This window comes from Rutidosis leptorrhynchoides, chromosome 2 (genome assembly GCF_046630445.1).
Source record: "Rutidosis leptorrhynchoides isolate AG116_Rl617_1_P2 chromosome 2, CSIRO_AGI_Rlap_v1, whole genome shotgun sequence".
NCBI lineage: Eukaryota > Viridiplantae > Streptophyta > Magnoliopsida > Asterales > Asteraceae > Rutidosis > Rutidosis leptorrhynchoides.
Window position 1 is genome coordinate 181,066,740 of NC_092334.1, and position 72,089 is coordinate 181,138,828.

Sequence of the window (72,089 nt, forward strand, 5' to 3'; positions counted from 1 at the left end):
GGTTGGTTGAGGATTTTCTTTTACTTAACCGTTTTATTATTTCCCCCACCGGTTCTATTTCTTCTTCCGATTCCTCCTCCTCCGGTTCCGATTCTTCTTCCGGTTCCGATTCTTCTTCCGGTTCCTCTTCGGGAACTTGTGAATCAGTCCACGAATCATTCCCAATTACATTTGACTCTTCATTATTATTAGGTGAGTCAATGGGACTTGTATTAGAGGTAGGCATCTATCACATAATATCAAACACGTTAAGAGATTAATATATCACATAATATTCACATGTTAAAAATATATAGTTTCCAACAAAATTTGTTAAGCAATCATTTTTCAAGTAAACACGGTCGAAGTCCAGACTCAATAATGCATCCTAACAAACTCGATAAGACACACTAATGCAAAATTCTGGTTCTCTAAGACCAACGCTCGGATACCAACTGAAATGTCCCGTTCTTATTGATTAAAAACGTTCCATATTAATTGATTTCGTTGCGAGGTTTTGACCTCTATATGAGACTTTTTTTTTCAAAGACTGCATTCATTTTTAAAACAAACCATAACCTTTATTTCATAAATAAAGGTTTAAAAAGCTTTACGTAGATTATCAAATAATGATAATCTAAAATATCCTGTTTACACACGACCATTACATAATGGTTTACAATACAAATATGTTACATCGAAATCAGTTTCTTGAATGCAGTTTTTACACAATATCATACAAACATGGACTCCAAATCTTGTCCTTATTTTAGTATGCAACAGCGGAAGCTCTTAGTTTTCACCAGAATAAACATGCTTTAAACGTCAACAAAAATGTTGGTGAGTTATAGGTTTAACGTATCTATATCAAATCGTAACAATAGACCACAAGATTTCATATTTTAATACACATCCCATACATAGAGATAAAAATCATTCATATGGTGAACACCTGGTAACCGACATTAACAAGATGCATATATAAGAATATCCCCATCATTTCGGGACACCCTTCGGATATGATATAAATTTCGAAGTACTAAAGCATCCGGTACTTTGGATGGGGTTTGTTAGGCCCAATAGATCTATCTTTAGGATTCGCGTCAATTAGGGTGTCTGTTCCCTAATTCATAGATTACCAGACTTAATAAAAAGGGGCATATTCAATTTCGATAATTCTACCATAGAATGTAGTTTCACGTACTTGTGTCTATTTTGTAAATCATTTATAAAACCTGCATGTATTCTCATCCCAAAAATATTAGATTTTAAAAGTGGAACTATAACTAACTTTCACAGATATTTTCTTCCTCGGAAATAAGACTTGGCCACTGGTTGATTCACGAACCTATAACAATATATACATATATATCAAAGTATGTTCAAAATATATTTACAATACTTTTAATACATTTTGATGTTTTAAGTTTATTAAGTCAGCTGTCCTCGTTAGTAACCTACAACTAGTTGTCCACAGTTAGATGTACAGAAATAAATCGATAAATATTATCTTGAATCAATCCACGACCCAGTGTATACGTATCTCAGTATTGATCACAACTCAAACTATATATATATTTTGGAATCAACCTCAACCCTGTATAGCTAACTCCAACATTCACATATAGAGTGTCTATGGTTGTTCCGCAATATATATATAGATGGGTCGACATGATAGGTCGAAACAATGTATACGTGTCTATGGTATCTCAAGATTACATAATATACAATATAAGTTGATTAGGTTATGGTTGGAATAGATTTATTACTAACTTTCACGTAGGTAAAATGAGTAGTTTTTATCAATCTTGTTTTACTAGCCATTTCTTCGTTTCTAATCCGTTTTGAGTGATTCCAGTGGCCACGGTTTCATATTGAACTTAACTTTATGAATCTAAATAGAAAAAGTATAATTTTATAGTCGGAAATACAAGTTACAAGTCGTTTTTGAAAGAGGTAGTCATTTCCGTCGAAAGAACGACATCTTGATGACCATTTTGAAAAACATACTTTCACTTTGAGTTTAACCATGATTTTTGGATATAGTTTCATGTTCATAAGAAAAATCATTTTTCTAGAAGTATAGCTTTTAAATCTAAGTTCTTCTTAGCTTTTAATTATCCCAACCAAAACAGCCCCCGGTTTTACTACGACGGCGTATATCCAGTTTTATAGTGTTTATCGTGTTTTCGGGTTTTAAATCATTAAGTTAGCATATCATATAGATATAGAAAATGTGTTTAGTTGATTTTAAAAGTCTAGTTAGAAGGATTAACTTTATTTGCGAACAAGTTTAGAATTAACTAAACTATGTTCTAGTGATTACAAGTTTATAACGTTGAATAAGACAGCTTTTTATGTATGAATCGAATGATGTTATGAACATCATTACTACCTCAAGTTCCTTGGATAAACCTACTGGAAATTAGAAAAATGGATCTAGCTTCAAAGGATCCTTGGATGGCTTGAAAGTTCTTGAAGCAGAATCATGACACGAAAACAATTTCAAGTAAGATTTCCACTCGAAATAAGATTGTTATAGTTATAGAAATTGAATTAAAGTTTGAATATGATTATTACCTTGTATTAGAAAGATAACCTACTGTAAGTAACAAAGGTTTCTTGATCTTGTATGATTACTTGGAATGGATTTAGAAAACTTGGAAGTAAACTTGCAATCTTAGAAGTATTCTTGATTTTATGAAACTAGAACTTTGGGAATTTATGAAGAACACTTAGAACTTGAAGATATAACTTGAGAGAGATCAATTAGATGAAGAAATTTGAAAAATGAAAGTGTTTGTAGGTGTTTTTGGTCGTTGGTGTATGGATTAGATATAAAGGATATGTAATTTTGTTTTCATGTAAATAAGTCATGAATGATTACTCATATTTTTGTAATTTTATAAGATATTTCATGCTAGTTGCCAAATGATGGTTCCCACTTGTATTAGGTGATTCACATAGGCTACTAAGAGCTGATCATTGGAGTGTATATACTAATAGTACATACATCTAAAAGCTGTGTATTGTACGAGTACGAATACGGGTGTATACGAGTAGATTTGTTGATGAAACTGAACGAGGATGTAATTGTAAGCATTTTTGTTAAGTAGAAGTATTTTGATAAGTGTCTTGAAGTCTTTCAAAAGTGTATGAATACATATTAAAGCGCTACATGTATATACATTTTAACTGAGTCGTTAAGTCATCGTTAGTCGTTACATGTAAATGTTGTTTTGAAACCTTTAGGTTAACGATCTTGTTAAATGTTGTTAACCCAATGTTTATAATGTCAAATGAGATTTTAAATTATTATATTATCATGATATTATGATGTACAAATATCTCTTAATATGATCTATATACATTAAATGTCGTTACAACGATAATCGTTACATATATGTCTCGTTTTAAAATCATTAAGTTAGTAGTCTTATTTTTACATATGTAGTTCATTGTTAATACACTTAATGATATATTTACTTATCATTTAACATAATTAACCAAGTGTATCAATATCTTAATATGATTCATATGTACCTAGTAAGACGTTATAACGATAATCGTTATATATATTGTTTTCGAGTTTCTTAATTTAATAGTCTCATTTTTATGTATATAACTCATTGTTAAAATACCTAATGAGATACATACTTATAATAAAATCATGTTAACTATATATATAACCATATATATGTCATCGTATAGTTTTTACAAGTATTAACGTTCGTGAATCACCGGTCAACTTGGGTGGTCATTTGTCTATATGAAACCTATTCCAATTAATCAAGTCTTAATAAGTTTGATTGCTTAACATGTTAGAAACACTTAATCATGTAAATATCAATTTCATTTAATATATATAAACATGGAAAAGTTCGGGTCACTACACTCCAAGTCACCACGAATGCACTTTAGGCTCTCAGAGCCGACATGCACCTTCACTTGAGATGTCGTACACGCGAGAACATCGCACCTTCATACCACAATTACAAATAACAGTCCTTCACCGTTCGCAAAGCGAACTCAACCAAAGTCTCACGTACACCTCTACGACTAGGCATATGCCAATCCGCTTAATCAGTGGCGCATCTTATTCGAGATCACCCGACCTTCCTCGTAACGAACCTTTAATAACAATTGCTCACTCTCATGGAGAAGAGTGACCAATCTGGCGCAATAATTATATCGACCGCAATATCAACACTTCATCATAACCTTTGGCCTAACCGACCATTAAGTCCATCACCAGCTCACTGGTCATCTTTACCCATCTAACACTTAAGAGCAACAAGATTCACTCATCCGCCACTTCATAAGAAGTATTTACCGCAATACTCTTAAACTTCAACTTTCGTCACCGTCGAATTACTATCACCCGTCGATCACCATTAAAATCTCCGCTGCCTCTAAGGGTATCTCACGGGCACCCTAAGCACAAAGTGATCACACCATCGCCGGAGTTGAACATTACACTAGCAGGTATAAGAAGGCAACTGACGCAGTGTCATGCAAACTCCCACCACAATCAACCGAATTTTAGAAACTTGATCTTTAGGTTCCATACAACCGATGTCACCCATCTCTCCATAATAATGACCTGAAGTCATACCTACCCGACAAACCTCACGGTTTATTGTCTTATCGAAAGTTCCTAGCGATCACACGCTACCCGCAATTTCCACAAGGCCAACGATATAGCCTCACGAAACCTTTCATCTAACACTAAAGAGATGCTTGAAAACACCAAGTCTTACACCCTTCCGCACATCGACGCATCCACCACTACAAGGGATATTCCGTTAGGAATGTTACCCTATAATCCACAACACGCTAACATACTAATGCAATCACCGTTATACGGGTTCCACTCCCATGAGTTTAACGACCCGAAGATTCCTCGATTTACCAATTCCAAGGCGACTCAACTGGAATCCTTACACGGTTCTCTAACCACACACTCTACCGAGTGTAACCTAATTCTTCAATCATTAGACTTGCTGCATCCCTTTATGGGATTCAAGTCTTCGTCATACGCACACTCACTAATCGGTCATCCTAGTTACGCTGAGTAACTACAACCAATAACAATCTCAATAGTACACCCACTACTTAGGGTGACTAGGTACGCGACGAACTCATGAGTTTGCTCACTCACCTTAACTAACCGAATCCACCGTAACACTTCCCGACTAATAAAGAACACGATGTGACAACAAGCACATCACCCGAGACCACTATATCCTAGGAATCAATAAAAGATTCCTAACTCGTCCTGATTCTACCTCTACCATGCCACATTTCCTCCGCTCGGTACTCGTCATGTCATGCTTGGTGTCAAGATACATGGTGTAATAATGGTGATCAGTCACTATTACAATTGAGTACCTTACCATTTTCGCATGGTCACGCAAAGTACTTTTCTCGGACTGACGCGACATTCACACAAAATAACATGCGATTAACTCCTAGTACCCGAATGACCAAAGTCCTTACCGTGAACTTGATCACTCAAAACCGCCAAACATTTGAATCTCTCAAATAGATTCATCCCTAGGACACCGCACTAAATAGATACCTGTATACATACACCAATATACAATATAATAATAAATGTACACAAGTGCACCGTAACAACAAGTCAACCTACAACTTAGGTGACTATCACTAAAACAACGTCCAAGTTCGCCTACTTACATTAGGCACTAGCAATCTAAGTCACTAATTTACACACGAAATAAGGCCCCACATAATCATGCTTTAGACAAACACAAGTCCTAGTTAGTCACCTACTCTAAGGCACTAACAAATCTCAAACTGACTCATATTCCTACAAGTCCCGCAATTAACGCACCACTGTCAATAAGTCTAAGACTAGGCACCTATTCTAAGGTAACCTAATTCCCTTAGACCATGCTCTGATACCACTTGTAACGACCCAACATCGTTATACCAAAAATCAAGCCTTACAATTTTTTTTCCTGTTTCAGTGTATCTGGACGGCGTCCAGTAGTGAAGACCAGGACGGCGTCCATAAGATCTGGACGACGTCCAAATGAACTACAAAATTCTGTTACCGGGGTCTAACTTACGCGAACGGAAAACCCGCTTCCCGACACTTTTAAACGAAAAGACTTTCACAACACATCATATTAAGTAAGACTAAGATATTTCCACAATAAAAACACGTCTTACTACAACGGGCCCCCAACGACCCGTCTTACAATAATTTAGCAATTTCGACTCATTTTTTTATCTTTAGACGGATTAGGACTCTACAACCCAACCCGATACCAAGAGCATAATCCCGGGGACTACTAAATCCCCAATCCACGTCCAAATATCTAATAGCTACCCCATCGAGCCCAAGCGCTCCTACACATCTAGTCTAACGACTAGCTAGCTTCATAACACGATACCTGTAAAAAGGTAAACAACGAGAGGGGTAAGCATAAAGCTTAGTGAGTGCAATAGTTATACATACACATATATAACCTACTTACTTGCAACCACTTACACAATACCGCATACAAAACTTGTAACTCAAATAGCATGTCATCATACTCGTAATACTAACAAGTTGTACACTATCACAAAACCGCATTAGCATATACTCAACACAATATATATATATATATATATATATATATATATATATATATATATATATATATATATATATATATATATATATATATATATATATATATATATATATATATATATATATATATATATATATATAATATGCTAAACAATCAACAAACCCCCATATGATTAACCATAAACGCTATGGTGCTACCGGCTCGTGGTTCACACCATACGCTTTTGAGTCATACTCTTTTATAGTGCTACCAGCTCATGGTTCACACTTTATTTTATAGTGCTACCGGATCGTGGTTCACACTTGATGCTACCGGCTCGTGGTTCACATCATGATTTTATAGTGCTACTGGCTCGTGGTTCACATCATGATTTTATAGTGCTACCGGCTCGTGGTTTACACTTTGATGCTATCGGCTCGTGGTTCACATCATGATTTTATAGTGCTACCGGCTCGTGGTTCACACTTTGATACTCGTCACATATATGTTATGGCACTACCGGCTCGATGGTTCATACCATAACATTCACAAATAAATATGCCATATACACATATGTATAATTACTCCACTCACCTTGGAATGCCCGCACAAGTCATGTATAACATGATCTCCGTCCTCAAATCTGAGCAAGTAACCACCTATATCACACATAGGTACAATATACACATAAATAGCCATTCTCTAAAAGAGAACCCGACACAAACATCCATTAGCCGAGGGATCACACCTTGCTCGCCAAACACCCGCTCATTTAACACCTAATGGACACAAACCAATTACCACTACGGGTGATAATTTCAACCCATACAAACAAGTACTCACTAACACTTAATGCACTTGATCATACAAAACCAACCCATAAGTGCAACTCGACCCAAATTGCACTTAACCGCTAAAACAAGTCAAGTTCGACCCATAAGCACCATTACTAGTGATTATGTCATAAAATCACCAATTTAACACTTAACACAAAGTTTGACTTCCATTGACCAAATTAGGTTTAGCTCTCTTTGACTTGTCAAATTACACTCAAAGTACCTACGATCACTAACAACTAGTGATTGTGTCTCGAAATCATCATTTAACACCAAAAATCAAGAACACTTAACCCATTTCGACTCAAAACTCATTTTGACCCAAATTAGGGTTTACACCCAAAATCAAGTCAACACACACCAAGATCACTACTACATAAGCATTCTAAAGTTTAACCAACACATGCAAGATCCAAACTTACAATTTCATCAATCGAAACCCCAAGTCACCCATTTAGGCTTACATGAATCTTACACAAAACCCCCAAATTTCACAATAAATGGGTTTATAACTCTAACTAACACAAATCCTAACTCAAACAAGAATCAAACACTATAATTCGGTTTAGGGTTTACCTCAAGCACCAAGAACCACTCCAATTTGAGCAAAAAATCACCACCTTCATCACCATTTGAAGCTCCCTCTCTCTAGAACTCTCCTCTCTCTCTCTAAGATGTGATGAGAGAGTTGTAGATGTGAAAATGATCCAAAAGTGGATCTAAAACTGATATTAAAGCCACAAATCAGTCCACAAGTGAAAAGACCAATGTACCTCTTTTAATTTGAGTAAAATACAGCTGCTAGCCCGTCAGGCCTGTTGGACGGCGTCCAAAAAGGTTGAACGGCGTCCAAATCAACTGGATCAGTTTTCAGGACTTGTTTTGGTCGTAACTTTCAAACCGTAGCTCCGTTTTTGATGAATCAAATATCGTTGGAAACGTAATGAGGTGTACTATCCAATGGTAAGGTTTTAGAACATTAACACAAATTTATTTTGGATCCAATTATACGCTTACATGAAGTGACCCGTCCTAATCCATAAGGACGAATACAATAACATATGAATACATCGCGAGGTATTTGACCTCTATATGATACTTTTTACAAACATTGCATTCGTTTTTAAAAGACAACTTTCATTACATCGAAAGATGACAGGCATGCATACCATTTCATAATACCCAAACTATAAATGACCTAATCTGTCATTTACTTAATAATAATCCTTATTGAACTCAACGACTTGAATGCAACGTCTTTTGAAATATGCCATGAATGACTCCAAGTAAAATCTTTAAAATGAGCAAATGCACAGCGGAAGATTTCTTTAATACCCGAGAATAAACATGCTTTCAAGTGTCAACCAAAAGGTTGGTGAGTTCATTAGTTTATCATAACAATCATTTCCATTAATTTAATAGACCACAAGATTTTCATTTTATTTCTCATAAATATCATGCATGTGCATAAAAATCATTCATATGGATTGAACACCTGGTAACCGACATTAACAAAATGCATCTAGAATATCCCCAAACATATAAACATCGAAGTACTAAAGCAGTTCAAATTCTCTGACTCGGGCGTGTCAAAGCCCATAGATCTGTCTTTAGGATTCGCGTCAACTGGTGGCAATTATAATAAACACCAATTCTTAGGTTACCAAGTTCAACAAAGGCGATATACGGTATAATAATTCAACCATAGAATGTAGTTTCAAGTAGTTGTGTCTATTTCGTAAAACAGTTATAAAAGCAGCGCATGTATTCTCAGTCCCAAAAAATATATATTCCAAAAGCATTTAAAATGGAGCAAATGAAACTCACAATACTGTATTTTGTAGCAATTATGCAAATGACGACACTGAACAAGTGCAGGGTTGGCCTCGGATTCACGAACTTATATCATTTGTATATATATTAATACATATACTTGTAATCGAACAATTATGTATATATTATTATTAGTGATATAATTTTTATATTAGTAACTTATATATTTCATTATTATTATATATTTATATATATATATATATATATATATATATATATATATATATATATAATATAAATCTTATTATGTTATATGTATTAAGTATTTTACATATATATATTTCATTTGTTTGTTAAAATAATAATTATAATAATACCAAAATAATATTAGTAGTGATTAAAATAATAATAATGATAATACTAGTATTAAAAATATTGATAATAATATTAATAATTCTATTAATAATAATATTAATGTTAGTTTTAATAATAAATCTTATAATAATGATAATAACGGTAATTTTTATATAAATAGAAAAGTTTATTAATAACGATAATGAGAATAATAACTTTTATAATACATAATACTTATGTTAATCATAATCATAGTCTTCGTGTTTAATTTCTAAACTAATAACTAAAGCTGCTATAACATCAATTCGTAGTCCTAATCATAATAATACTTATAATAATAATAATAATGATATTGTTAATAATGATACATATGTTAATAATAATAATACTGATAATAATAACTTTAATTTTACTACTAATGATAATAGTTTTAATAATGCTAATATTAATGATAACAATATTAATTTGCATTATGATAGTGATAATAATAAATAAACTTAACAATAATAATAATAATAATAACCACAATTGTAATTAAAATCATAATAATAATAATAATACATAATAATAATACATGATAATTACTACTTTAGTAGTTATGATAATTATAATAACAATAATAATTAATAACAATAATAATACAATAACAATAATAATAATAATAATAATAATAATAATAATAATAATAATAATAATAATAATAATAATAATAATAATAATAATAATAATAATAATAATAATAATAATAATAATAATAAAAATAAAAGAGTATACCTTTCTCTAAAAAGAATTGCTCCAAACAGGACTCGAACCCAAGACCTCTCGCTCACCCGCAACACCTCCTGACCAACCAGGCTAACTCGTTTTTCTGGAATATAATCAACCTTTATATTTTTAACCCGTATATCTGTTTTTTTCATATTTCTTCTTCTTCCTCTCAAAATCAACTCGACTGAGGTAATAATCAACACTAATCATGAATTACTTGTTGTGTTAAGGTACTTAAATAAGAGCAGATACTACCTGATTAAGTGTGGTTTGGATTGAATATAAGAAAAAAAAATATCAAAACAGTTGCTGTAACAAAACGAAGAACATATAATTTGATTTCAATATTGAGATCGTTTTAACTGAAAATTTCAACATGAAATACGTTCTAAATCATTCCTGGAAACTTTCTCAGTCGTTAATTTAACTTAAAACGTAAAAACAATTTCGAATTTTGTGAAGAACAAACCATTTGACTTTTTGAAAAATAACTTTGACTTCGAAATTAGAAATCGATAGAAAGAATTGACGTTTAAAGCTTTGCAGATAGATTAAACACATGATTTCTAACAACTCTGCATTTAAGGATTTTAAAATCTAATACAATTTCGTGATTTGACTAAAAAGTGAAAGAACAGAGGAATAACGAACTCGTTTCAATATTTTTGGTTTAATTCAACAATTGTAGTAGTGTAATAGATATATTGAACTGAATAATTAAAGTAAGACACTGGTAAATCATGAAATTTAGAAGTGATATGGACATATAGCAAGAAGGGGACAGGAAGAATCAATCAAGAAATAAAAAAAAATAAACAGAAAAGTGATAGATATCTTATTCGCGTTTTTATCTGATTCTATAAATTTATATGCTTAATTTTTGGTAATTAATAGATATATATTAATAACTATAATACTGTAAATTAACTAGTTAATTAGTAATAATAATAATAAATTTAATAATAATAATAATAATAATAATAATAATAATAATAATAATAATAATAATAATAATAATAATAATAATAATAATAATAATAATAATAATAATAGAAGTAATAATAATATTATCAATAATACTAATAATAATAATTTTATTAATAATAATAATAATAATATTACTAATAATAATTAATAATTATAATTTTATAAATGATAATGATAATATAATTAATGATAATAATAATAATTTATAATAATAATAATAATAATAATAATAATAATAGTTCTTAATAATAATGGTAATAATAATACCTAATATTAATACTAATATTAATCATAATAACTAAAATTATAACTTTTCCACTAGTTATAATAATAATGATATCAACAATGATAACGATAATAAATATAACAAATCAAATGTATTAAATTTCAATATTATAATTTTAATAATATTAATAATACTGATAATAATAATTATGAATGTAATAATATAATAACTATAATTAACTTGTAATTACATTTTAATATATTAATATTACAATTTATTAATCATATAATATTTAATAATTATAACATATAGTTAATAACATATAGTTAATATTTATACATTTTTATATATTACAATATACATACAGTCATCAATTATATTTAGAAATAATATTTATATATATATTCATTTTAGCAGTAATTTAATTATATGTAATTTAAATATTTAATTAATTATATAATATTTAGTTTTTAAAACTAATTATATTTCAAAGTTTAATATATATAATTTAAAATCGTTTAAATAATAGAAATTATTATATCACTTAACGTTTACGCTCTAGAACTTTGTTTGATATAATTCATTTATGCGCTAACATTTATTTTAACTTCTCAAACGTTCTACTTAACATAACTAAATACCAATCGAATCAATAAACAAGTGTTACTATCGTTTGCTTAATTAATTTGAAATCATATATATATATATATATATATATATATATATATATATATATTCAATATTCATAAACACGTTTTAAATATACGTTGCAAGTTATTTATATATTTAATCATAATAATTAATATCATATTGTATATATTCAATTATGTTATTTAAACAAAACATTTTAATAAATCAAATTCGATTGAATAGAAAAAGGTTTCCGCAGGTTTGAATATAAATAAATCGAATATTACGAAATTCAATTCTCTACTATCTTTTGTCTAACTATTGTTATTTGACACCATGTTCCCACTTGTAGATTACTTTACCAATTATTCCGAATAACGTTAAAAAGGAATGATTTCTGAAATCACAGTGGACCTCACAACAGAGACTCGTAACCATATCACATTGTATTTAATAATTCAATCATTTGATATTTTAATCTCATCGATAAATATATTAAACATATATTGAAACAATACGTTTATGTAAAGTATTATACATCAAATACTTTGTTAATGTTTTCAAGTTAATATATATATATATATATATATATATATATATATATATATATATATATATATATATATATATATATATATATATATATATTTGTGTGTGTGTGTGTGTGAAGACCCGTCCTAATCCACCCGGACGAAGTCCATATTGATTATAAACGATTCACAACAGTTGATTACATCGCGAGGTACTTGACCTCTATATGATACATTTTACAAACATTGCATTCATTTTTGAAAAGACAATCTTTCATTACATCAAAAGTTGACGGCAGGCATACCATTTCATAATATATCTAACTATAATTGACTTAATAATAATCTTGATGAACGCGACGACTCGAATGCAACGTCTTTTGAAATATGTCATGAATGACTCCAAGTAATATCTCTAAAATGAGCAAATGCACAGCGGAAGATTTCTTTCATACCTGAGAATAAACATGCTTTCAAGTGTCAACCAAAAGGTTGGTGAGTTCATTAGTTTAACATAAATAATCATTTCATAATTTTAATAGACCACAAGATTTCATATTTCCATTTCTCATAAACATACGTCCCATGCATAGAGACAAAAATATCATTCATATGGATTGAACACCTGGTAACCGACATTCACAATATATATATAAGAATATCCCCATCATTCCGGGATCCTCCATCGGACATGATATAAATTTTGAAGTACTAAAGCATCCGGTACTTTGGATGGGGCTTGTTGGGCCCGATAGATCTATATTTAGAGTTCGCGTCAATTAGGGTGCCTGTTCCCTAATTCTTAGATTACCAGACTTAATAAAAAGGGGCATATTCGATTTCGATAATTCAACCATAGAATGTAGTTTCACGTACTTGTGTCTATTTCGTAAAACATTTATAAAAGCAACGCATGTATTCTCAGTCCCAAAAATATATATTTCAAAAGCATTTAAAAAGGGATCGAATGAAACTCACCATACTGTATTTTGTAGTAAAAATACATAAGACGACATTTAACCATGCAGGGTTGGCCTCGGATTCACGAACCTATATCATTCATATATATATTAAAACATATAACAAGTTCATATATTAATACTATTAATATACTTGTTATATTTAATGATTCATATGTCATATTTTAAATATATTTATTTTATATATCTTGAATAATTATTTAATACTTATTAAAATAGAATTAGGTTATCTGTTTTAAATATGGTTTTATATATTTAATAATTATTTTAATAATAATAATGATACTAGTAATAATAATAAAAATGATAATAATAATAATAATAATACTAATTATTATTTATGGTAGTGTTAATAATAATATTGATGATATTGATATTAATAATTAATAGTTTACATAAATCACCATTTTATCCATAGTTTTTAAATCCCTAAATTTATATATATACAATATTATTTATCAAAATATTATTTTCATATATGTAGTTTCGAATTGACATTTGTAACAATACTTTTTAAATCATAATTTTTACTCACTCTCAATTATGTTACACTTAAATCATAACTTAACTGTAATACTTTTTATTTCATAACTTTCTTCATAATAATCTAATATGTTAAGATCTTAACGGTTTTATGTTTGTATATACGTATATATAAATACTCTGTTTATAATTCTTATTACCATAGCTATGTTATTCATATCCTAATCAATATAAACTTTATAGTTATATACCTACATACTTAATCAATAACATAAGACTTTAATTCATAAACTCATGATACTTAGTAATAACGATAATCTTAATTGTAACTATAGTTATCATAATAATAGTACAAGATCTTAGCGATAAAAACTTAATAAAAACAATAATAACTAACATTCATAATACTTATCAATAATAATTCAGATACTTAATAATAATAATTATAATAATAATAATAATAATAATAATAATAATAATAATAATAATAATAATAATAATAATAATAATAATAATAATAATAATAATAATAATAATAATAATATCCTAATCATAAATATGATAACTAATCCTTATTTTAGTGTTAATATTAATAATAATTACAATACATGTGATAATAATAATAATTAATGATAATAATACAAATAACAATAATAATTAATAATAATACTAATAACATAATAGTTAAAAATGTTTGAAGAACTACCTTAAAGAAATGAGTCTCAAAAAGAATTAAACACCCCTACCGGGTCTCGAACCCGAGACCTCTCGATTAACACAAGCATACCCAACCAACTCCTCTGTTCCGTTTTTCTGATAAAACTTACAACCCGATTTTATTTAACCCGTGATATTTGTTCATCTCCTTCAATAGAAATCAAACGAATTGCGTGAATCCAAACAACCAAGTAACCAATTTGTTTGTTTGATTTATACTTGCATTAAAATAAAATAAAAAATCGTTTAAGTTCTGTATCCACAGAAAACAAAAAAAAAAAAAATTATAAACTAAATGTTCTGCTGTGTTCGTCGCAGCTAAAGAAGAAAAAAAAAATATGTTTTCAATTTTAAGAAAATAATAGACAAAGATTACAACACAAGATATATTTCAAATCCATCCTAAAAGCTTTCCCAAACATCAATTTGGCTTAAAATACAACAGAGAACTCGAATTCCTTTAAAAACGAATCGGTTGACTTTTATTTTTAAAACTTTGACTTGAAAATTCATAATCGTTCCTTCGAATTTGCTTTTGTAATTTTGAGGAAAGTTTCAAATAATGATTTAGAAGGCTTCTGCAATTCCACTTTCCTTCAATTAGTGTTGAATCAAAATTACCATTAAATGGTTTTCGGTTTATTCGACAGAATGAAGAAAGAAGAAAAAAAAAAATATCAAAATAAAGAACCCGAGAGATAGATAGCTGTGAAGGATTGTATGGTACGGTTGTGTGTTAAATTCCAAAAGTTTATTGATAAAGTCTTCATGTAGGGTTTATGTTAGTTGGTAGCAAGATCACGAGTGAAACAGAAAAAGTAGAAAAAGAAGATACTGATAAATAGTGATGCGTAATATGTCCTTTTATTTAATTTAATTTATATTTAATTAATATTACTAATTAATAATTATATTAATAATAATATTAAATAATATTACTGATTTCCTACTCTAACTATCTGTATATGTCGTATATATTATATATATTTGTATATATCTATCTTTATACTTGTTTATCTTTTATATTTATGTATTTATTTTTTTTATTTTTTTTAGATTATAATTAATATTATTAATAAAAAAAAATATAACTATAATAGTAGTACTATTAATATTTTACATAATAATAATATAAATTTATAATGATATATTAGTAATGATAATATTACTAATGATAATGATGACAATTATCATAACTGTATAACAATAATATTGTTATTAACAATAATACTAATTACACTAATATTATTAATAATAACAATAATATTAATCAAATTAAATGTAACAATTTTCATTAATGATAATAACTGTACATATATTATTAATACTAGCAATGATAACAACTGTTATAATAACGTAACAACTATAATTAAACTGGTAATTATATTTTAATATCTAAATTTTACATTTCATTATATATGCAATGTTTACTAATTATAAAATATATTTTTGAATATTTACACACTATATATGTATATCTATTACAATATACATATAATACAATTTATATTTAGAATCATAGTTAGTTTTGTAGACTCATTTTAAGTTACACTTAATTATTCTGCATTTCATTTACATATTTATTTCTAACGTTTATATTTTAAAATTTTCTAATTATATATACACATTTAGTTACAAATAATGGTTCGTGAATCGTCGAGAACAGTCGAAGGTTAATTACATTCATAGAAATAGTTCAAAATCTTTGACACTCAACTTAATAGACTTTGCTTATCGTGTCGAAATCATATAAAGTTTTAAGTTTAAATTTGATCGAAAATTCCTGGGTCATCACAATATATATATATATATATATATATATATATATATATATATATATATATATATATATATATATAATCGTGAATCGTCGGAACTTGGTCGGGGTTAATTGAATGTATGATCACAGTTTAAAATTCTTGAGATTTAACTTAACAAACTTTACTTATCGTGTCGGAAAATGTAAAGATAAAGTTTAAATTTGATCGAAAATTTTCGGGTTGTCACATTACATGCCTCGTATTTCGAATACGTTCAAAAAAAAGCGTAACTGAAAAATGGGGTGTTACAATATCTTGTTACCAAAGTTATGATTATATATTTGTATAGAATATTTGGCTATGTATAGAATAGATAAGTTTTGTAAAGTCAACCCCATAAATTGTGGAATTGTTTTGTTAGGATCGATATATGCATAGCTGTATATATTAAAGGACACACAAAATTATCATTCTTATAAATATAAGGAAATGTAAAGTACATTTTGAGATGGTACATACATACACAAAAATAAAATACAGACATTATAAAATTTATCTAAAAGATTTTATTCATTCCTAATATTTTTAACGCGGACTTTGTAACTCGATCATCATTTCTTTGATTGAGGTGGTGCTACTTGAATTATAAGACCATAAATATCACTATTAGGTATTAGAGGTACACGATAACGATTCATATCTTGACTTTCAATCATTAAGATGCTATTCTAATTATTCTTTCAAGCTCATTGGTCACTTCTCTCATGCTTGGTCGGCTCACACCTACTTGGTTAAGGCACATGTATACCAAGTCACATGTTGCTATTATTTGCTCCTTAGATGCCTCTTTTACGACGTCATGATCAACAATCTCAAACAATCGGTTTTCCTTTTTAGCCTTCTCAAAATACATTGCTAGAGTTCTATCTTCTTCTGGAGATCTTTCAGTACTAATGGGCTTTTCCCCTGTTAAGAGTTCTACAAGAACTACACCAAAGCTATACACATCACTCTTAACTGTAAGTACACCTGTATGGAAATATTCAGGATCCAAGTAACCAAACGTCCCTTGAACTAGCGTAGGGACTAGACTATGACCTAATGGGACAAACCTTGAGGCACCAAAATCTGCAATTTTTGCGGTGTAATTGTCATCCAACAAAATGTTAGTGGACTTCACATCTCTATGTATGATGGGCATTCGAGCTTCCGTGTGAAGGTAAGAAAGTGCACCAGCCGATTCATGTGCTATCCTTAAACGACTATTCCATGATAATCTCTCTGTATCACTTGCTTTATCTTGAATATGATGATAAAGAGTGTCATTAGAAATAAATTCATAAGCTAGCAATGGAACATCAGTCTCCAAACAACATCCCAAAAGTTGCACGACGTTATGGTGATTAATTTGTGTAAGAATTATCATTTCATTAATAAATTGCTCCCTTTGTTCTTCATCTAATCTTTGAGACTTTTTGATTGCTACTATGCGCTTATCTACTAGTATTCCTTTGTACACAGTGCCATTATATCCTTTTCCAATAATATTTTTTTCTGCATAATTATCGGTCGCTTCTTCGAGGTCTTTAACTCGGAAAATTTTCATGGAAGCATGACCACTATTGGTTTTCAGTTTATCTTGCAATAACAGACCGCCATTTTGCTCAAAGAGTTTTTGTCTTTTCAAAAGTAGCTTCCTTTTCTTGGTCGTATAGTAAATGATACATGATCCAATCATTACTACGAGGAATGCAAACCCAAAACCTATATGTTTTATGGGAAAATTACCATTGATTACATTAAATCGATATGAATAAGGCACTTAAAATCTCATGTAATGAATTCCTATATCCCAGGACTCAAAGAAAAGAAGGGATTACGTACCTAATGAAAATTGGAGTACGGGGAATGATTTACGTTGGCAACCATCCTTATTTTTGCCATCACCAGAATACCCGTCTTTACATTTGCACTTGTAGCTCCCATTAGTATTAAAACAAGTTCCGTTGCAAGGGAACTTCTCCAAATGATCACATTCATTGATATCTACAAATGATGTGTGAAGTATTATGGGTTATATTCAAGTCAACGATATTTAATTATGGTCAAATACTGGTTAAGTGAACTAAGTGGTTGTTCTGTTATATTGTCAAGTCAGGGGTGCTGTTAGTAACTTCTATGTTACTCCCTCCGTCCCTATTTAATTATCACCAGACAAAAAATACACAGTTTAAAAAAATATCATAAAAGTACCGTACTTTCGGTTTACTTTCCAGTTTTACCCTTACTTTCTCTCTCCTTTAATTCTATCCACATATATTAAGGGAATAATAGAACTTAATGTTCTTATTCTTTTGTATTTAAGGAAGTGGACAATTAATTTAGGACATCATAAAATAGAATACTGGACAATAATATAGGGACGAATGGAGTATTATGTTATTTCAGTTATTCCATAATTGGGGGAGCATCTTTCTAGCTATAAATAGAATTGATCTTTGTAATCGATGTTATCAATTCCTTTTGTAATAGTTTTCAATCAATGAGAATTCAATCATTTAAAGTTAAATTCTTTCATTCTTTTCTTTGTTATCATAAATTGGTATCAGAGCTTGCGTTATGGTTCATAATCGAAGAAAGGAGGCTTTTGATTAATTTTGGTTTGAAGTTGAAATTGATCTGTGAAAAATCACGATGACTAAGTTTGATTTAGAGAAATTCGATGGTAAGAATTATTTTGGGTTATGAAGGTTAAAGATGAGAGCATTTCTTGTACATAGGGGTGTTGCTGCTGCACTTGAAGGAAAAGACAGGAAAAGACAGTTTGCCTGCAAGGTTAACAGATGAGAAAAAGAAGGAAATGCTTGAAAAATCTCATAGTACGATTATCTAGTGTCTTATATGGAGGTTTCCAAAGAAGTTACTGCTACAGGTTTGTGGTTAAAATTGTAAAGCTTATACATGACACATTCATTAACAAACAGATTATATTAGAAACGAATGTAACATTTCAAATAGGGTCTGGTAAGTCAGTGGAAGATCATGATGATGAGTTTAATCGAATTATTCTTGATTAGAGAATATTGGGGTGGAGGTGGATGAAGAAGATAGTGTTATAATCTTTCTTACCTCTTTACCAGAATCATATGAGAATTTTGTTGACATTTTGATGTACGACAAAGAAACATTGACTATGGAAGAAGTTCTAAAAGCCATAAACTCTAAAGCATTAAAGAAAAGAAGTCATCTAAAAAAGAATCCAGTGATGGGTTGTTAAAGGGAGATCAGTCGTAGATGATATCATCACGACCTCTTTTTCGTACCGCTAGGGTAGAGATTATAAGCAGAAGAGTAATGCTAGGTCAAAGTCAAGGATTAAACCAATATATGCTTTATAAACCATCAAGATGGTCATCCGAAGAAGGATTGTCCTGAAAGGAATTCTGATAAGAAAAAAAAGGTGATTCATCTATAAAGTCAATAAAGAAGCTCATGTTGTTGATTCTTCTTCCGAAGGGTATGAAAGTTTTGAGGTATTAGTTGTTTCAAGTACAAAATCAACCAGAAATTGGGTGATGGATTCTGGTTGCTCCTATCATATGACACTTTGTAAAGAATTTTTGCTAGACTATCAAGAAGTGAGTCATGAATCTATTATGCTTAGTGATGATAGCTCTTGTAAGGTAAAAGGCGCTGGTATAGTCACTTCAATGGAAAATGGTAAAGTCAAGGGTGCTATAGTTGTTCTTCTAGTTAACAAAATATATATATATATATATATATATATATATATATATATATATATATATATATATATATATATATATATATATATATATATATATATATAGCCCGTGCAACACACATGTGTGTAAAAAATCGTGTAAAAAAATTGTGCAAAAAAATTTAGATTGCAGTTCATATAGATATGTAAATAGCGATACTAAAGAATAAGAATGCCTAAATTTTTTTATTTACAATTCACCATGGTTAAAAATATATGAGAATCAAGCAATGAACATGCATGCATGAATCAAAAGTGATGATAGACACTTAACTTTTTGATATATCAACTTTTTAATCAACTTTTTTAGAGCTTATATTTTTAATAAAATGATAATAATTGATAAAATTATTAAATTGTAACACTTTATAAATTAGTTAGTGTATGGAACCCGTGCATTATAAAGTAGTTAAAAAATAGTTAAAAAATAGTTAAAAATTACTTTGCAGTTTTGCTGTAATAGGTTTTAGAGCCCGTGCTTTGTTCGGTGGATAAACTAATAGTGCAAAATTAACTGATTTTTTCAATGTACTTATATTTTCTCTAAAAATTACGCAGTATATAATTTACATATAATTAAAAAGATATTAATGGAGAGATAAAAAAAATTGTAGATATTAAGTTAATAACACCACCAAAACCATTTTTAAATTTTATCAACGCCATAGGCTTTTAAACTCAAAAGAACTTTTAAAATTTAACACCACAGGCTCTTAAACTAAAAAGAATAATTGTTTGAAAAAATAAATTAATTTTGCACGATTATTTTACCCACCGTGCAATACACAATTTTTAAAATTTGTCAACACCTTGGGCTCTTAAATAATTATTAGACTATTCCTATTTTTTTAGTATCGTTATTTACATACCAAAATGAACTGCAAATTACATTTTTTGTACGAATTTTTACACACCGTGCTTTGTTCGGTGGATAAACTAATAGTGCAAAATTAACTGATTTTTTCAATGTACTTATATTTTCTCTAAAAATTACGTAGTATATAATTTACATATAATTAAAAAGATATTAATGGAGAGATAAAAAATTGTAGATATTAAGTTAATAACACCACCAAAACCACTTTTAAATTTTATTAACGCCACGGGCTTTTAAACTCAAAAGAACTTTTAAAATTTAACACCACAGGCTCTTAAACTCAAAAGAATAATTGTTTGAAAAAATCAATTAATTTTGCACTATTATTTTACCCACCGTGCAATACACAATTTTTAAAATTTGTCAACACCTTGGGCTCTTAAATAATTATTAGACTATTCCTATTTTTTTAGTATCGCTATTTACATACCAAAATGAACTGCAAATTACATTTTTTGTACGAATTTTTACACACCTACCTACCAACCTACCCACCTACCCACCCTTCCCACATGGGGATCTAGATGATAAGATCTACGTGGCAAAGCCTAAAGGTTTTCTTATTGCTGGAATGGAGAAGAAGGTGTGTTTACTTTCAAAAATCTTTGTATATTTTGAAGGAAAAGGAAATGATACAAGAGGTTTGATCAACGTATGGTTCTAATAAAAGCAACTATGACAGTGGTGTATACTTTAAAGAGTATGAGAAAGGCATGTTCATATATCTTTTGCTATATGTTGATCATATGTTGTTGGTCTGCAAGGATAAAGCAGTAATAATAGAGACTAAGAATACGCTAAATAGTGAATTTGATATGAATGAGTTATGTGATGTCAGGAAGATTTTAGGCATGGAAAATCCACAGGAGTCTAAAACAAATCAAGTTGTCTCAAAGTGGTTATGCAAGAAAAGTTCTTAAATAAAGAACTATAACATGTTGAAGTGCGAAAGTGTGAAAACATCTTTGGATCAGTATTTTAAGATGTCTACTTTGGCTTCTCCAAAAACAGCAGATGAGGAGAAAGAAATAGCCAAAATACCTTATACTAATGTAGTAGGTATTCTAATGTACTTAATGGTTTGCACTAGACTTAATCTTGCCTATGCAGTTAATATGGTTAGCACATACTTATCATGTCCTTAAAAGAAACATTGGGAGGCTATAAAGTAGATACATAGGTATTTGAGTGGTTTGACTCTATTAATCGAGTCAACAGCAAGCGTCGATTTATTGATGACTTGACTGTCGCTTAGAGTCTAAATTGAATTCCAAACAAGAATTAAAACTCATGAAAATTTAATTATACCATTTTCATGGCGTTTCATTTTTAATTAGTTTTATTTTTATATATTTTATTTTTACTTTCTAAAATTTTTCCTACTTATAGGCCGGAGATCCTCTTGGAAGCAATCTTTCAATCCATAGAATATTGAGAGGGAGGACTTTGTCTACTATTGAAAGTGTTTTAAGAAATGACTTCTCTTTATTCTAGGATAAAGGAAGAATTGTTTACATCTCACCTCTTATACGTCGCATATGCGGATTGAATTTTGTTATTGTTGTTGTGTATTAGGTATTTGCGTGGTATAGTAGACTTTGGTCTGGTATATGGTAGTCATAGTAGTCTGAATAGTGGTATTGAAGGGTATGCAGACTCAAAATTTTCCAAAGATAGACAAAGGTAGGTCCATAAGTCGATATGTTCTTACAATATTTGGTTCCGCTGTCACCTAGAAAGCTAGTCTTCAACATGTGGTAGCTCTGTCTACTACTGAAGCTGAATATATTGCTTTGACAGAAGCATTAAAAGAGTCGATGTGGCTTAAGGGGTTGGTAATTGGGTTGGGTATAAACTTGGAGCAACCTATAGTATACTGTGATAGTCAAAGTGCATTGCTGTTGTCTAAGAATCAAGTATATCATGAACGTACTAAGCATATTAGTGTCAAGATGCACTTCATCAGAGATGCGATTAGTGCAGGTGATGTAGCTGTTAAAAAGATTGATTTCTGAAAATGCAGCAGATATCTTATGCTTACCAATTGATATATATGTAAAATGTTTTGAGAATTTTGAAGATTAGAGGAGATTAGTCAATTGTAACTTGTTGACCTTCTATAAAGGTGGAGAGTGTGAAGCATAATGGGTTATATTCATGCATAGGCTAATAGAAAAGAGTCTCTCGGCGCATAGCCTTCATTCTACTAAACAATGAAAAGGTTACGAAATCACTTAGCTCCACGTTAGGAGAGTCAAGGGGGCCTACATAAAGAACAAGTCAACGATTCAGTAATGGTCAAATACTGGTCTAGTGAACTATAAGGGTTATCTGTTATATTGTCAAAGTTCAGGGGTGCAGTTGGTAACTTCTTTGTTAATCTATTATTTCTTTTATTCCAGAATTGGGGAGCGTCTTAGTTGTTCTAGCTATAAATAGAATTGATCTTTGTAATAAGAACAAGTCAACGATTCAGTAATGGTCAAATACTGGTCTAGTGAACTATAAGGGTTATCTGTTATATTGTCAAAGTTCAGGGGTGCAGTTGGTAACTTCTTTGTTAATCTATTATTTCTTTTATTCCAGAATTGGGGAGCGTCTAAGTTGTTCTAGCTATAAATAGAATTGATCTTTGTAATCGACGTTACTTCAATTCCTTTTGTAATTAGTTTTCAATCAATGAGAATTAATCATTAAAAAATGATCGGGTATGTGGGTTCCGACATCGCGTTCGGACCCCGTCAGTAACTCCTAAACGCGCCGTTCAAAAAAGAAAGAACAATGAATATTAAAGTTTAATTCTTTCAGAGTTTTTTTTTTCACCTTTTGGTACCTTTTTTTAGGAATGTGAAAGTACATACCATTTTATAAACAACAACATAACTCAATCTCACTTAGGCGATGTATGGGAGATGTGAGATGTAGACAATCATTTCCCTATCTTAGAATATAGAAAAATCATTTCTCCATCCGAAGTAAAACACTCCCAAGAGTAGAGAAAATTATTGCTTCAAAAAGGATATTTGACCTATAAATTGAAAAAAAATAAAAAAAACTGAAAAATAAAAAATTAATAAATTATACGGCATAAAATGATAGAATCAAATTTTCATAAGTTTTAAATTCCATTTTATAAACATTCTTCCTAATGTATGCTTGTCTCTCACCTTTTACAATTTTTCTATTTTATATATTCTCTTCACAACTTTTAACTACTCTGTATTAAGTTGACTACGGTTTCTTTTTAAAAAAACAATATTATATTTTTAATATGAAGACAATATGCTAAAGTTGACAATAAACAGCACTTGGTTATATTGACAATTGACAATAACAATGACAATTTACATGCTTCACATGATCAGCCTCAAATACAATACACTACGAATTTATAATTCATTTTTACATTGAATTCCAGACCTTTGTGGATAACAATACAAATATCACAAAACATGCAACACATATAAAAGAAACAAAATCATAAATGAAAGAAACGCAACAAAGTACCAAGGGCGTAACCTTATAGAGACCCAAGAGGGCCATGGGATGATCAGCCTCAAATACAATACACTACGAATTTATAATTCATTTTTACATTGAATTCCAGACCTTCGTGGATAACAATACAAATATCACAAAACATGCAAAACATATAAAAGAAACAAAATCATAAATGAAAGAAACGCAACAAAGTACCAAGGGCGTAACCTTATAGAGACCCAAGAGGGCCATGGCCTCCCCATATTTTCGGGCAATTAGAGTAATTTTTAAAATATTTCATGGGCTAAGAACTTTTAAAGCTCAATGGGTCTCCCTAAAATATTTACATCCTTTTATTTTTATCCAGAATAACCTTTACCTTTCATTTTGTAGTGTACTATATTTATTTATTTATTTATTTATTTTACGTATTCATTTTGACCTCCCTAATAAAAAACTCACGTTCCGCCCCTACAACAAACATCGATTACATATCTAATTTTATTTTTTAGTTTCTCGTTTCTTTTTCGCTTTTCACGACTCCGGGGGGCTGCGTATCGCGGGTTGCGTTTACTTATCGCGGGTTACGTTTACTTGTCGCGCGGGTTAAGTTTACTTGTCGCGCGGGTTAAGTTTCGTGGTTTACGTTTACGTTTCGCTTTATCTGAAAATTGAAATCCGGAACGTGAATGAAAACTAAAAACTAAAAATGGGTCTCAACCTAACCCGATATGAAAATTTAACATGGATAACCATATCTTATACTTAATTATTGCTACATAAAATTAGCTGAGTGAAATAGAACTAAAATATATATATCAATAGCTTAAATATAGTCCGAAAGTTTGTGTATGTGTATTGATATTATATGATATTTTTGTCTAATCACCCAGGTTGTTAATTCCATGATTGAGGCAACTTGGGTATTGTTAAGTTTTGAAGTTAATTTGAAGTATATTTATTTATTACGGAGTATAAATAAATACAGAGACGACAAAGAATTAGGGAGTATTTAATTTAATTAAGTAAATAAATGAAAATTAAATATTATATTATATTATAGATAAATTTAATTTGGAAGAAAAGTCACAGAGAAGAGAGAATATATAGAGAAGAGAGAATATATAGGTTAAAGGCATAGTAGCATAATAACAATGGGAATAAGATTTGTAAATATGTATACACTTTTCCAACTAAATAAAAACCATCACATATTCACATATAGGTAATTGGGTCGTCAAACTAGCTAGTATATTCAACATCAACATATATAACAAATTAAATGATTTTTCTTTCCAAACATCAAAGATCTAATTGACAGATATTTCAAATAGGTTAAGTATTTGTTTTTTAATATGTTTTGATCTGAACAGCATATTTGTAAAGAAGATATGGTCTGAAAGTCTGTATACTTAATAGTGAAAACTGTTTTTTTTATATCTGCAAAATAACTTAATCTATATGCACCACTTAGAAGCACATTTCTAAGTCTACGAGTCTAGAGACATAATAAGACATTATTTTATCTTATGTATTTAGAAAAACTGTCTGCCGTAAAAATGTCTGCAGCTAAAAAGACATAAGACATTGAATCGGTGAAGCACTCCTTATTGCAATGTAAACATGCCTCAGATGTATGGTGTCGGGTTTTCAAGTGGTGGAAGCTAGGGGATTGTTTGAATCTAAACTTTAGTGATATACTTCGAGGTAAATCTACATGTAGGATGTCAACGTTAGGTGTGAAATGCCGTTGAATGGGTGTGTGCTTATTCAATTTGGAAAAACCAGAACATAACGACTTTTCAAAACACAGGTTGGAGTGCCCCGGTGATTCTAAACAATATAGAAGTGAAATCTTTTGATTGGATCTCTCGTAAATTAAAAGGACGAAAGTTAGATTGGCTAACGTGGCTCTCAAATCCGGTCGTGTATCTCGAGTTGATTTAGTTTAGTTTTTGGGTTACTCTCTTTGCATCTCATCTCCTATATGCTTAGTCTCTTTTTTTCTTTTTTTTTTTCGTGTTTTGGGGTTTTAGTGTTGCCCCTTTTTCGTGTTTGTACTCTTATGTGCTTTTAGTTTTTATATATCATCTTGCTTTTTAAAAAAAAAAATAAAAAAATAAAGACAATAAGATATAATAAGTTCTGCAGACATGAAAACAAACTAGCACCTTAGTTTTACTTGAACTATTGAGCTGATAATTTGTATGTTAAAAAAATTGAAGTTAAATCTTAACTGACTTTGGACATAACTCGGAAACATACCTTGGCAGCCTATATACGGGTTACCCTCGTAACCATCTTTGCAGCTACAACGATAGCCGCCACCATCTACATCATAGCTGTTACTATTGTCTCCGCATGCAGAACCCCTTTTCCCCGATAAAATTACCCAATCTATCGCAGCAACGAGAGTAGACTCTGACCTTTCCAAAAACTTTGTAAAGTTAGATGAATCATTGATACCTCGAAACTGAAAACTTCCTTCTTCAGCAAGAAACGCATAGCCACATGAGTTAAAGGGCCAAACATCTGTATGATTTCGATAGCTTCCAAGACTAACAGAGTAATAGCTGAGACCTTTGGCTATAGATGTCTGACAACACCCTTCTCCCGTGCACTTGCCGTCAGGTACTTCAAGTGGTTTGCTACATAATCCAATACAACCGCTAGAATATTTCTTATTGTTTTCCCCTGTGATCAATGCATAATCGTCACACCCAACGACAGTGAACTTGTTCTTTTCTGAAAAAGTGAATTGTTTTAAGCTAAACCACCACCCAGAATTTACATCTAAACCACCTGTCTTGTTGTAACAGCTGTATGACAAGCGGGTGAAGATGCGAAAGTCTGTGTCAGCAATGTCGTGTATTCTGAGGTCGCCGTTGCCGAGGAACAACTGTGCAGGTTGAAATGTCGTGTTGCAAGTCACGTAAAATGAATCGTCTAAGGAACAACTACTATCTTTTCCGATACCGAAAGGGTATGGAACTGTTACATTTCCACATTGGTTTGGGCATTCTGGCTTTGATATGTCGTAGCTCGTACTCATTGTACAAGAGAATGTAAGCAGAAAGAGAATAATAATATAAAGAAGCATCTTAATTTAACCTTTTTTCCTTGTTTTTTAATGATAGAGATTTGGTTAAAAAAAATTAAAATGATGTTAGACTTTATATAGACGATGGTCCGTGGTTGATATGCTACTCCGTATTTAGTATTGATAGATAGATACTCGAGTGTTTCAAAAAAGTTGATATCAATATATACGTAATATATGTATATATGTATATGTATGTATAATATTACTCATATACTCATTTCATTGTTTACATAATTGAATGACCCTGAAATCACGGGTCAGTTTACAAATTTATTTTTAAAGACATATTAATAACAATGTTAAATTTTCTCTCTCTAGTCGATTAGGCGATTTTGGCGGTCAAATGCTAATTTTTCCCTAATTCGTTCAATTTGTACTGATTTCTTCATCTCAATACACCGATCTGATCGGATCTGTGCATAGATTCATTATCTTCACTGTATTCTGTTTGTTTTTACGGTCTATTCATGTCTCCCAATCGTAAATCTAAGAGAAAAACAAAAATTCCACAAAAATATCAGAATTCGATTCATAATATGAAATCAAAGGGTAACGAAGGTGTGAACTGTCATGAAGATGATACGATCAGTGTGTCGACTGATTACTTGGATGTTGAAGAGCAATTAACTGGAGAGAAGAATACTGATGCTACTGATCTGAACAATATTGAGCTTAATTTTCCTCCACTGAAGGCATCTGATAAGGTAAAATCTCCTATTGCTATTACAGTGAATGTAGATAATGATACTTCAGTGGATAAGGCTAATAGTAGTGTGAATAATTCTGAGGGAATTAGGGATAAATTGTCATATGCTAAGGTTACAGATAATGCTTTGGATAGAAAATTGTGCTATGTTCCATTAGTTGAAGAGGATGGTAATGAAATTGTTGTGTTTGATGAGGTTCTTGTAGAAGAAGGTTGCAGTCGTTGGAATACAACTTCCTATGGATATATCATAGGTGGAAGTATGTCTTATGGTATGCTTCAATTTAACCTCAGGAAAATGTGGAATAAATTTGGTATAAAAGAAATTATTATGGATGATAAGCATATCTGTTACTTTAAGTTTAGATCTGTTGAAGGTATGAACAATGTTATTGAGCAGGGGCCATGGATAGTGAATGGAAAACCTTTATTTGTGGCTAAATGGAACCCTGATATTAATATTGAAAAAGTTGAGCCTAAATCCATTCCTGTTTGGGTCAAAATGTCTAATGTTCCTCTTGAGGCTTGGAGTACTAAAGGGATAAGCACTATTGCAAGTAAGCTAGGCAAGCCTTTAGTTATGGATAATATGACTGCTAATATGTGTCACAAAGGAGTTGGTAGAGCTGGTTTTGCAAGAGTGATGGTAGAAATTGAAGCATCTAAGGGTTATCAAGAGAATATTGATATTCATTACAAAGACAAGATGCAGGTTACCAAGGGTATTAAAAAGGTTAAGATTGATTATGATTGGAAGCCTGCCCTTTGTTCACACTGTGCAGTTTTTGGTCATAATCATGATGTATGCAAGATTAGGCCTAGAACTCAAGCTGAGATAGAGCAGAAGGAACAGAATACTACAAAGGATAACATGGGCTTTGTGTTAGTTAATAATAAGAAGAATAATGTTAGGGCTGAAGGAAAAAAAATGGAGAAGGCTAAGCAGATTTATGTTCCTAAAAAGGTGGAAGGTAATGTTTCAAGCCCTAAAAAGAAATGGAGGATGAATGAGAAAGCTAGTAATAGTTTAAGACAGAGTATGAACAAGTATGCTGTCCTTACAGATAGTGATGAGGATGTTATGGCAGATGGGGTATATGAACAAAATAGTGTGAGTGCTAATGAATTGAATGGTAAGAGCCCAGGTATTCTGGATGAAAAGTACTAACACTTCATGGATTTTAAAATTGCTAGTTGGAACATAAGAGGTATGTGTCACACTGATAAGCAGGATGAAGTAAAAAAGTTTATTAGTGAAGAAAAAATGTATGTCTGTGATATTTTGGAGACTCATCTCAAACCAGAGAATGTTAATAAAGTTGGTAATAATGTATTTCATCAGTGGAGTTGGGTTTCTAATAGTGCATTAAGTCCTAATAGTTGTAGAATTATATTAGGATGGAATCATAACATGGTTAATCTGATGGTCTTACAAGTCACAAGACAAGTAATATTTAGTCTCATTGAAACTATAGACCATAAGATTAAGGTGTATTGTAGTTTTGTTTATGCTAGTAACAGTGGGAGGGAAAGGCAAGCCTTATGGAAGGATCTCATTGCTCAGTCAGCCATTACACATGGGCACCCATGGATTGTTATGGGTGATTTTAATGTTACTAGAAGTATTGCTGAACATAGCTCTGGCGGTTCTCATAACACTGATGAGATGAATGAATTTAATAACCTTATCAATAATATTGAAGTGGATGACTTGGGCTGTTCTGGATGTTTTTTTACATGGACAAATTCCTTAAAAAATCCTAAGTGTGGGACTTTGAAAAAATTGGATAGAATAATGTGCAATGAGGAGATCATTTCAAGGTTCCCAAATGTGTGTGGTACTTTTCTTCCTTACATGGTGTTTGATCATAGCCCTGCTATTATCACCATACCTAAAGGTCTTAATAAAATGAAAAAAGCATTTAGATTTATGAATCATGTAGCCGAGATGGATGAGTTTCTTTCAGTTGTTGAAAAAGGGTGGAATGTTAGTGTGATTGGTCATAAAATGTTTCAAGTGGTTACCAAATTGAAAAGACTTAAAAGAGATCTGAAGCAGCTCAACTGGTCTAAAGGAAATGTGTTTACTAGAGTTGCAGACTTGAGGAGTAAATTGAAAAGATGTCAAGTTCATGTTGACCAAAACCCTCATAATCAGGATCTAAAAGCAGAAGCCACAGAAGTGTTACTGGATTATGAGAAAGCTAAACATGAAGAGCTAATTGTTTTACAACAAAAAGCTAAAATTCACTGGCTTACAGAAGGAGATAAGAATACAAAATTCTTTCATAGTATTCTAAAGTATAGAGCTCAAAAGTGCAGAGTAGATAGTATTTGTGATGAAAATGGTTCTAGATACTATGGTGAGCAAGTTCATGAGCAATTTGTTAAGCATTTCCAGAAGTTTTTGGGTGATTCTTGTAGCTGTGATCCTGTTGATAGCTTGGGTGATATATTTTCTAGTAAGCTGAGTGCTGAAGAAGCTGAAGCCATGATTAAACCTGTTAATGATGATGAAATCAAAGAGGCTATATTTGATATTGATGTAAATAAAGCTTCTGGACCAGATGACTATTCTTCTATGTTCTTCAAAAAGGCTTGGGGGATTGTAGGAAAGGATATATGTGATGCTATTAAGGAGTTTTTTGCTAATGGTCTGTTGTTGGGGGAGGTAAATGCTACACTTATAGCTCTTATTCCTAAAGTTGATGTGCCTAATAAAGTGTCTGAATTTAGACCAATTGCTTGTTGCAATGTTCTATACAAGTGCATTAGTAAGATTCTCACTAAAAGGATTAAAAGTGGTTTGAATAAGTTAGTTGAATGCAACCAGAGTGCATTTATTCCAGGGAGATCTATTCATGATAATATTTTGGTTGCTCGGGAGGTCTTAAAAGGTTATGGCAGGTCATAAGGTGCTAGAAGGTGTGTTTTAAAAATTGATATTCAAAAAGCTTATGACACTGTCAATTGGAAGTTTCTAGCTGATATATTGAAACAATTTGGATTTCATGATAGAATGATTCAATGGATTATGGCTTGTATTTCCAATTCATCATTTTCTGTATGCATTAATGGTGAGATTAAAGGTTTTTTTAAAGGAGGTAGGGGTCTTAGGCAAGGAGATCCCATATCTCCTTATCTTTTCACTCTTGTTATGGAGGTTTTTAACCTGATTATGAAGAAGAAGATTCAAGAGACACAATGGTTCAAATATCATTATAAATGCAAACAAATGGCTTTGACTCACATATGCTTTGCAGATGATCTCTTTGTTCTATGTCATGGAGATGATCAGTCTGTGTTGGTTGTTAAACAGGTGCTTGATGAGTTTGGAAAAGTATTAGGTTTATTGCCTAATTTGAACAAGGGTACTATCTTTTTTGGTAGTGTTCCTGGTGATATTCAACATAAAATCCTTCAAGTTCTTCCTTTTACAGTGGGTTATCATCCTATGAAATATCTTGGGGTGCCATTGCTATCCAAAAGATTGAGTAAAAATGATTGTAGAGGTCTTATTGACAAAGTTAAAGATAAAGTTGGTAATTGGAAGAATAAAAAATTGTCTTATGCTGGTAGGTTGCAATTAGTAGCATCTGTGTTGGCCCCTATGCAGGTTTATTGGATGTCTGCTTACATCTTACCATGTGGTGTAATTGAGGAGATAGAAAGACTCCTTAAAGGTTTTTTATGGTGCCAAAGTGATTCTGCAAAAGGTAAAGCTAAAGTTGCATGGTATGATGTGTGTTTTCCTAAAGATCAAGGTGGACTGGGTCTTAAAAATCTTAGGGAGTGGAATGAATCTTTAGTTGTTAAAAATTTGTGGAGGATTATTACCCAAAAAGACTCATTGTGGGGCAAATGGGTCAATATAGTCAAGTTAAAAGGAAAAAGTATTTGGGACATTCAGTGTAGAGAAGGTGATAGTTGGGGCTGGAAATTTCTAATGAATTTGAGGGATAAGGTTAAGCCTCATGTATGCTTGATTAATGTGAATGGTAGGGAGGATTATGTTTGGGTTAATAATGCAGGCAAAAAAGTCAATTCTCCTCAAATCAAGTCTGGTATGATTTTAGAAAGAATAAAGATGTGAAGGATTGGCATCATGTTATCTGGTTCAAGCTATGTGATCCTAAGCAGGCCTTTGTTCTTTGGCTATCTAAGCTGAATATATTAAACACACAAGATAGGATTCAAAAGTGGTTTCATGCACAGGTTATGAAATGCTCATTGTGTGATAAAACTGCAGATTCTATAAACCATCTTTTCTTTCTATGTGAGTATAGTGGTGCTGTATGGAAGATTTTCAGAGATAAATTGTTGTTTAGGGGTCTTCCTAATCAATTTTCTGGGATTCTGCAATGTCTGGCCAAGTATCCATATTCCAATAATATTTGGAATATCATGAACAGAATTGTGTTTGCAGCCTGTGTGTATTTCGTGTGGCAAGAAAGAAATTACAGGATCTTCAAGTATAGAAGAAGATCTATTGATAATTTGGTTCAGGTGATTCAGGATTACATTAGATTGAAGTTGGTTTCTTTAAAGGTAAAGAAATCGAATGATGTTTATAGAGTGGGGGATATTTGGAAGCTTAGTGTAATTGCTAATAGATTTCATTTGTAGATTGTGTTTTCGGGTTCCTTTATTTGGGCCTGTTGTTTTCTGTTGGGCTTAGGGTATATCCGGCCTTTGTATGTCTTTAAATTTTAATATATTTTGACGTTTACCCAAAAAAAAAAAAATAATAATAACAATGTTGACAATAGATATATAAGTTGAAAAATAGACTAAAAAGATTTATTGTTTGACGTTAGTTATGATGAGTTTTTGAAACGTGAATAATTTACCTGTGTTTTAACAACATACAAGTTGCTCAAATATAATGAAAAATAAAGCGGCAATAAATAAAAAAAACTCATTCACACCTTAACGTGTCAAAAAGTTAATACCACTAATTTTAGAAATTATCTTAAATTAATATGCTAAGTAAAAGCTCACAAGATTTATGCATTTTCAAATTGAAGGCTATCTCTTAATTTTAGGAATTATGTTGATAATAAGTTATATACACTACTAGAAAAAAGAGTACAGGCGACGGAGGTTTTTTGCGGAGATCTGATCTCGCCGCAAAAGAGCCACTAAACGACAAAATTTTCAGACTTTTGACCAACTGGATTGGACCCACGAACAATTGCAGCGATGCTCGCCGCAAATAAATTTACTGTATTTTCTTTTTCTATTTTCTTTGCTGGCAAATTCTAGTCAAATGTTGAACCTTGGGCCCGTATGCAATTGCGGTGATGCTTTTGGGGACATCGCCGCAAATAGTCGCCGTAACAGTTTTTGGCGATTAATTTTTCCCTCCAAACTAGTTCCCGCTAGTTCCTGTTTCCCGCAATTATACATCGCCGCAATTGATGCGCCGCAAAAAGCCTGATACAGATTCTATAAATAAGAGCATAAATATATAATTAATTAACATTTCATATATTTTTAACCTCATACACACATCAAATACATCGAAAGTGGTAACCGTTTCGTCGATGATCGTCTCTTTGGACGTGTATTACGGAAGTAGATTCCGTAATCAAATGAGAGACTACGATTATACGCGTAGTTTAAAATCTCCGTTCGAAGAAATTGATGTCCGTGACGTAGGTTTGGAGGACCTTCTATACTTTTATTGTCGTGCAAAGAAGGTGTGTTTCGAATGGCTAAGCTGGTTCATGGATCCATTAGCCTCCTTTTAAGTGCTAATTCAAGACAAGGAATTGGTTAAAATGTAGGTTTTTTGCTCATATCCTTAATTGTCTATATGGCTATGAATCTAAGTGGGTGGCTTTAATCTTGCTTTGTCGCCAAATTTTCGGCACTGCAATTTCTTTCTCTACACAGCTTGAATCTTCAAGTTGTATGCTAGTCATGTGGGCTTTTTTGAGTATGAGCATATTTTCCTACTTGGGCACTACCCCTCGAGTTTCTTTATTTGCATTTGTATAGCATTTTCTCGTTTCAAATCATGTTTAGTGATTTCGATAGGATGTAAATGAGGCCTTTAAGGCTACCTGTATGTATCTCTTTATTTTTTTAATAAAAGTTTGGCTTTTCAAAAAAATAAAAAAATTATTAATATTAATTAAATAATAATAATAATAATAATAATAATTAATTTTTATTTTAATTATGATTATGAAATTATAATATCATCATTATTAATGTAAAAGTGACATGTGTCGTGTAACATAGCCGAAGAATTGTGAAAGGATGCATCATCAAATTTCTATCTATCTATCTATCTATCTATCTATCTATCTATCTATCTATCTATACATTATATAAAATAAGATTTTAAACATTCTATGTGGCAGCCTTAATTAGCCTATGTTTTAAAAATTGATGATGTGTCAATTTTTTTAAAGAAAACAAATTTTAATTACTTATATTTGGAAAGTTTTAGATATATTTACATTATTATTTTATTATTTCTTAGTAAATTATATTTAGAAGGTTTTAGATATATTTACTGATGCAGGTGCAACTGATGGGCACTATGGTCAGGTTTATAGGAGAAGGAATAAGCAGCTGCAGAATGGGTCGTTAGTTGTTAATGGACTACAGAATGGGTTGTTAGTTGGGCTGCAAACTGATCATGGGCTCAATGGTTTCTGATCCAGTTTAATTGGCAAAGGAGGGAGCTAGAAAGTAATGGCTGGAAAGTGGAAGAGCTAGAGTCCTAGTTATTTATGATTGTTTAATTAATAAGGACCTTTCCAGCTAGTATAAAAAGAATACAAATGCCAAGTTTTTCATGTATCATTTTTCATTCAGCTCAATAAAATAAGAAGTGAGCTTTTGTGTTTACATTAAATTTCATTCCATTCTTGTAATTATTCTCTTTATGTTCAATTAAACCATCAGGTCCTGCACTATTTGGTTTCAGATTCAGGGATGTCAGAACATAATTTTCGTGGGGGTTTCGGTAGACGAGGTAAATACAGATTCACTGGACTAGGTGGTCACATCGATCCTTATGCCGAAATTGAATGATTACAGAGAAGAATTGCTGAATTGGAATTCAACCGTGACCATGATTTTGAAGAAAGTGATTCTGATCAGCCAAGTGATACGACTAATACGAATCCTTTCGCCCCTAGAGGTCCTCGTTGGGAACACAAAGACGATCCATTTCGTGGTCTAGGGATGAAATTGGAGATTCCTGAGTTTACTGGATCTATGCATCCGGATGATTTCCTAGATTGGATTAGCACGGTAGAGCGTATCTTTGATCTCAAAGACATCCCCGACAACCTCAAGGTGAAATTAGTTGCCATAAAGTTGCGCAAGCACGCATCTTTATGGTGGGAACACATGAAGAAAGATAGGGCTGCTGCCCAAAAATCCAAAGTAAACACGTGGGAAAAGATGAAAAAATTATTACAACGAAAATTCTTGCCTGTAAATTTTCGGCAGGAGGCGTTCGTTGACTATCAAAAATTTCAACAACGTTCACTAGGTATGGAGGAAACTATTCAAGAATTTGAGAAATTGCGTATGTGATGTGGTGCAAAAGAGGAAGAGGAGCAGGTTATCGCTCGATTCTTGAACATTATTAAACCGGAAGTTTCTGATGTTGTTATTCTACAACAGTATAATTCGTTTTCGGAGGTGTGTCGCCTTGCGTTACAAGTAGAGAAGCAACAAAAGAAAGGAAAAAATAAAGCTCATTTTGTTCGCAATCAGACTGTCACCCCGACCAAAACTGCACAACAGGTTGATAAAGGTAAAGGTGCAGCACGTCTCTCAACAGCTCCAGGAAGTAGTACTCAAACACCTAAGTGTTATAAATGTGGCGGAACGGGGCACTACTTTCGTGACTGTCCTAATCATAGGGCTGTTACCATACGGGAGGAAGACAATGAACCCATTTATGACAGCGATAATGACGATGACCAGGAGCAGTTTATTGATGATAGTGACAACATCCTCTATGCCGATTAGGGAGAGTCTTTAGTCATCACTCGGGTATTGAATGCTGCTGTAAGCACCACTGATGATAACACGTGGCTTCGTAATAACATATTCCGCACCAAAGTCATTTCTAAAGGCAAAGTATGTTCAATGATAATCGATGGCGGGAGTTGTGAGAATGTCGTATCAATAGAGATGGTGGAAAAACTAGGCCTTAAAACCGAAGATCATCCGGAACCATACAAATTGACGTGGCTTAAACGAGGTAATCACGTAAAATTCAATAAACGTTGTTTGGTTAATTTTTCGATTGGGAAAAATATAGTGATGAAGTGTGGTGCGAGGTCATCCCTATGGACGCATGCCACTTGTTGTTGGGGCATCCATGGCAATTCGATAGGAAGACCCGACACGACGGCCTTCGCAACACGTATAGCTTCATAAAAGATGGTGTGAGTATTACACTTGCGCCTTTAGATACTCACAAAAAGTCATCAGTTGATCCTAATATGTTTCTTAGTCGGGCTAAAATTAGGCAGGAGGGCAAACCAACCAACCTGATGTATGCTTTGGTCATGGCAAAAGGTAATCAGGAGGTAACAGAAGTGCCAAGTCAAATGCAACCCTTACTAACCGAGTTCAGGGATATATTACCAGATGAAATACCACCCGGATTACCTTTAATGCGTGATATCCAACATTGCATCGATTTCGTACCCAGTTCAACTATACCGAATAAACCCGCATATCGTTTAAATCCAAAGGAGTTTGGGGAGTTACAACGACAAGTAGGAGAGTTATTGGAAAAGGGTTTGATAAGAGAGAGTATGAGCCCGTGTGCGGTGCCTGCGTTGCTCGTACCAAAGCACGATGGAACCTTTCGAATGTGTATTGACAGTCGCGCCGTTAATAAAATCACAATTAAATACCGATTCCCGATTCCACGGTTCGATGATCTACTTGATCAATTACATGGAGCTACGGTTTTTTCTAAAATTGATTTGAGGAGCGGTTACCATCAAATTCGAATGCGGCCGGGTGATGAATGGAAGACCGCGTTTAAGACACGAGACGGGTTATATGAGTGGATGGTTATGCCTTTCGGTCTTTCAAATGCTCCTAGCACGTTTATGAGATTAATGAATCGAGTTTTCAAAGATTTCATCGGGCGTTTTGTGGTCGTGTATTTCGATGATATTTTGGTTTATAGTCCTGATGTGACTCAACATTTGAAGCACCTACGTGAAGTTTTTCAAGTCTTGCGCCAACAAAGATTATTCGCGAATGGGAAAAAATGTCATTTTCTTACTCGCGAAGTCACATTCTTGGGTTATATTATGTCGGACTAAGGGATTAGGATGGACGAGAGTAAAGTTGAGGCTATCACCAGTTGGCCTCTTCCAACGAGCATTCATGAGGTGCGTAGCTTTCACGGTTTGGCTTCGTTCTATCGACGTTTCATCAAAAACTTTAGTACCGTGATCGTACCGGTTACCGGATGCATGAAAGGTGGACGTTTTACTTGGAACAACGATGCTACTGTTGCATTTGAAAATTTAAAAAAGTTGGTTACAAGAGCACCAATCCTTGCACTGCCAAATTTCAACGAGGTGTTCCAAGTCGAATGTGATGCTTCAGGAGTTGGTATTGGAGGCGTCCTAAGTCAAAATCATCGGTCGGTCGCATATTTTAGTGAAAAGCTTAATGAGGCTCGACGAAAGTATTCAACGTATGACCGAGAGTTTTATGGCATTGTTCGAAGTCTCGACACATGGCGCCATTATTTGTTACCAAATGAGTTTGTTCTTTACTCCGACCACGAATCCTTGAAATATATATATGGACAACATAAGTTGAATCCTCGACACGCTAAATGGGTAGAAACACTTCAAGCTTTCTCTTTTGTTATCAAACACAAAGCTGGTGTGCAAAACCAAGTCGCGGACGCCTTAAGTCGGCGTCATTCGTTGCTTAATCTATCACATGTTCAACTTACTGGTCTCAAAACTTGGAAGCAAGCATATGCTACTGATCAAGATTTCGAAGGCCTGCTCACAAGGTATATTTCGTACTTTTTTCATTCATGATGGTTATTTATTTAAAGGGCATCGGTTATGCATTCCGTATGGGTCGTTGCGTGATGACATTGTAGTTGAAAGTCATGCGGGGGGACTTGCGGGTCACTTTGGAAGGGATAAGACATTGGCGTTGATTAAAGATCATTTTTATTGGCTACATATGTTGAAGGATGTTAATCGGGTAGTCAATCGTTGTCGAGTTTGTCATATCGCTAAGATGACTAGTTCCAATTTGGGTTTATATTCTCCTATGCCCGTGCCTAATGGTCCTTGGGAGGATATAAGTCTTGATTTCGTACTCGGGTTACCTCGCACGCAACGTCACAAAGATTCGGTAATGGTGGTTGTTGATCGGTTCTCTAAGATGGCTCACTTTATTCCATGTAACAAAACATTTGATGCTAGTCAGGTGGCAAAGTTATATTTTGCGGAGATAGTTCGTCTACATGGTATTCCAAAAACTATTACTTCTGACCGAGACGTTAAGTTTGTTAGCCATTTTGGCGTACTTTGTGGGCACGTATGGGGTCTAAGTTGCAATTTAGTAGCTCGCATCATCCACAAACCGACGGTCAAACGGAAGTTGTCAATCGAAGTTTGGGTAATTTGTTGCGTAGTCTCGTGGGTGAACATCCTAAGCAATGAGATCTTACTTTACCGCAGGCCGAGTTTGCATTTAATCGCTCTATTAATCGCACTACGGGTAAAACACCTTTTGAGATTGTGTATGGCAAAAATCCCATTACTCCCTTCGATTTACTACCTAGACCCGTGGCTACTGAAGGTGCAAGTGAAGGTCGCGAACATGCTGAATATATTAAAGAACTGCACCAGCAGGTCCATTCTCGAATTACAAAACAAAACCAAAAGTATAAGGAACATGTGAATAGGCATCGTAAGCGTGTTATTTTTCATGTGGGAGATCTAGTGTGGATCCATTTGCAAAAGGAAAGGTTTCCAGGAGGTCGTTTTGGCAAGTTACAACCGCGTGCCGATGGGCCATTTCGAGTTCTTGAGAGAATTAATGATAACGCCTACAAGATTGATCTTCCGGGTCATTATAATGTTTCTGGTACCTTTAATGTTGCTGATTTATCACCTTATGAAGGGGACGACTTTGACTCGAGGTCGAGTCCTTCCGAAGGGAGGGAGGATGATGCAGGTACAACTGATGGGCACTATGGTCAGGTTTACAGGAGAAGGAATAAGCAGCTGCAGAATGGGTCGTTAGTTGTTAATAGACTGCAGAATGGGTTGTTAGTTGGGCTGCAAACTGATCATGGGCTCAATGGTTTCTGATCCAGTTTAATTGGTAAAGGAGGGAGCTAGAAAGTCATGGCTGGAAAGTGGAAGAGCTAGAGTCCTAGTTATTTATGATTGTTTAATTAATAAGGACCTTTCCAGCTAGTATAAAAAGAATACAAAGGCCAAGTTTTTCATGTATCACTTTTCATTCAGTTCAATAAAATAAGCAGTGAGCTTTTGTGTTTACAATAAATTTCATTCCATTCTTCTAATTATTCTCTTTATGTTCAATTAAACCATCAGGTCCTGCACTATTTACATTATTATTTATTATTTCTTAATTACTTATATTTGAAAGATTTTAGATATATTTATATTATTATTTTTAGTAGATGGTGGATGATACATGTAAAAAAAAAAGAAAAAAACAACGAGTGATATTGAAAATATATTGACAAGATGGGATATATAACATCTAATGTTGAAAAGATCGAATAATATATGGCGTCAGTTTAACTTAATAATTAAATCTCTGGTAAACAACCGTCTTGTTGACCGAATAATCCATGTAGAACATTAAGTCTTATTTATATCTAATGAACCTTTAATGTGTTTATTTTGCTACTTATTCAGTTTATTTACATTTGTACTTACACTATTTTACATAAATAATATTATTATTTTTAAAAATCTTAATTAATAGTTTAATTAGTTTTATAGGTCGTGTATCGAACGAGCTTAATAATATAATGAATGTGATTTATTAGGACGTAATAATGTAGGAGACGACGTATTAACATGCGTGACGACGTAATAACATGCGTGACGACGTAATAACATGGGTCAAGACGTAATAACATATGTGACGACGTAATAACATGCTTGACGATGTAATAACCTGCGTGACGATGTAATAACATTTGTGATGACGTAATAACATGCGTGACGATGTAATAACATCAAATCATTTAAATTGCATATTTAACCCTTATAAATAGTAAATTGACTTGAGTAGTTTAAGGATAAAATAGAAAGTTTGTGTTTGTTTGGTGTGAATCGATCAAAACTTAGTGTGGCAGGATCACCTACCATAGTAATATAGTAATAGTATAGATATAGATATAGATAATAACTAGTGTGGATCCTCACGTTATTGAGGAATTAAGATAGTTTTTGGCCCACCTTGTTGGGGAATTAGTAAGACCACTCCCAATCATGACGCACTTCCTTCCTAGGACACACCGCCACATCAGCGTCACATCAACTTTCTCTCACCATTAATTTTTCACTTCCTCCCCATCACACATAACTATCAACCATGACATACTTCCTCCCCATCACATACCCCACAAAATTAATTAATAAATTAAGGTACAAGTTGTTTATGCTATGAGTACAAATAAATAATGCACAAAAGTAGGAGAGAGAATGTATAACCCGTCCTCAAAACTGTATGGTGAAAAAAGAAAGGATGGCGGAGCTGTTAAGGGCGAATGAGGGAAGAGTGAGGGCACACCAATGCCAATGGAGTCTTCCAGGGCGGAGCTCAATAAGTTTGAGGGCAGAGCCCGTTGAGATTGGTCTAACAGTAATACTCCTTGGTCAACAATTATGAAATTGCGGTGCATAAGGGAAAAAAATGTCGGGTCGGATCATAGCCCCATTTCTCAATTGGTTTCTACGGTAATAGTAAGGTAATTACAGTTTCTACAGTCGTTAGTGGGGTAATTAGCCAATCATGCTTTGACAACGGTTACTGTGTTTAGGAGTATTAGCATAGTAATATTGATAGAAAGTAAAAACGACTGATGACATTTGACTGACTCATGAATAGGTCACGGCTGATGACATTTGACTGACTCATGAATAGCCAATAGGTCAATGAGTGTGTAATTTAGTACAATATTTTATATATTTCCTGACATGAAATAACACAAAAATGCAGATAATTTAATTAACAATTTTAAACACAGAAGAATTGACTAGTATGTTTGTTAAAAAAAAAGAGAGAATAAAAAGACGATATGAGAGGGAAGAAGGCAAAAATATTTAGGGTAGGAATATAAAAGCCCTTAACATTATTCATCCTTAGAGCATTGGGTGTCGTGACGCGTCAGTTCGGTGTTAGTACAGTATCTTGCTGATGACTGGACGTTGACTGGACTGACATTGTAAACTGACATTGCTGAAAAAGTAGGAGAATTGGGAAGATGGTCAGTTCAGTGTCTTGGAGAGATAAGAAATAGGGTAAGTGTAAGTATGAAACAGATCATTTTTTGAATTTTGGCCCACTCTCAACCAAATTTCCAACGTCTTGCCCAAGAATTTGGAAGAAGACTTTGGAAGAAGACACTGAAATGGTGTGGGGGTGACGGTTAGTTGGATGAAAAGGCAGCGTCAACGCTAGGGTGACATTACCACACCTCAAGCTCTTATACACTAGACATCTCTCACAAATTTGCCACCCGACTTACCTAAACGGCAACAAACTCAGGGGTGGAAGATAGTAAGGGCAGTGAGGGGCATCCGCTCCATCCGGATTAAAAAATTAAAATTTTTTACACTAAAAAGAAATATTTATTGGTGTTTACCCCTACTGATAATGAAATATTTATTAAATTTTTACACTCATCTCATCTGTGTCTGGGTTTAAATTCCGCTACTATTTTTAATGTTAATTTTGTTCTCTTCATGTGATTGTTATAATTTTTTTGGGTCAATAGTCAACATACACTTACTTGAATTATTATTCTCATTTAAAAGATACAACAACATCCAAAAAAAAAAACTTTATTTTCTCTCCCTTTAAAAATACAACACTACCACAAACTTTTAACTTCGTCTCGGGACGAACTAGATTTCAACTCCACCACAATTAAACGCAAAATCATTTTACGAACCCAAAAAAACTAGTATCCCATCCGTCTGACTTTTGACATGCTGTCGGAGATCTGTCTCGTTGTGAGATAATAGTTGATCGAGGACTTTCTCTACTTTTGAGAGTGTTTCACTTCGGGTAGAGAAATGACTTCTCTTTATTCTAGGATAGAGGAAAGATTATCTACATCTCACTTCCCAATGCCTTGTATATGAGGGATTGAGTTTTGTTGTTGTTGTTGTTGTTGTTGTTGTTGTTATTCATCGAGAAATATACTTTGTGTTTTGAATGTAACAACTAAAGGTCCAAGTGACAATAAAGCTTGAAGTTTTCCTAATAAAAGACTTTTGAGTTAGACTATTTGTAGTGGTGATGGCGTGTATATGTGGGGTATAGTGTTGATTTGGCAATTTGATGGCGTAATGGAGTTTGTAATGGTATAATGTGATAGTTGTGTGATAAAAAAATAGGTCCCACCTTTTATTTTCTTTTTCATTTTCTTTAATTTTATTATTTTGTTTATTATCATTATTGTTATTATTAAACAACACTTTTATTAATAAAACAAACACTATTACATTTTTTTAAAGTACGACATATTGAAAAGTCCTAAAAAATTAAAAATTACATCAAGTAAAGTACGACATAATTAAAGTAAAATAACGACAAGTTCTTTATTCGGATTTGAAATCTGAATCCCACAAACAGCCATCAGTATTGTAACCAGACTGACATGTTACATTCTCTTCTTCCATAAATACCAAATAAAGAGATATTCGATTTGAACATAGAGGGAGGGTTTCTTTGATATCGTACCATGCTTTGTCGGTACGAAGATACTTTAATGGACAATTCCGAAAGACATACGTCTTCATAATATAACATGTCTGTGTGTTGAAATAATGAAACGGTACATTTTGTTTCAAAAATGCTAATAAGGCATCTAAACCAAAGTCACTAATGTAAATTTCTGCAAACAAAACACGCTTGTAATCGTAAACTTTGTAATCATTATTGAATTCACTTCCATAATAGACGTCGAATGAGACAATCATTGGGCAATGGTCAACATTTTTTAAGATGATTGTGTGTGAAGTGTGTGTTTGATTGTGATTTTGAAAATGTTAAAAGTCGTTGAATGTGATTTTGAGTTGAGAAAGTTTGGGTATATATAATGGAAAATGTAGCCGTTTGAATGTATCCGTTTAAATGTAGCCGTTTGAATGTATCCGTTTGGGTTTAAATATTAGCCGTTTGGAAATTATTAATATTAATATTATTATTTATTAATTATTTAAAATATAAAAGAAATTAATATATCACAAAAATAAACGATTACAACTTATTCAAAGTCCTAAAAATGAAAAACTACAATTTATTTAAAGTCCTAAAAAATGAAAAATTACAACTCCGAAAAGTTAAGCATTAAAACTTTGAAAGTTTGGTGGAAGACCCCAAATGTGTTCAGTGAGATCATGTCAAAGTTGACTATGAACGTCCATATCTCGTATTTCTTTGTCTCTTGTCTCACGATTTGTAGATCGATTCCTTACAAAGTTTGGATTAGCTTCATCAGTCCTAATTAATTCTTCCTCGAGCCATGTAATTATGTGGCCATTATCCTCGACTATCATGTTGTGCAAGAGCACACAACAATAGATATTCGTCTCAACTTTTTGACACTGTGTGGTCGTCCAGTCATTTGTAAAATATAGAATCTACCCTGAAGAATACCGAATGTTCTCTCGACATCCTTACGTGTACTTTCTTGAAATATTTTAAATTTTGCACGTGGCTAATTTGTTGGGTCGAATACGCCTTTATTAATGTAGCCCAATCTGGGAAAATACCGTCCGCTAAATAATAACCATTTGTGTAATCATTACCATTTACAGTAAATGGAGCAAATGATGCAGTTGCATTCTCGATGTCATCGAACAACGAAGATTGATTCAAAACATTAACATCGTTGTTCGCACCCACAACACCGAAGAATGCATGCCAAATCCACATATCATATGAAGCAACTACTTCAAGAACGATGGTGGGGTGACCTTGATGACCACTAGTATATTGCCCTTTCCAAGCAGTCAGACAATTCTTTCACTTCCAATGCATTCAGTCGATGATTTCAACCATTTCCTTAAAACCATACCTTTCTTCATGAGTGCTATACAAACGAGCTATATCGCTACCCGTTGGTTTCCTCAAATATTCATCAACATAAAATTCCAAAACTGAATTTATTAGTGACTTGATTGTCACTTAGAGCCTAAATTGAATTCCAGACGGGATTTAAAACCCATGGAAATTTGATTCAACCATTTTTCATTGTGACGACCCGTCCAAATCCCTTTAGACGTGGCACATCATTCATTGATTTCATTGCGAGGTATTGACCTCTATATGATACGTTTTGTAAACATTGAATTCATTTTAAAAGATATACTTTCATTACAACGAAAGTTTTGAAATATGCATACCATTCCAAAATATATAAATCCAATACAAATGATATAGAAATGTTTCCAAAATATTAAATGACTAATCTGTCATTTATTTAATAACAATCTTTTTAAACTCAAACAATTTGAATGCAACGTCTTTGAAAATATGTCATAAAAGACTCCATATGTCATCTTGATCAAATATGCAAATAGACATCGGAAGCTCTTTGATACCAGAGAATAAACATGCTTAAAAGTGTCAACCAAAAGTTGGTGAGTTCATAGGTTTATCATAAACAATGATTTTCAATAAATTTTAATAGACCACAAGATTTCAAATATTGTTTGCTTTGCAGGAGCATAATCTATTTTATGGTTATATACATTACTAGATGTTTTTCCATACTTTTCGCATTCAGTTCTAGCTATTTCTGCACTTTTCTCCCCCGTAGGTTGCCTCACAATTTTTCATAAATAACCGTACACAGCTAGTATACAAAAATATTCCACTTATGTTGACTTCTTGATAACCAACATTAACAAATGCATATAAAATATCCCTGATCGCCTCTTTAAATCGCAAAGATGATTTGTCACCGCCGTCGCGTTTGTACAATATTTTGAACTAATAAAGCATTCCAATTTCCAAAATGGGGTTGGCAAACCCAATAGATCTATCTTTAGGATTCACTCTTATTAGTGGCATTCACTAATAACTAAGTTACCAAGCAACTACGGGATATTTTTAATTGTTCATCTCAATCCACATAATTTATTTTTAATCACTTGTATCTATTTCGTAAACCATTTATAAAACATTGCATGCATTCTCATCCCATATATACATATATATATATATATATATATATATATATATATATATATATATATATATATATATATTGCAAAAGCATTTAAAAAGGGGACTATGAAAACTCACTTATCAATATTGTGGTTCAATATTGTAGGAAAAGTATGCAGACGAAATGATAGTAACAAACACAAGTTTGACCTTTGATTCACGAACAATACTCCCAATTAATACCCATAATATCCTCAGATTAAAATCAATTGTAACTTATGTTGAAAATCACCAGAGCATAACCCCGTCATATTATTTTATGTATAATAATAATAATAATAATACTATACTAATAATAATAATAAGATCAATAATAATAATAATAAGAGTAATAATAATAATAATAATAATGTTATATGGAGTAATATCTCAATCTCTCTATTTCTCGACTGAAATATATATATATATATATATTAATCAGAATGCGTAAAAGATCAAAAAATAATCCTGCTTACTGTTTTCCATGCGATCGCGTGGCCTGAGTGTGTTAAACTCATGCGATCGCATGAGACCATATTCCAGCTCATATACGTTTGTCTTATGCTATCGACACTTTTTATCCATATTTTTATCACGGATAGTTATTTTATGCCCTGTACCAATAATAAATGGTAAAAAGTCATATAAAAATTTTATATTTTAGGACAAGGTTAAAATATTTATTTTTGTTATGACAGCTAAGAAACGAATTGTTAAAAGTTGTTCTAAATATTTATAAAATATTATATACATTTTAAGAAAAACATACCACTCAAAATGTTTATATAAAATCTATAGTTTATAAAATTATAATTTTTACAAAAATTAAAGTTATAAAATTTGTGACTAATCCCCGTTTCAGATATATTTAAATATATAATAAAATTTATTCATTTTATTCAATATATATATATATATATATATATATAATAAATGAAAAAGAATATTCTTTTTTTAATATATATTTAAAACATTTTATATTTAAGTATTATATATATATATATATATATATATATATATATATATATATAAATGTATTCTAACAATATATTTTGTTATGTAGTCAAATATATACATATCAACATTTTGTAATATAAGTTTGTACGTTTTATATTTGAAATACTATATATAAAATAATATTTTATTATATCATGTATATGTATATATGTATATATATATATATATATATAGAGAGAGAGAGAGAGAGGAAAACTTAATATATTCATAATAAAAAATTAAGTTTTGCTATAAATTTTTTTGGAATGAGATACATGCGCTGTTTTTATAAATGTTTGCGAAATAGACACAAGTACCTTAAAAACATTCTATGACTGAATTGTTATATCGGATATCCCTATTTTTGCTTGGTAGCTAAATTATTAGAGTTTTTTTTATAATCTCCACTAATAAGCGCGAATCCTAAAGATAGATCTATTGGGCCTAACAACCCCATCTAGGGTATGGATGCTTTAGTACTTCGAGTTTTAGTATACAGATTGCGGGATGCCTGTATGCTGGGGGATATTCTATATGCATCTTTGTTAATGTCGGTTGCCAGGCAAATTATCGTTAGAATGATTTTCATACAAATTGTGAGATGCATGTATGTCATTTAAAAATGAAATCTTGTGGTCTATTAAGATTTTTGAAAAATCATTGTTTATGGTAAACCTATGAACTCACCAACCTTTTGGTTGACTCTTTTAATCATGTTTATTCTCAGGTTTTAAAGAAATCTTCTACTGTGCATTTGCTCATTTTAAATATATTACATAAAGTCGTTCATGGCATATTTTCAAAGATGTTGCATTCAAACATTTGAGTTCAAAAAGATTTTTATTAAATAAATGATGGTTTAGCCATTTATTATTTTGGAAACATATCTATATCATGTGTATAGAATTGATATATTTTGGAATGGTATGCATATTTGTAAACTTTCGCTGTAATGAAAGTTTGTGTTTTAAAAATGAATGCAATGTATACAAAATGTATCATATAGAGGTCAATACCTCGCAATGAAATTGACGAATGATGTATGATATTGCTAAATATATACATATTCTAGACGATATCTCGATCCATTTTTGTATATATTCCATGAACATTGTAGTTAGTTATTATAGTTATTGATGTAAATGAGTGGAAAGATCATCGCAAATGCCTAAACGAAGACAAAGATCGAAAACCACGCTTAAACGGAAGATATACAGTGAAAACAGGCCAGAATTACAATCACATATAGAGATGCGGCGCATCTCTATGGGATGCGGCGCATCCTGATTTGGCTAAAACGGACGGTTTTGTTTATGCGGTGTCGTTAGGCCGCAAAACGCCCGAGCTGCTTACCAAGGGGAGGGGGCAATGGTTTTATTATTTATATTTAGCTGGGTTTCCTCGCTATATTTCACCTACTTATCTCCCTTTAAACGAGTAAGCGGTAAGTATAACTTAGGTTCATATTTTTGTATGTTTGCTCAAGTAATATGGGATCAAAGTGCCTATAAAGTAAACCCTAGTGACAAGTGGTGATAGATTAATCTTAAACTCAGGTAATATGATATTAAAGTTAAACTAATAATATTATAAAGATAAAGGGATAGGTATGAAGAATATGATGCTGACGGAGAACTGTTTATAAAGTTTTGCTTCCTAAAATGAACACTAAACCTCAATCAATCGGGTGAAGAACTTAATCAACTTGTTACTAAGAGTTTAGTCTTTGAAGATTCTGGCCAAGACGGATATCCCTACTCCCAACGCTAACCTAATGGTTTAAATGACCTTGAGGATGGAATCATAGGTACATGAATAAAGTGGTATATCCCTAAATAAAGGTCTCGGTTTTTCTTAATCCTAGTAGGTTCAACTATAATAATGTTCCTCCACTTAATACTAAGCTATGCCTTAACATTAACAGATGTGCAAACTTAAATATCCTAAGGTACTGCTAAGAGGGTTAAAGGTCTCTCCTTTGCTATCACTTACTCAACTCTGAATCATCTTACAATATCTACGAGGACATTGATTCTGACACGAACCGTGCTTTTGAATAAGCCAGTGCTCACTGAACTCTATATTGCCTATTCTAAGCACAACCCAAATGGGCAACTCTTCTTTGACGTATAATTGCTTAACCGTACGTAGGAACTATATCCCCGTTGTGACGTTAAGCACATATAACTACTTATCTCGTATCCTAGGGTTGATTAGGTCATAATACTAGGTTATAGCCACGTGAGTAAATGGAAAGGGTGGTTCGTAAATTAGACTTCTAAACCCATCAAGGTTTCAACATAACATTAAAACAAGTTTCAGATAAAACATTCAACATATAATAAACATTTGCAATAGAAGATCAAGCATGCAAGATGAAAGAAATTTAAGATAACAAAGTAACTTTATTAAATTAAGGAAGGCGTTCACCATTTACAGACGAGAGCTGGACCATTACAAGTGCGGACATCCTCTAGACCACTCCTAGTACAATCTTCGACGTTTGCCTCCGGGTACTTAATTTCCCGCTCGGAGGTGAGAAAGCCTTGAAAGCTCTAGTGAGAGAAAATATATTGTAGTGAGAGAGTGAAGAAAGGTGTGTGGAAAATGGACAACCAACTATCCTATTTATACTCAAAATTTAGCTGGAACCGCGTGGTAAGCCGGTTCCAATGCCCGGTTTTTTGCCCAAGCCGGATCATGTAACAACCCTACTTTTTCCGTTACTATCGTTAAATATTTAACGGTGATTACATAGAACTTTATGTGTTTAATTGAATTAGATACATACATGATCCTAGTGGATTACTTGAATTAATATGGTTATATTAATCGATGAACTTGTTTCGGATAATGAAATACCTAGAAAACGACACGATTATGATAATAGCCTAGAAAGCTTTTCAGTTTACGAAACTCGGAAATATGATAAAATAATTATTTTTAATAATTAATGACTTTATGAAAAACTTAATTAATTTATTATTTATTTAATAAGTTAAACCCGGTGGATTGCATTTCAATGACCGGTTAACGTTCCGGAGACCCGGTACGGTTAACGGCACTCGAAACAGACCACGCGTGAACGAGTAAATGAGCAAAACAAGCCCGAGACCCAACTTAGATGGGCCATCGGCCGAACCACCCCACCCCCATCTTAATTGGGCTAAATTAGGCTTGTTGGGTCACTAGTTAATTTAATTAAGGCCCTAACCCATGTTATAAATAGAAAATAAAACAATGTGAACTCCCATTTGCCCTAACCTAGTCGACTTCTTATCCTCTTCTCCCTCTCCCTTGTCGTCGATCACCAACCACACCATCATCATCACCACAACTCAAAATTAGAAGAAATCTTCAACATAAACATTGTTCTACGCATCGTTCTACACACTCTAGAATCAATCAATTTGTGTCCAGGAGTGTTCGAGGATGATGAAGAATGGATTGACGCGTTCGTGAAAGGGTTACCTGAGAGGATTCGGGAGGATGTGAGTTCATACATGTAGTGACCCAAACTTTTCCATGTTTATATATATTAATTGAGATTGATATTTACATGATTAAATGTTTCCAACATGTTAAGCAATCAAACTTGTTAAGACTTGATTAATTGAAATATGTTTCATATAAACAATTGACCACCCAAGTTGACCGACGATTCACGAACGTTAAAACTTGTAAAAATGACATGACGATATATATATGTATATACATATGGTTAACATGAGATTATGATAAGTAAGTATCTCCATAAGTATATTAACAATGAGTTATATACATATAAACAAGACTACTAACTTAAGGATTTCGAAACGAGACATATATGTAACGATTATCGTTGTAACGACATTTAAATGTATATATATCATATTAAGATATATTAATATATCATAATATCATGATAATATAATAATTTAACATCTCATTAGATATAATAAACAATGGGTTAACAACATTAATTGAGATCGTTAACTTAAAGGTTTCAAAACAACACTTACATGTAACGACTAACGATGACTTAACGACTCAGTTAAAATGTATATACATGTAGTGTATTTAGATGTATTAAAATACTTTTGGAAGAATTCAAGACATATATCAAAACACTCATACTTAACGAAAATGGTTACAGTTACTTTTCCATTCTTTTCTTTCATCAAGAATTCTAGTCGTATTCTTACCCGTATTATACACAGCTTCAAAACGTACTTACTATGAGTATATACCAATAGGAACTAGCATGGGATTCCACTCTTGATTATGTCATGTATGACTAATCAATTTTAACTTCTACCATGAGCTAGTCAACTAACTAGAACTCCTTTTAACCCCACTCACCACTCATCATTCACTCCATTTCACTTCCAATTCTCTTTCTAATTCTCTCTCAACACACACACACTATTATGAACGTATTTTTCCAGTAGTTAATCATCATCTTCATCAAAAATCACTTCAAGAATCAAGCTATAATCATCATAGGAAGAACACTTCAAGAACACTTCAAAAATCCCTTCAAGATTACTAATTTACTTCCAAGCTTTCTAATCCATTCCAAGTAATCATCTAAGATCAAGAAACCTTTGTTATATACAGTAGGTTATCTTTCTTATTCAAGGTAATATTCATATTCAAACTTTGATTCAATTTCTATAACTATAAACTATCTTAATTCGAGTAAAAATCTTACTTGAACTTGTTTTTGTGTCATGATCCTACTTCAAGAACTTTCAAGTCATCCAAGATCCTTTAAAGCTAGATCATTTCTTGTCACTTCCAGTATGTTTACCTACTAAACTTGAGGTAGTAATGATGTTCATAACATCATTCGATTCATATATATAAAACTATCTTATTCGAAGGTTTAAACTCGTAATCACTAGAACATAGTTTAGTTAATTCTAAACTTGTTCGCAAACAAAAGTTAATCCTTCTAACTTGACTTTTAAAATTAACTACACACATGTTCTATATCTATATGATATGCTAACTTAATGATTTAAAACCTGGAAACACGAAAAACACCGTAAAACCGGATTTACGCCGTCGTAGTAACACCGCGGGCTGTTTTGGGTTAGTTAATTAAAAAATATGATAAAATTTGATTTAAAAGTTGTTATTCTGAGAAAATGATTTTTATTATGAACATGAAACTATATCCAAAAATTATGGTTAAACTCAAAGTGGAAGTATGTTTTCTAAAATGGTCATCTAGACGTCGTTCTTTCGACTAAAATGACTACCTTTACAAAAACGACTTGTAACTTATTTTTCCGACTATAAACCTATACTTTATCTGTTTAGATTCATAAAATAGAGTTCAATATGAAACCATAGCAATTTGATTCACTCAAAACGGATTTAAAATGAAGAAGTTATGGGTAAAACAAGATTGGATAATTTTTCTCATTTTAGCTACGTGAAAATTGGTAACAAATCTATTCCAACCATAACTTAATCAACTTGTATTGTATATTATGTAATCTTGAGATACCATAGACACGTATACAATGTTTCGACCTATCATGTCGACACATCTATATATATTTCGGAACAACCATAGACACTCTATATGTGAATGTTGGAGTTAGCTATACAGGGTTGAGGTTGATTTCAAAATATATATAGTTTGAGTTGTGATCAATACTGAGATATGTATACACTGGGTCGTGGATTGATTCAAGATAATATTTATCGATTTATTTCTGTACATCTAACTGTGGACAACTAGTTGTAGGTTACTAACGAGGACAGCTGACTTAATAAACTTAAAACATCAAAATATATTAAAAGTGTTGTAAATATATTTTAAACATACTTTGATATATATGTATATATTGTTATAGGTTCGTGAATCAACCAGTGGCCAAGTTTTACTTCCCGACGAAGTAAAAATCTGTGAAAGTGAGTTATAGTCCCACTTTTAAAATCTAATATTTTTGGGATGAGAATACATGCAGGTTTTATAAATGATTTACAAAATAGACACAAGTACGTGAAACTATATTCTATGGTTGAATTATCGAAATCGAATATGCCCCTTTTTATTAAGTCTGGTAATCTAAGAATTAGGGAACAGACACCCTAATTGACGCGAATCCTAAAGATAGATCTATTGGGCCTAACAAACCCCATCCAAAGTACCGGATGCTTTAGTACTTCGAAATTTATATCATATCCGAAGGGTGTCCCGGAATGATGGGGATATTCTTATATATATGCATCTTGTTAATGTCGGTTACCAGGTGTTCACCATATGAATGATTTTTATCTCTATGTATGGGATGTGTATTGAAATATGAAATCTTGTGGTCTATTGTTACGATTTGATACATATAGGTTAAACCTATAACTCACCAACATTTTTGTTGACGTTTAAAGCATGTTTATTCTCAGGTGAATACTAAGAGCTTCCGCTGTTGCATACTAAAATAAGGACAAGATTTGGAGTCCATGTTTGTATGATATTGTGTAAAAACTGCATTCAAGAAACTGATTTCGATGTAACATATTTGTATTGTAAACCATTATGTAATGGTCGTGTGTAAACAGGATATTTTAGATTATCATTATTTGATAATCTACGTAAATCTTTTAAACCTTTATTTATGAAATAAAGGTTATGGCTTGTTTTAAAAATGAATGCAGTCTTTGAAAAACGTCTCATATAGAGGTCAAAACCTCGCAACGAAATCAATTAATATGGAACGTTTTTAATCAATAAGAACGGGACATTTCAGTTGGTATCCGAGCGTTGGTCTTAGAGAACCAGAAAATTTGCATTAGTGTGTCTTATCGAGTTTGTTAGGATGCATTAGTGAGTCTGGACTTCGACCGTGTTTTCTTTAAAAATGATTGCTTAACATTTTTGTTGGAAACTATATATTTTTAACATATGAATATTATGTGATATATTAATCTCTTAACGTGTTTGATATTATGTGATAGATGTCTACCTCTAGAACAAGTCCCATTGACTCACCTAATAATAATGAAGAGTCAAATGTAAATTGGAATGATTCGTGGACTGATTCACAAGTTCTCGAAGAGGAACCGGAAGAAGAGTCGGAACCGGAAGAAGAATCGGAACCGGAAGAAGAATCGGAACCGGAAGAAGAAATAGAACCGGTGGGGGAAATAATAAAACGGTTAAGTAAAAGAGAATCCTCAACCAACTGACCAAGTTTAATTATGGTCAATGGTGTTTCCGCCAAGGAAGCAAAATATTGGGAGGATTACCAATTCTCCGATGAATCGGATTCCGACGAGAATTTCGATGATGTTATAGAAATTACCCCAACTGAATTTAAAAAGGCAAAAGAAAATAATAAGGGAAAGGGCATAAAAATAGAGAAATTTAATTCCAACCCCGATGAACTTTATATATATCGTCAACCCCCGAAGTCCTTAAGTTGTAACAATGACCCGGGAACCTCTAAACCACCAGTTTTTCTAAACCAATGTGGACAACGACGGATCGTATTAGGGGAACATCATATATCCCTAGAAACTTGGCAAAACGAACCAAAACCGAACAAGAAGAAACGAGAGAGTCAGAATAAGATAGTTGTATTCGTGTGGTGTAATATATGTAATATAGTGTGCTTATGCTTTATGATATATGTAAAAATTGCTTGTATTAATAAGTATTTTTTTTATGAATCTAACTCTTGTCTATTTTACAGTATAAAATAGATAGACAACCCAATATTTTAAGAGACCTACCCGGAGACATGATTGATGAAATCTTGTCTAGAGTCGGTCAGAATTCCTCGGCACAACTATTTAAGGCGAGATCAGTTTGTAAGACATTCGAAGAACGTTCCAAGAATGCCTTGGTTTATAAAAGGCTTTCGTTCGAAAGATGGGGGATATCACATTGGGAAATCCATAAGTTACGATGTGTTTACTTTGACGCATATATTGCGGGGAACCCAAATGCTATTTTACGCAACGGGTTAAGAAATTATTTTGACTCAGTATATCCGAATATAGGACTTCGTGATTTAGAAAAAGCGGCTAACATGCAACATAAAGAAGCATGTTATGCTTACGGGTTAGTAATGTTCGCTTCTCACCAAAGTGAGAACAAGAACATCGGGCTGCAACTATTAAACAAAACGTTCCCACAAGTGACGGAGTCGGTAATTGGGGTAAGAAATGAGGTTTTTAGGTTATTACGAGACTGTTGGTCATTACGTAACCCTCGTCCCTTTGACGACGTTACAACACGCTGTCTTATCAACGGCCATAACGGTTATGTTCCACAAGACCAAGGATGGAAAGTAGTCCTAGTAAAACCAGAATGCATGACTTGTTTCTGGACGTATGAATTACGTGTCTTTATTGCCTTTGCTGAACGACTTGTGTACTAGCTAGAATTATCTTCACAACTATCTTGTATCAAAGTTATTGTGTGCTATATTTCATGCTTTATGTAAAATAAGCGGTATTGTAAGTTTGTAAAATATTGTATAAAAGTTTGAACGCGAAATATTATTACAATCAGTTTTTCATATAGAATTGTAGTAGTTGGATTGTATATTAGCTACTAAGTATGAACTTAACGGGTAGGTACTACCCGAATTTAAACTTATAAAATGCTAATATGAAGAAAAAGCTTTTATAAATGAGTTCATATTATTCTACAAAATACTATTAACTACTCTTAATATTCTGTATGATTAACTTGTTCCATTTGACTATTTTGAAGGAAATGGCACCGACTACTCGACACACCGTGAATATGAATGAAGAGGAATTCCGTACTTTTCTAGCTTCAAACATAGCCGCAGTACTGGCTGCGCTACATACCAACAATAACCTTGAATCTGGTAGTACAGGAAATCGTGTAGGATGCACCTACAAAGAATTCACTGCCTGCAAACCTTTGGAATTTGATGGAACCGAAGGACCGATCGGATTGAAATGGTGGACCGAGAAGGTCGAATCGGTGTTTGCCATAAGTAAGTGTACTGAAGAGGACAAAGTGAAGTACGCTTCGCATACCTTCACAGGTTCTGCGTTAACATGGTGGAATACCTATCTAGAGCAAGTGGGACAAGATGATGCGTACGCACTACCGTGGTCAGCATTCAAGCACTTGATGAACGAGAAGTACCGTCCCAGAACCGAGGTCAATAAGCTCAAGACAGAACTTAGAGGGTTACGAACCCAAGGATTTGATATTACCACATACGAAAGACGATTCACAGAATTGTGCCTATTGTGTCCGGGAGCATTCGAAGATGAGGATGAGAAGATCGACGCGTTTGTGAAAGGATTACCGGAAAGAATCCAAGAAGATATAAGTTCACACGAGCCCGCCTCCGTACAACAGGCATGTAGAATGGCTCACAAACTAGTGAACCAGATTGAAGAAAGAATTAAAGAACAGACTGCTGAAGAGGCCAATGTGAAGCAAGTCAAAAGAAAGTGGGAGGAAAACGGTGATAAGAATCACCAATACAACAACAACAGCAATTACAACAATAATCACAACAATTATCCCAACAATCGCAACATCAATCGCAGCTACAACAAACGGCCCAACAACAACAACAACAACAACAACAGCAACTACAACAATCATCCCAACAACAATAATAACCGCAACAACAACAACAACAACAATCAGAAGCAGCTATGCCAAAGGTGTGAAAAGTATCACTCGGGGTTCTGCGCCAAATTTTGCAACAAGTGTAAAAGAAATGGTCATAGCGCGGCGAAGTGTGAGGTCTACGGACCAGGGGTTAATAGAACGAAAGGAACAAATGGTGTCGGAACGAGTAATGGCGGAGCAAGTAGTGTCGGAGCAAGTTATGCCAATGTAGTTTGTTATAAATGTGGAAAACCGGGCCACATTATTAGAAATTGCCCGAACCAGGAGAACACGAATGGACAAGGCCGCGGAAGAGTTTTCAATATTAATGCGGCAGAGGTACAGGAAGACCCGGAGCTTGTTACGGGTACGTTTCTTATTGACAATAAATCTGCTTACGTTTTATTTGATTCGGGTGCGGATAGAAGCTATATGAGTAGAGATTTTTGTGCTAAATTAAGTTGTCCATTGACGCCTTTGGATAGTAAATTTTTACTCGAATTAGCAAATGGTAAATTAATTTCAGCAGATAATATATGTCGGAATCGAGAAATTAAACTGGTTAGCGAAACATTTAAGATTGATTTGATACCAGTAGAGTTAGGGAGTTTTGATGTGATAATCGGTATGGACTGGTTGAAAGAAGTGAAAGCAGAGATCGTTTGTTACAAAAATGCAATTCGCATTATACGAGAAAAAGGAAAACCCTTAATGGTGTACGGAGAAAAGGGCAACACGAAGCTACATATTATTAGTAATTTGAAGGCACAAAAACTAATAAGAAAAGGTTGTTATGCTGTTCTAGCACACGTCGAGAAAGTACAAACTGAAGAAAAGAGCATCAATGATGTTCCCATTGCAAAAGAATTTTCCGATGTATTTCCGAAAGAATTACCGGGATTACCCCCACAGCGATCCGTTGAATTTCAAATAGATCTTGTACCAGGAGCTGCACCAATAGCTCGTGCTCCTTATAGACTCACACCCAGCGAGATGAAAGAACTGCAAAGCCAATTACAAGAACTTTTAGAGCGTGGTTTCATTCGACCAAGCACATCACCGTGGGGAGCTCCTGTTTTGTTTGTCAAGAAGAAAGATGGTACATTCAGGTTGTGTATCGACTACCGAGAGTTGAACAAACTTACCATCAAGAACCGCTACCCATTACCGAGAATCGACGACTTATTTGATCAACTAAAAGGCTCGTCTGTTTATTCAAAGATTGACTTACGTTCCGGGTATCATCAAATGCGGGTGAAAGAAGATGATATTCCAAAGACTGCTTTCAGAACACGTTACGGTCATTACGAGTTTATGGTCATGCTGTTTGGTTTAACTAATGCACCAGCTGTGTTCATGGACCTTATGAACCGAGTGTGTGGACCATACCTTGACAAGTTTGTCATTGTTTTCATTGATGACATACTTATTTACTCAAAGAATGACCAAGAACACGGTGAACATTTGAGAAAGGTGTTAGAAGTATTGAGGAAGGAAGAATTGTACGCTAAGTTTTCAAAGTGTGCATTTTGGTTGGAAGAAGTTCAATTCCTCGGTCACATAGTGAACAAAGAAGGTATTAAGGTGGATCCGGCAAAGATAGAAACTGTTAAAAAGTGGAAAACCCCGAAAACTCCGAAACACATACGCCAGTTTTTAGGACTAGCTGGTTACTACAGAAGGTTCATCCAAGACTTTTCCAGAATAGCAAAACCCTTGACTGCATTAACGCATAAAGGGAAGAAATTTGAATGGAATGATGAACAAGAGAAAGCGTTTCAGTTATTGAAGAAAAAGCTAACTACGGCACCTATATTGTCATTGCCTGAAGGGAATGATGATTTTGTGATTTATTGTGACACATCAAAGCAAGGTCTCGGTTGTGTATTAATGCAACGAACGAAGGTGATTGCTTATGCGTCTAGACAATTGAAGATTCACGAACAAATTTATACGACGCATGATTTGGAATTAGGCGCGGTTGTTTTTGCATTAAAGACTTGGAGGCACTACTTATATGGGGTCAAAAGTATTATATATACCGACCACAAAAGTCTTCAACACATATTTAATCAGAAACAACTGAATATGAGGCAGCGTAGGTGGATTGAATTATTGAATGATTACGACTTTGAGATTCGTTACCACCCGGGGAAGGCAAATGTGGTAGCCGATGCCTTGAGTAGGAAGGACAGAGAACCCATTCGAGTAAAATCTATGAATATAATGATTCATAATAACCTTACTACTCAAATAAAGGAGGCGCAACAAGGAGTTTTAAAAGAGGGAAATTTAAAGGATGAAATACCCAAAGGATCGGAGAAACATCTTAATATTCGGGAAGACGGAACCCGGTATAGGGCTGAAAGGATTTGGGTACCAAAATTTGGAGATATGAGAGAAATGGTACTTAGAGAAGCTCATAAAACCAGATACTCAATACATCCTGGAACGGGGAAGATGTACAAGGATCTCAGGAAATATTTTTGGTGGCCGGGTATGAAAGTCGATGTTGCTAAATACGTAGGAGAATGTTTGACGTGTTCTAAGGTCAAAGCTGAGCATCAGAAACCATTAGGTCTACTTCAACAACCCAAAATCCCGGAATGGAAATGGGAAAACATTACCATGGATTTCATCACTAAATTGCCAAGGACTGCAAGTGGTTTTGATACTATTTGGGTAATAGTTGATCGTCTCACCAAATCAGCACATTTCCTGCCAATAAGAGAAGATGACAAGATGGAGAAGTTAGCACGACTGTATTTGAAGGAAGTCGTCTCCAGACATGGAATACCAATCTCTATTATCTCTGATAGGGATGGCAGATTTATTTCAAGATTCTGGCAGACATTACAGCAAGCATTAGGAACTCGTCTAGACATGAGTACTGCCTATCATCCACAAACTGATGGGCAGAGCGAAAGGACGATACAAACGCTTGAAGACATGCTACGAGCATGTGTTATTGATTTCGGAAACAGTTGGGATCGACATCTACCATTAGCAGAATTTTCCTACAATAACAACTACCATTCAAGCATTGAGATGGCGCCATTTGAAGCACCTTATGGTAGAAAGTGCAGGTCTCCGATTTGTTGGAGTGAAGTGGGGGATAGACAGATTACGGGTCCGGAGATTATACAATAAACTACCGAGAAGATCATCCAAATTCAACAACGGTTGAAAACCGCCCAAAGTCGACAAAAGAGCTACGCTGACATTAAAAGAAAAGATATAGAATTTGAAATTGGAGAGATGGTCATGCTTAAAGTTGCACCTTGGAAAGGCGTTGTTCGATTTGGTAAACGAGGAAAATTAAATCCAAGGTATATTGGACCATTCAAGATTATTGATCGTGTCGGACCAGTAGCTTACCGACTTGAGTTACCTCAACAACTCGCGGCTGTACATAACACTTTCCACGTCTCGAATTTGAAGAAATGTTTTGCTAAAGAAGATCTCACTATTCCGTTAGATGAAATCCAAATCAACGAAAAACTCCAATTCATCGAAGAACCCGTCGAAATAATGGATCGTGAGGTTAAAAGACTTAAGCAAAACAAGATACCAATTGTTAAGGTTCGATGGAATGCTCGTAGAGGACCCGAGTTCACCTGGGAGCGTGAAGATCAGATGAAGAAGAAATACCCGCATCTATTTCCAGAAGATTCGTCAACACCTTCAACAGCTTAAAATTTCGGGACGAAATTTATTTAACGGGTAGGTACTGTAGTGACCCGAACTTTTCCATGTTTATATATATTAATTGAGATTGATATTTACATGATTAAATGTTTCCAACATGTTAAGCAATCAAACTTTTTAAGACTTGATTAATTGAAATATGTTTCATATAGACAATTGACCACCCAAGTTGACCGGCGATTCACGAACGTTAAAACTTGTAAAAACGACATGACGATATATATATGGATATACATATGGTTAACATGAGATTATGATAAGTAAGTATCTCCATAAGTATATTAACAATGAGTTATATACATATAAACAAGACTACTAACTTAAGGATTTCGAAACGAGACATATATGTAACGATTATCGTAGTAACGACATTTAAATGTATATATATATCATATTAAGATATATTAATATATCATAATATCATGATAAAATAATAATTTAACATCTCATTAGATATAATAAACAATGGATTAACAACATTAATTGAGATCGTTAACTTAAAGGTTTCAAAACAACACTTACATGTAACGACTAACGATGACTTAACGACTCAGTTAAAATGTATATATATGTAGTGTATTTAGATGTATTAAAATACTTTTGGGAGACTTCAAGACATATATCAAAACACTCATACTTAACGAAAATGGTTACAGTTACTTTTCCATTCTTTTCTTTCATCAAGAATTCTAGTCGTATTCTTACCCGTATTATACACAGCTTCAAAACGTACTTACTATGAGTATATACCAATAGGAACTAGCATGGGATTCCACTCTTGATTATGTCATGTATGACTAATCAATTTTAACTTCTACCATGAGCTAGTCAACTAACTAGAACTCCTTTTAACCCCACTCACCACTCACCAATTACCACTCATCATTCACTCCATTTCACTTCCAATTCTCTTTCTAATTCTCTCTCAACACACACACACACTATTATGAACGTATTTTTCCAGTAGTTAATCATCATCTTCATCAAAAATCACTTCAAGAATCAAGCTATAATCATCATAGGAAGAACACTTCAAGAACACTTCAAAAATCCCTTGAAGTTTACTAATTTACTTCCAAGCTTTCTAATCCATTCCAAGTAATCATCTAAGATCAAGAAACCTTTGTTATATACAGTAGGTTATCTTTATTATTCAAGGTAATATTCATATTCAAACTTTGATTCAATTTCTATAACTATAAACTATCTTAATTCGAGTAAAAATCTTACTTGAACTTGTTTTTGTGTCATGATCCTACTTCAAGAACTTTCAAGTCATCCAAGATCCTTTGAAGCTAGATCATTTCTTGTCACTTCCAGTAGGTTTACCTACTAAACTTGAGGTAGTAATGATGTTCATAACATCATTCGATTCATATATATAAAATTATCTTATTCGAAGGTTTAAACTCGTAATCACTAGAACATAGTTTAGTTAATTCTAAACTTGTTCGCAAACAAAAGTTAATCCTTCTAACTTGACTTTTAAAATTAACTACACACATGTTCTATATCTATATGATATGCTAACTTAATGATTTAAAACCTGGAAACACGAAAAACACCGTAAAACCGGATTTACGCCGTCGTAGTAACACCGCGGGCTGTTTTGGGTTAGTTAATTAAAAACTATGATAAACTTTGATTTAAAAGTTGTTATTCTGAGAAAATGATTTTTATTATGAACATGAAACTATATCCAAAAATTATGGTTAAACTCAAAGTGGAAGTATGTTTTCTAAAATGGTCATCTAGACGTCGTTCTTTCGACTGAAATGACTACCTTTACAAAAACGACTTGTAACTTATTTTTCCGACTATAAACCTATACTTTTTCTGTTTAGATTCATAAAATAGAGTTCAATATGAAACCATAGCAATTTGATTCACTCAAAACGGATTTAAAATTAAGAAGTTATGGGTAAAACAAGATTGGATAATTTTTCTCATTTTAGCTACGTGAAAATTGGTAACAAATCTATTCCAACCATAACTTAATCACCTTGTATTGTATATTATGTAATATTGAGATACCATAGACACGTATACAATGTTTCGACCTATCATGTCGACACATCTATATATATTTCGGAACAACCATAGACACTCTATATGTGAATGTTGGGGTTAGCTATACAGGGTTGAGGTTGATTCCAAAATATATATAGTTTGAGTTGTGATCAATACTGAGATACGTATACACTGGGTCGTGGATTGATTCAATATAATATTTATCAATTTATTTCTGTACATCTAACTGTGGACAACTAGTTGTAGGTTACTAACGAGGACAGCTGACTTAATAAACTTAAAACATCAAAATATATTAAAAGTGTTGTAAATATATTTTAAACATACTTTGATATATATGTATATATTGTTATAGGTTCGTGAATCAACCAGTGGCCAAGTCTTACTTCTCGACGAAGTAAAAATCTGTGAAAGTGAGTTATAGTCCCACTTTTAAAATCTAATATTTTTGGGATGAGAATACATGCAGGTTTTATAAATGATTTACAAAATAGACACAAGTACGTGAAACTACATTCTATGGTTGAATTATCGAAATCGAATATGCCCCTTTTTATTAAGTCTGGTAATCTAAGAATTAGGGAACAGACACCCTAATTGACGCGAATCCTAAAGATAGATCTATTGGGCCTAACAAACCCCATCCAAAGTACCGGATGCTTTAGTACTTCGAAATTTATATCATATCCGAAGGGTGTCCCGGAATGATGGGGATATTCTTATATATATGCATCTTGTTAATGTCGGTTACCAGGTGTTCACCATATGAATGATTTTTATCTCTATGTATGGGATGTGTATTGAAATATGAAATCTTGTGGTCTATTGTTACGATTTGATACATATAGGTTAAACCTATAACTCACCAACATTTTTGTTGACGTTTAAAGCATGTTTATTCTCAGGTGAATACTAAGAGCTTCCGCTGTTGCATACTAAAATAAGGACAAGATTTGGAGTCCATGTTTGTATGATATTGTGTAAAAACTGCATTCAAGAAACTGATTTCGATGTAACATATTTGTATTGTAAACCATTATGTAATGGTCGTGTGTAAACAGGATATTTTAGATTATCATTATTTGATAATCTACGTAAAGCTTTTAAACCTTTATTTATGAAATAAAGGTTATGGTTTGTTTTAAAAATGAATGCAGTCTTTGAAAAACGTGTCATATAGAGGTCAAAACCTCGCAACGAAATCAATTAATATGGAACGTTTTTAATCATTAAGAACGGGACATTTCAATACGCGCCCACCTCAATGCAGAAGGCAAGTCGAATGGCTCATAAACTCATAGGCCAGATTAAGGGAAGAATTAAAGAACAGGCGGTCGAGGAGGCCAAAATGAAGCAAGTCAAGAGGAAGTGGGAAGAAAACAGTGACAAGGGTCACCAATACAACAACAACAACAATCACAACCACAATCACAATGACAACCACAACAACCGCAACATTAACTGCAACAACAATCGTAATCCCAACAACAACTACAATAATAACAACTACAACAACCGTTTCAACAACAATAACAAGAAGAGGCAGAAAACTCCATGCTCAAGGCGCGAAGGATATCACCCGGATCATTTCTGTAAGGTGATATGTAACTGGTGCAATAGATCATGTCATAGTGCAACAAAGTGTGAGGTTTTCGGACCAACGGCTAACAAGAAAACCGGAACGAATAATGTAGCCATTGTTTGTTATGGATGTGGAAAACCGGGCTACATTAAGAGTAAGTGCCCGAACCAAGGGGATACTAATGGGCAAGGCCGTGGTGTAACAACCCAAGCCAATAACCAACCGAATACGCGAAAAATATATTTTTTTATCAGAATAGGTGCGCGGCGCGCAGCACCCTATGGTGCGCGGCGCGCACAAGCCCATTTCAATTCTGTCCGGATTTATAAATTTCCAAATAAAGATCTCCCACTTCCCGACATATTTTGACGAAACGCTTTTCACAACATGTTCTAATATGAAAAACTCACACGATTCATTAATAAAATAAGTTTTACGAAATGGGGCCCATGTCAACCCGAATTACAAATTTCATACAAAAAGTAAGTTTCGACCACAATAGTTTAGATTCCAAACTGTCATAACCCGTCCTAAACCATAAGGACAAATATAATAACATATGATTTCATCGCGAGGTATTGACCTCTATATGCGACATTTTTCAAAGAAAACTGCATTCGTTTTTACAATACAAACCATAACTTTTATTAAAAATACAAAGTTTAAACAACATAATAATGATTATCGTTTAGCGATAATCTTAGCCTTACAAAGTTTACATGTGATGATAACAACACGATTTCCAACGTATTTTACATTACAACTTCTCCGATATGCAGTTTTATTTTTGACACAAATATGCATACTCAAGATCTTGCTTAAATTCAACATGTTGCAGCGGAAGCTTTTAGTTATCACCTGAGAATAAACATGCTTAAAACGTCAACATAAAGTTGGTGAGATATAGGTTTAATGCCATCAGCGTTATAAATATAGACCACAAGATTTCATATATAAACGTTTTAATAAAAATATTCTAAGTTGTTGAGCACTTGATAACCATACTTAACATTTAATCAACGTCGCATATTCCCTTTATTATGAAATCTTACTACACCGTGCCAAGTGTAGTCACCGAAACGAAGTACTGTGCAACCGTTGAATACTGGTCGTCCAGTCCGGTTGGGGTTGTCAGGCCCGATAGATCTATCAACAGGATTCGCGTTTACAATACCTCATGTAAATAATAGTTACCAAGTTACAGGGAAGTATGCCAGTGGTACAACTCAACGTATAATATATATTTTTAATCACTTGTGTCCATAACGTAAATCATAAAATGCATGTATTCTCATCCCGAAATATTTAGAGTTTAAAAGTGGGACTATATACTCACTTTTGCCTTGAAGGTATTTAACACGACTTGGTCTCCGATAGATATCACGAACCTAACCATATATATAATATATCAACATATTTTCTTTTCAAGTAATCGTTACATATATAAATATACTTATAATACTTTTAATATTTTCTTAGTCCGTAGTTAGCAGTCTGTTGTTAATGGTCCACAATTAGTTGCTCAATAAAATAAATAAAGATCCCCATCGTATTCGTATTGATCAGAATTAATCTCGACCCATGGTACCATGTTGTCAAATGACGTGTTGCGTACATAAAGTACCGTGTTGTCAAATGACGTGTTGCGTACAATCATGAGGTCTTATGATTAATCTTCTCGTGTTGTTTACGGGTGGTCCTGAAATATATAAAATCAAATCATAAGTAAATATATATATAATATCATATTAATTAGCAAAAATATGATTATTTTAGTTTTACTCCAATTAATTTCGTAGCTAAACTAGCTTCGGATACCCGATTTTGTTTTAAGGTGTTCTTTGTAAAAACAAGTTGTATCTTGTTAAGTTAGCATATCATTATAATATATTACAGGTCTTGAAGTATTTTAAAAGTCAAGTTAGAAGGATCTATTTAGTTTGCGAATAAGTTTGAAATCATTCAAACTATGTTCTTGTTGTTATAATTTATAACTCAAAATAAGATAGCTATATAAATATGAATCGAATAAGATTATGAATAAGGTTACTACATCAGATTACTTGGATAAAGCTACTGGAAAAGATAAGAAAAATCTTGGAATCAAAAGAGTGGTGGAGTGGGATTGAAAGATTGGAAGTAATCTCCTTGAAATCGGATGACTATATTGATACGTTCTTGAGTAGGTACATGAAGAGAGATTAGGGAGTGAATTAACTTGAAAGAAAATTGGAAATGAAATTGTATGTGTGTGTGTGCAAAATGATGTGATTATAGGATGGATATATAGGAGATTTAGTTTGTTTTCTTGCATATAAGTCATACATGAGGTTAAATGGTTGGTTCCCACATGTAACATCATGTCTAGTGGCTGATCATTGGAGTTTATTGTTGGTATATACTAATAGTAAATACGTATAGAAGCTGGGTATGATACGGTTACATATACCCTAGATATACTTGTACATATGCCCCTTGGACCCCGCCAGGGGTTGTCACCCCTTGGACCCCGCTATCGGGGGCGCTGCCCCCGAACCCCCGTCATGATCAAGATAAGTTCAAACAAGTGTGCACTCCACACTTTCTCAAACTTGTTCGCTATTTATCAAGATTATTTTGGTTAGCAAATTAATCCCATTACACTTAAAACATATTGGTAACATAAATCACCAACACATTATAGATTATAAGTATATATGTCAAAGAATGTTACATATAGTTATCGTTTTGAAAACTTAAGTTAGTGATCTCAAAATATACCTATAACTCATTGTTGTTAGTACACAATGAGATGTTAAACCATCCTTAAATCATGTTAAATATGTATAGATATGTATATATACATAATCGTATAATTATCGTGTGTTATATAGTTCGTGATATCATCGGTCAAATTGGACGGTCAAACGTTGTGTAAAACTCTTTTCAAAAACATAAGTCTCAACAATTTGGATTGCTTATCATGTTGGTAAGGTTTAATTTATGTAAATATTAATCTCATAAGTATAAAAAGATCGGAAAAATCCGGGTCGTTACACAAACGACACTAGAGCATGATGTTTGGGGGTTAAACTACCCGAGTCTCGGTCAAACTTTAAAGGCTAACACATCCAAAAGCGTCCCCTAACAAACAAAGCGGGATCTCTAATCCAATCGAATGCCCTTACCCTTGTCAACGCCAGAGCCTATAAAAAGGTAAAAAACGTGAGGGTAAGCAAAGCTTAGTGAATGCAATAATTATACATACACAAATATAACCTACTTACTTGCAATCACTTACACAATACCGCATACAAGCTAGCAATTCGACAACTATGCAAACATTATGCATATACCAATATCCTCAATTCATAATAAGCTAGCGACATCAAAAGCATATAGTTCACAATTTAAAATATGCTAATACAAAATTCACACAATCATGGTTAACCAATCGTACTAGGGAACGGTACTCGTTAGAGCCCATCGAAGTTCATAACATCCATTAGTGTACATACGCCACGTAATCACTAATCCCTCGGGTGATGTCTTGAACACCGCGACAATCTCACCCCCATGACAATGTGGTGTCTTGAACACCGCGACAATTCCACATGTCAATCAAACCAATGAGTGGTGTCTTGAACACCGCTACAATTCCACTCCCATGACAATGTGTTGTCTTAAACACCGCGACTATTCCACATGTCAATCAAACCAATGAGTGGTGTCTTGAACACCGCGACAATTCCACTCCCATGACAATGTGTTGTCTTAAACACCGCGACTATTCTACATGTCAATCAAGCCAATGTGTGGTGTCTTGAACACCGCGACAATTCCACCCGTTACGTAGAATGTGGTGTCTTGAACACCGTGACAATTTCACATTCCACGCTACACAAATAAATACATTATATACGTACACGCATAATTATTCCACTCACCTTAACGATTCGGTGACGGTTTTATACTTCCGCAAGAGTTGATTATATATTAATATTGTATTATTATTAGTATTATTATTATTATTATTATTATTATAATTATTATAATAAAATATGTAGGTTCAGTCTTTTTTTAAGAAGTATGTAATGATTGGGAGTGTTTAATCTTTTTTAGTGTTTTTAAGAAAATAATGATGTGATGCTGACGTGGAATTCAGTCTTTTCAAAGAAGCATGTCATGATTGGGAGTGATCTAATCCGACAAAGCCCAACAGGTCCGTCATTTTCCTAGGCATTTCTCATTTTAAAAAGACGTCATAGGGGATGACAAGTAGAAAAAATGGAATACCGTCCATGGAAAGAAGATGGAAAACGGAATGCATGGCCCATTTATTTAATAAATTTTCTTATTTTATTCCATTCAACCTACCATCTGTCGCCATATCCACCCATTTTACTTTTACTTAATGTTATTATATTAAGAAGCTATGATGTTTTTTATTAAAATAATAGTTTTTAATTAAATGATAATGGGGTCCTAGACTTTTCAAAGAAATATGTTATTATCGGTAGCAGTCGGTCTTTGTCAGTTTTTTTTAATGAAGTGTTGAGATGGCTATGATGTATAATTTAGTTTTTTTGAAGAAGTGTGTCATGGTTAGAGGTGGTTTTAATGGTGAGAATGGAGATGTGTTGTTTTAATTCTAAAAAAAGTTAATGATTTTGAAAGAAGATGATGAAGATGATTACATTTAGAAAAGGTGGGATGATAACTAATGGTCCTTATGTCAAGGGATCAATTGCGTCAAAAATTAACGTTGGTAACCGGTTGCGGATCATAAATTAGAACACATTTAAAAGTTAATGTATAAAATATGAGATTTAAAAGTTGAATGCATATAATAGAAATTTTGTGAAAGTTCAATATATTTTCAAACAATTTTCCTTAAACTCAAAGAATTGTTTTTTAAAATAATTAAAAGTAGACCCTACTTCCTCTTTCTTATCTGCTCTCTTCATCACTATCACCATTTATATTTAAAATTGCCAAAATTCTCCATTAAAATGGATCAATCTTTATTTTTCCTTCTAACACAGATCAACTATATACACTACTTGTTTAGAACTTTGAAAGGGCAACACCCCTCTCAGCGGCCTGAAGATCCGCCCCTCTCCCTAACAAACAATATGACATGTCTTCATATCTTTTTCTCAATGGCGAATCCAATGTTGGAGATCCCAGATCTCGGGAAGATCCCGTTTGAACATTTTTTGGGAGATCTCGGCATCTCGGAAAAATCTCGGGGAGATCTCGGACGTTCACTTATGTTGACTTTTTAGTTTTTATAATATAAATATATATAAATAAATAAATATATGTACATTTATATACATTTTTACGAGATTTTGCAAGTAAATTGAAGAAATGAGCGAGAATATTCTAAAAATTACGAGATTTTATGAGAAAATTCGAGAATTGAGCGAGGAAATCCGAGAAATCGTGGCTTTGACCAAGTTTGACCCCGTCGACCGAGAAATCTCGGGAGATGGACATCTCGTCTCGGCGGCCTTCCAAAAACGAGATCTCGGAGAGAAATAAGGAGATTTAGGGCGAATCTTAACGACATTTTTCGGAGAGGCCAATTATATATTATATATATAATTATAAAAATTACATAGTTTGATTATACATATAAATTCACAATTAACATTATATTTAACGGAGATTGAGCATTTGTTGCAAGCTTTCACTCAATAGATAGTTTAAAAATGGGTGATGATTCGTACACCACCAAGTTTTAGCCATACACCACTAGTTGTGCTTTAAAGCACTGTACTGTACAACTGTCTGATGCACGTTTAGTGGTGTATAACTAAAAATGGTGGTATACGAATCAGCTCCCTTTAAAAATTCGTACTCGTATATAATATTATCATGATCTTCAATGGAGAATAAAGATTAGCTAAAATATCTTTATTTATATATATATATATATATATATATATATATATATATATATATATATATATATATATATATATATATATATATATATATATATATATATTATTTTATTACTATATCTAAAAGACATAGGAAAAATGAATAGTACCTAGAGTTACTTTCAACTTTTCACTTTTTTTTTCTTTTCCCAAATTGCACAACAAAACCCTCACACTTTATTCAAAAAATCAAACCTACCCTCAAACAGGGGGATAAATTGTCAAATACTAATTCTTATAAAAAAATCTTAAACAAACTACACACAAATATTCAACGGGCCATATCTTCGCGCTCACAACGAGTTAAATTTTTCCGCCACTATCGTTAAACTCAAAATAATTTTAGGAACACAATGTCACTAGCTACACGCAAAACGGACGCTTTTTAAAAAGCGCTAAATATTTGGAGTACTTTTCATACACGTTAATTCTCCGTTAAATTTTTAAAAGTCGATAATTCCATAGCGAAATGCGGAGATGCACATATATTGTTAATTTAAAATAACATTTAAATCTTTCACGGGTTATACTTTTTAGTTCGACTCGAGTTGTGCTTCAACGACATCATCGTTAACCACAAAATGATTTTACAAACTAAACGCAATAAAATACATTGAAAACCGAACTCCCGCCGCGAAACGAGGGTTGGAACACTAGTTATATTATATTTGACAATAATAAGTAGAAATATATTCAATAGTGATTATTACTTTGAAAATTAGAAAAATGTTTCATATTGCTTTACAAAATTAATGAAAATTGAATGATAGGTAGTTAACCCATAAAAATTTTACGCAAGTGGTAGACAATTAAAAAGAATAGAGACGTACTACTCGAACTTTTCTGTCAAGAAAGAATCCAAATGCCAATTTAGCCACTTATTCAATGACATACAATGCAAAAATAAATAATGTTCTATATATAACGTGATTTTTTAGGAGGACCTTTTTAGAGTCATGGCTCACCCATGCCCTCCCACATATCCACTCTTATTGTATTATACATATACGTATATAATAACAACAATAAAAATATCTAATTTCACACAAGTGAGATATGAGAGAGGTAAAATGTAGACAATCTTTCTCCATCTTAAAATAAAGACAAGTCATTTCTGCACCCGGAGTGAAACACTCCTAAGAGTAAAGAAAGTCACCCCTCTCAATGTTCTAGGGATAGAGAGATTGCTTCCAAGAGGACATCCGGCCTATAAGTAAAAAAAAATTTAAAAATAAAAATAAAAAATGAGACGCCATAAAATTGTAGAAATAAATTTCCATGAGTTTTAAATTCTGCCTGGAATTCAATTAAGACTTTAAACGACAGTCAAGTCGCCAATAAATCGACATTTGCTGTTGACTCGATTAATATAACTCGATTAATAAATCTACGCTTACTGTATTATATATTATTAATTTTATTGATCGATGGCAAGCGAAAGAATGAGTTATTCTGGAGAGAGAGTTTCTGATTGGTGGAGAATATAGTTAGTGAGATTTTCTAAAAATACGTGTTTTTTGTCTGTGGACTATTAAATTGAGACGGAGGGAGTAATATTTTTAGTAAATATAATATATAATAATATAATTTAGATACCACGTGGTATTCATCATGAAAGTAAATAATGGTCAAAAGTAACTTTTTTATATAAGTCGTTATTGGAGAGGTCGTTCTTTTCATTTTCATGCATCCTTTCATTATTAAGGTGGTGATGGAGATTTGCATTATTTCCTTTTCAAAAAAGTAACCTTTTTTTTAAAAAAGTAAAAGTAAAAGTAGGATCAGTGATAATTGATTGTGGAATAATTCAAGATTATTTTTGTCGTTGAGTTACAGTAGGGACATAAGAGCAAAACTCTAAAGTACGCTTAAAATCAATCGATGCACATAACTTCAAAAGTTGATGCCCTATAATTCTTCTTGATGCACATATGTAGCTAAATAGTAGATACGCCAACCTTCAAAGTGATATATACACTAAAGATATAAACTATACACAATACTCCCTCCGTCCCAGATTAATTGTCCCCGACAAAAAATACACAGTTTAAGGAAATCCCACTAACTTTATTTTTCCACCAATGAAATATCTTCTCTCTCCAGATCCACCAATGAAATATCTCCTTTCCTTTCTATTTATGGAAGTAGACAATTAATTTGGGACATCTCAAAATGGAATACTGGACAATAATTTAGGGACGGAGGTAGTATTAATTTT

At 32.9% G+C, this 72,089-nt stretch overlaps 2 protein-coding genes across 2 annotated transcripts; one reads left to right on the forward strand and one right to left on the reverse strand.

The window, feature by feature from the left end:
* Window positions 1–17,071: 17,071 nt before the first annotated feature.
* LOC139891594 (wall-associated receptor kinase 2-like) lies at window positions 17,072–27,878 on the reverse strand. The gene is made up of 3 exons (XM_071874569.1): window positions 27,017–27,878; window positions 18,495–18,656; window positions 17,072–18,374 (listed from the first exon to the last, which is right to left on the reverse strand). Exons 1-3 carry the CDS (start codon window positions 27,849–27,851, stop codon window positions 17,326–17,328), a joined length of 2,046 nt encoding a protein of 681 aa, XP_071730670.1. The 5' UTR covers window positions 27,852–27,878; the 3' UTR covers window positions 17,072–17,325.
* Window positions 27,879–31,594: 3,716 nt separating this feature from the next.
* LOC139888459 (uncharacterized) lies at window positions 31,595–34,000 on the forward strand. Its single transcript, XM_071871467.1, has 4 exons — window positions 31,595–32,624; window positions 32,810–33,108; window positions 33,187–33,254; window positions 33,826–34,000. Exons 1-4 carry the CDS (start codon window positions 31,595–31,597, stop codon window positions 33,998–34,000), a joined length of 1,572 nt encoding a protein of 523 aa, XP_071727568.1.
* Window positions 34,001–72,089: the final 38,089 nt, after the last annotated feature.

Bases quoted from the DNA above. Each gene is read 5' to 3' on its own strand.
- LOC139891594 (XM_071874569.1), bottom strand. From the start codon at position 27,851: ATGCTTCTTTATATTATTATTCTCTTTCTGCTTACATTCTCTTGTACA. The intron at 18,657-27,016 runs GTATGTTTCCGA...CATCATTTGTAG, and splicing joins CCCGTATATAGGCTGCCAAG to ATATCAATGAATGTGATCAT. The intron at 18,375-18,494 runs GTACGTAATCCC...TAAAACATATAG, and splicing joins CGTACTCCAATTTTCATTAG to GTTTTGGGTTTGCATTCCTC.
- LOC139888459 (XM_071871467.1), top strand. From the start codon at position 31,595: ATGGCTTGTATTTCCAATTCATCATTTTCTGTATGCATTAATGGTGAG. The intron at 33,109-33,186 runs GTAAAGAAATCG...TTTCATTTGTAG, and splicing joins TGAAGTTGGTTTCTTTAAAG to ATTGTGTTTTCGGGTTCCTT. The intron at 33,255-33,825 runs GTATGTCTTTAA...GGCAAATTCTAG, and splicing joins TTAGGGTATATCCGGCCTTT to TCAAATGTTGAACCTTGGGC.